The following is a 72,089-nucleotide window of genomic DNA, read 5'->3' on the forward strand; positions in this document are numbered from 1 at the left end:
CATTTCTTTGTCTATCACATTGCCTTTAAACCCTTTTTAATAATAATCAATCAATCTCCAGGGTAGGGAGTTAAAGTAAAGTAAAAACGAAAGTAAAGTAGAGAAGGCTCTCTTATATAGGAATTGTTCTTTCGGCGGTGTCTGAATTATTTTCTGTTGTTTAGCCACTCTATGGTTTCTCTTTTTCATACAGTTTACTCATATTTATATGTTACATAGTTTGTGTTTGTGTATATGGAGAAGAAGATCATGGTGAGATGGAATATCTGGAAGATGTTAAACTTCAAAAACTGTTTTATCTTCCCTATAAAACACACACTCCTTAGGTTCACTGCTTCAAGCCTCCAAGAAAAGGCCAAAGGTAATAATTTCCTGTTCTTCTTTCTCATGAGACTAAAAAAACAAGCAGCTTCATGGAGAAGAAGATATATATATATATATATATATATATATATATATATATATATATATATATATATATATATATATATTAACTAAATCTGTGATTAATGGGCAGAGAATAGAAATGGGCTTCTAATTGACAATCTCTACAAGGACATGGAAGCTTGTGCAGGATATTCAGACATAAAGATTATGTGGGATTTGATTATACAGTCTTCATAGTTCATATTCTAATTTGGTACAAATTCAGCAGAAAAAGAAAATACATATTTTAGCAAATTATAGAATATATTTATTTGGTTTTATTTCTGAAATATTGTGTAATAGCAGCATTAAGAGCTTCAAGCTAGCAAAGACATGTTTTTGATTTGGGTTATTTGGATTAAATATAATGTATTGTATGATTTAAACCAGTATATCATCATCAGCATCTCCATAAAATTATTGCATATCAAAGGATTATATTAAAATACAACTACCTCTGAAACTGACACTTTAAGAGACATTCTAAGCCAACCCACAAACACCCAAGAACTAAAGCTTACAGCTTGATGCATTAGAGCATTAAAATGATCAGATTACTCTATAACAAACCAAAAATAAAATAAAAATGTCTTATTTGGATTACTCTTGTTCCTTAATAATCCCCACTCTTAATTGGCTCCATTGAGTAGCATCTGATCAAAGTGCCAAACTCCTGAATTCACAACAAAAAGAAACACTCTGTTAATATGTGAATATGTATGTGCCTTGTAAAAGCATTTAGTTTATAAGAATAATAATATATACCATGTCCTTTGCCAACCAATCTGAGTTGAGCAACATAAGTTGAAATCTTCTTAATGGCTTCAACCTGTTCTCCTAAGAATCCACTCTCAATGAAATCTGCCATCTGGGCATCGTTATTCTCACAAGCAATCTGTTGTTTCAAATAAGGTCTCACAATTAAGTTAGCTGATTCATTCAACAACACAACAATCATCATCTTTCTTAATTCATTCTTACAGACTTACAGTATGAAGTTTCAGAAGCTTCTCATTCGTCAACTTCTCCAAAGACAGAGCCAGCTCCATTGCTGCAGTAATCAATTTGTTATAACCATCATCATCTTCTTAATAATAATAATAATAATAATGTATTGTATGCTTACCATACAGAGCATCTCCCTTATCAACATGATCAAACTCAGAAGGTGGAGTCAATATGGTATGCAGCTTCACTCTTCCTCCACGAATGTTCTATTCATGGAAACCAATATTGTTAATTCATTATCAGATGAAGAAAGGAAACACCCCTGACAGGAATGATCAGGAAAGACTAAAAAAACCTGGTATTCCATAAACTTCTCAGCGTGTTCTCTTTCCTCCTCACTTGCTTCCTTGAAAAATCTGATGTTTTGTTTTGGGGAATGTGAATTGACAGAAACAAATGAAAAAATGAAACAAAGAAAGGGTTTTTCGTTGTTTACTTGGCCAGGCCCTTAAGAGCGACGTTATCCCTGTCGAAGTAAGCATACAGGGCATGGTATACATACGACACGTTGTATTCAACACTGTAAATGTCAAGAAAACAGATATCAAATGAGTAAAATTAATCTACAATCTAGATCCAATTTGATCCAAAACAGAACAGAGCTCACTTGATCTGCTCGTTAAGGGCGGATTCGCAATCATCAACGAATTTCTGTCGGGCTAGGGAATGTTGGGGAGAGACAGGAATGGCGAGTACTTCCTTCTTAACCTCCTCAAACGGATTGAAAACAACTCCAGACAAAACCATGTTGCTATTGGAAGATGCAGATATAAAGAACCCATTTTCTCTTTTCTTCTGTTGAAAGCTCGTCATCATCGATGGATTCAACAATGGCTGCTGCCCATTACCGGATCTTTGCACGCCGGGCAGAGAAACAGAAGGGGACATTAAGGAAGCCATTGAAGCAATCGAAAGAATAAAAAGGAAGAAGATGAAATGAAGAAATGGAGGCGGGGGGCTTGTGCTCTGTAATGAGATGAGATGTGAAGTGATGATATATAGACCTAAGAAGGAGTGTGGCTGAGGCACGGATCGATTTTCAGCCGTGGATTGATATGACACGTGTATGGACCCGATGGGTTCTATTTCAGAGGCGTGTGGTGACCTCGTGGTCGATCCAGAAATTTACAGAAAAAATTGGAAACCGTCAGTGTCTGTGAAGAGATAATGTTAGGCCTTTAGGCCTTGTTTGTTTATGGGTTATTCTGATAACTGTGAATATTTTTTACTTAATTTGAGTTATTAAAAAACTAGATTATTTAGGTACGAAGATATTAAATTATAATAAAAATTATTATAAAATTTTAAAGAAAATAAATTATATTTTAATTGATAATTTATGATGGGCTGTTTAATATTTGAGATTATTCTCATATAGCTCAAAACAAACAAGGCATACATTGTCATATAGTCAGATTCAAAAGGCATCTTCCAACAAAGGTCAGTTTCACATTACTTTTTATTTTATATTACTTTTTTTTTATAAATTAAAACTAATCATATTTTATATACAAAAATAAAGTTGTATCAAAATTCTTTTATAAAACTTAATTAAAATAATATTTTTTATCATTAATTTTTCAATTAAAAAGTTTCAAGTAGGTAAATCTTATTTATAGTATTAAAATAAAAAAACTTATTTTAATATTTTTTATTTAATTTAAAAGTAATTATAATTACAAAATAATAATTTTATTACTATTACTAATTTTGTAATGGTAGACAATATATTTTGGTCTGACTAATTTTGTAATGGGTAGACAATATATTTTAGAGACCATTTCTTTCCTGGCCAACAAATTTGGAAATTAATTTAGTTTAGAATTTAATTAAATTGATTGTACAATTATAATTCAAATAGATTAATGAATTATATATATATATATATATATATATATATAATATAATATATAGAAACATATATTATATTAATTATTATTATTTGCACATCTTAACTTTAAATTAAGCCTTGTTTGGAATTGATCCGAATTCTTACATTTTAATTGTGAAATCATAGAGACTTGATATTCCCAATTTTAATTGTCTAAAGTTTATGAAAAAAAAAGTGAGTTATTTAAAATTTATAGTAAAAATATTTTTGTTAATAAATAAAGATATCTTCAGTAATTATTAATTAGTAAATAAAATGTATGATTTAAAGATTTATTTGTGATTATTTTTAAATAACCTAAAATCCAATTACCAAATAATCAGGTTCATAAATCTCCTTTCTTAGATTTATTTTTATTAGTTTTTTTTAAATAAAAAAATTGTTCAAGTATATTAAAAATATAAGAATTATTTAAACACAACGATAAAATATTAAATAAAATAAAATAATGTAATCACAATACTCAATGTTATCAAGTTCGCAGATTCTTAACTCTCTAAACTACTTCACCAACTTTCCCGAATGAATCTAAAAAAACTCATAATAATAACATTATGAATAATAATAGCATCGCACGACTATGATAATTAAAAGATCAACGATTTCTCTCAAATTAGATAATTCACCAGAAAATAATTGGAATGATAACCCAAATATGTAGGTTAGCCATATTAGACGCATCAATGCAAACTTTACATTAAATATCAAAAGACTCGGACATCACCTAGTGCATCTAAATAATACTCCAATTACTAGTCACTCATCAATAATGCAAGAGTAAGTGAGTTGTTTATTCAACATTCTCGTGACACATACGACTTACCATAATACAAAATTTTTCATTCACATATCATTCGTAAAATTTCACTATGAATAACACTTTATCCAAATAATGAGATCTTGGATGAAATCTTTGACTCTCAAACTTTTCCCAAAATATTTATATGGAATCATCTTAGTAAATAAATTGTAGTAATTTCCTACATGAAAACTATACATGTCTTGTCAACGCATAATGTCTTGTTTAGACGATGATACTTATTTGTATCCTATAAAAATTAAACTATATTATGAGAATAACTCTTCATAATGTTTAATCTTTTTCTATATCTATTTGGATAGCGAAACCACTAGACCGATGATCAAACATGTCATTAACTCTATCATTTTTACCTATACTTAACATTGGAAGTAAGATCAAGATACGTCACAACTAGGCTTTTGACACTACATAAAATGTCTCTCAAAAGCTAATTGAAGATTCAGCTCCCATAATGAATCTAGATTCCTCGTGAAAACTCTTGCACATACATTAAATTTTCTCTCAAATGCTATAGCCTATTGGATAATTAGAAATATTGGTGAGCCAACTAAACTAATCTTAACCATACTTACATCTAATCATTGATGTCCAAATACATTTCGACTTCGTTGCAATCTACTACACCATTTTGATAGAAAAGTCTTATTAAAATAAACAAGGTTTCGAATATCCCAGCTTTATTGATATTTTTGAAAAATGTTTTTGCTAAGACCTTGTTTGGATACATTATCTAACACCCTCCTCTGATATTTTCAGGTTTTGTTAAATTGAAATACCAATGCAACAGTTACACACTCCTTTTTAAATAATTTTGTACAATTATTTACACGAGCTAAACCTATCCTTGTTTAGGACCCCTGTGCTACTAATTAAAGAAAAGAAATGTTATAAATAAGTTTATCATAGCCATATTTTTATTTTCAAGAACCGTTCTTAGGCGGGCGTAGAGGACATAGCGCAAAAGCCTTTTCACGAGCATAAATAGACAACAAACCCCTTTTCAGAAACTCTGGTATAAATACGTTTATACACGTATCATTTTATTGATTTTCATAAAATCATTTGGCGACTCTGATTTTCAAACAAATCTTTTAAATTAACTATGTTTACTTAATTTAAACCGTGTTCTGGCTATATTGTTATTTAGTCCCCATATTATTAATGTTTGAACAAAAATTAATTATTTTTACATAATTGATTTCTTCCGCTTCAGGTATTATAAAAATCTTTTAAAAACTAAATATTTTATTTTAAAAGATGCCTGAGACGTAAACCAAAGTTGAAACACATCAAACCTCAAGCAAAGACTCTAGACCCTCTCCTCATATTGCAATGTGTCCACTAGAGATGTGATAAGCTATGTAGGATCCACGCCTAGGCCTAGCACAAAAGTCCAAGCCGACAGGGACGATGTTGTTGCTCTTCATCCTGTCTTCCCTGCCGATTTCCAGCGCTCACAGCTTTCTTGGCGACTCTGTTGGGGATGATTACCTTGTTATTTTAAAAATAAAATAAATAAAACTCTTGTTATGTATAAATTTTTATTTATAAACGTTTACAAAACCTTCGCAATAGCCCACCTCACGGGGTCTCTCACCCTAAAGGTACTTAGGTTATACCATGTACCTAGGCTCTACCCTAATAATTGCCTCAAATGAGTATATCACCCAAACATACGTGAAGGAGAATTAGATCGGATTTTTGTACTCCTACAATTACGTGAAGACCGCTAATACCGGTTTGTGACTAAGAGATATTGTGTGAGGAAAAACTAGGAACCTAGAGTGGATCCCCCTTGTCGGCTTTGATACATCCTCTAGGATGCGACCTTAGCGTTGGTGGGGAGAGATTCTCATCCAAACCTCGACGAAATCCTTAGCACACAAAACCTAGTTACTTTACCCAACCGTTGTTTGTACGTGCCCCAAACAACAAGGCATCGACAAGTCAACCCATCACGTGCTTATTTATTATACATGCATACATCTATAATAGATATACTAAACATCTCTAAGTAAGTTTTCTTTTATCAAAATCAAACAGCATGTTTATCAAAGTTGATTATACATCGCATAATGACCTTGTTAGATAACGAGGATCTATTCATGTGGATTCACCACTTCCATGAGTTAGAGTGGTACTATGACTCCTATGGGCTCAAAACTGCTCTCAACTACACTAATCACCGCCTCCATCATAACTTCATGATGGATATGCACCGCAAATGAGATCCGATACACCACACCTTCATGCTAGGGGATTGCTAAATTTTCCCAACCATTGAAGAGTTCAAAGCCATAATGATGATTTAGAACAAAAACATCCTAAGGCTCAAACCCATAGAATCTATGACTCTTAGACAACTCATCCAAGAAGATCTCAGCTACACGAGAACCGCGACAAACAAAATTCTCGCCAGAACTTACTTGGATCTTCCTCACTAGGTCAAAATGGCAACCCAAATCGGGAAGATTCCTCCGCTGAATTTCGACACTTCTCTGCTCACCATGACCATTATGGTAGCTCATTTCCTTCTCTCTCCCTCGAGCAATCCCCCTTCATCCTTGAAAATCTTGGAGGTAGTCTATCATCTTAGAACTGGAAATAAGGATCCCGCTAGAATCATCCTAGATGAGACATAGATGGGTTTCAACGAATCCTATTATTCATACTCTCTAAATTAAAGAGGAGCTCCTACCATACTCTACGTCTGACTTCTATAAAAAATGGAGGGCATACCTCCTCCACTTCCTAGAAACGTGATGAGTGTCGCCCTCTAGAATCGACACTTCAAGTATGCCAAGTCAGAGTTGTCTGTCCACGACAACGATACCATTTGAGAGCTTCTATCATGGTACGATATTAAGAAGATGGTCTATCTGATGAATGACCCACTCATAATTATACTTATGGGCCTCGAATGGATCATTGCGTACTACACTAGTGAACTTTTCAAACAGTTTGGGCGAGACTACATGCCTCCCTACCATGACTGTGTGGTGTCCATAGACAGGTCGATCCAACACAACGACTTCTCCGACTATCTGGATATTTAGAATGATTCTATCAAGATGGGAATCCGAAAAGATAGGAAGGACTATATCGACCAGATCATAGACGAATTCCACCGCCAACAAGCTGAAGAATAAAGTGAAGGCCCTGTCCCCTCCACTTGTTGTAGTCGAACTCGCTCCCCTAAAGAGGAGCTTTAATTTTTAACCTTTTTTTACAGACGACAAAAGTTTAGAAGCCTAGTATAATCAACTAAGCGAACCCTAAGAACTCCAAAATTTTAGAAATGTAACATCAAAAGTTCTTTTTTTAAAAGCAAATATATATATAAAACCTTACGAAATGTTTATCTATAGGTCATATTATTTGCATATGCATTTGTTTTTGTTGTTACAATAACAATTCATCCCCTCTTCTACTATCACAGTCATCCACGATGTCTTTGTTAACGGATGTCGAACTTCTTCCTTGGACAAAGCACTTCCGTGACAATCGATGGGTTTTCGAAGACTACGACCTCAACGCCATCATGAAGTTCTTTAAATACGAAGTGAACTCTAACTTCATGATGGAAATGCAACAAAGGTTGAATCTCGATGAAAGAGCTTACGTCCTTGGTAACAAGATTAAATGCCCCACCATTGAAGAATTCCGGGTTGTCCTAATGATAGATAACAAAAATGTTATACATCTAAAGTCATTTATAGACTCGATATCTATTGAAAGATTTCTACAAAAGGAGAACCACTACTCTGAAACAACCTTTGATGCCATCATCTCTTGCATAACATCAATTTCCTGGCTTGGGACGAAATAGAAATCAAAGATTGAAAAGTTCCAATAAGAGCAGGATCATCTATAATCACGATGTCAATCCTACCCACTCATTTCTTCATCATTCTAGCACACAATAGACCTTCCTCAAGGATAATTGAGGTAGCACATAAGTTACGAAAAGGAAACAAAGATCCTTCTGGCATTGTCTTGGCATAAACACTCAAGGGCTTGAACATCTCCTATCGAACTCCCACAATGAGTAAAAGGGATTCTCCCATAATCCTCTACATCTAACTACTTGACAAGCTCAAGCGTCTACTTCCATTTCTATCTGGTAGCATCTTATATCCTTTCGTTCAATATCAAATAATGAGGGAGGCTCTACACGAAATCCCGATACATGATGATAATGAAACTTGGGAAATTTTAGTTCCAATTTTCAAAAATCTAAAATTATTTTAATAATTTTGGAGTCACACCCCATTTTTAAATGGTATTCTAAGGTCAAAAAATGATTTTCAAATATTTCCGGGATGTCTCCCAAAGCAAATGTTTTTGCTAAAACCTTGTTTGGATACACTATCTAACACCCTCCTCTAATATTTACAACTTTTATTAAATCGAAATACAAGCGCAACAAGTACACACCCCTCTTTAAATATTTTTGTACAATTATTTACGCGAGCTAAACCTATCATTGTTTAGGACCCTAGACTACTAATTAAAGAAAATAAATTTTATAAATAAGTTTATCATAACCATATTTTTATTTTCAAGAACCGTCCTTAGGCAGGCGTAGATGACATAGCGCGAAAGCCCATTCCCAAGCATAAATAGACAACGAACCCCTTTTCAAAAACTCTAGTATAAATACGCTTGTACACGTATCATTTTATTAATTTTCATAAAATCACCCAAAGTCTCTAATTTTCAAACCAATAATATTTTAAATTAACTATGTTTACTTAATTTAAATCGGATTTTAGCTAAATTATTATTTACCCCCAAATTATTAAAGTTTGAACAAAGAATTAATTATTTTTACATAATTGATTTATTCCGCTCCAAGTATTATCAAAATTTTTTAAAAACTAAATATTTCATTTTAAAATATGCATGGTACGCAAACCAAGGTTGAAATGCATCGAACCTGAAGCAAATATTTCAAGCCCTCTCCTCATATTGCCATGTGTTCACTAGACACGTGTTAAGCTATACATGATCCACGCCTGAGACTAATACAGGAGTCCGAGCTAACGAGGACGATGTTGTTGCTCCTCATCTTGTCTCCCTTGTCGATTTCCAGTGCTCACACTAGTTAAACCTCGAATGTATACACCTTTCGACGTAAAAGATCTTCGCTCAGTTACAATGAAAGAACAACAAATCGGTACGAATCAATGATACATGACATGGGTTCTAGTTACCACCAAATGTGGAAAATGAAGCTTCATCCTCTTCTAATTATAACACATATATTTTATCAGAAATGTTTTGGAAAGAATTGGACGCGGCACACCAACCAATTTGGTCTGATAATGATAACGAGAGTAAACTTTCTACAATGGTAAAACATCATAACATGAAATCCGAGAACAATTGGTCTAAACAAGCCGTCAATAAAAAATATTGACTACATTAGATCAATGTTACCCAAAGACAATTGCATGCCGGATAATTATTATAGCATGAAGACATTTGTTGAAGATTTAAGTTTACTCGTGATTAGAATAAATGTATGTAAAGATGGTTGCATGCTTTTTTTTTGGGGGGGGGGAAGATATTAATAAACAATCATGCAACTTTCTTCATCAATATCGATATAAAGAAAATGTTTGTAAACCGAAGCCCCATAAACAACTATTTTATTTACCACTAGCTCCAAGATTGTAAAGGTTGTACGCCTAAAATGTGACAATACTTCACATGACATGGTATGGTCGCCATGTTAACAAACCCGAGATCATGTGTCATCCTTCAGATGGAGAAGCTTTGAAGAGGTTTGATCACCATCATCCAATATTTGCTCTCGAACATAGAAATGTCCGACTATGACTATGTTTAGATGGATTTGTTCCTTTCGGACAATATGAAAAATCATATTTATGTTGGCCAGTTATTCTAACATCGTACAATCTACCACCGGGAATGTGCATAAAGTCACTGTATATGTTTATTTCATTAATTATTCTCGGTCCAAAAAGTACTCAAAGAAAAATTAATATTTTCCTTCAATTGTTGATAAATGAGTTGAAAATATTATGGAATGCAGGTGTTCCTACCTATGATGTTTCTCAAGGTGACACGTTTATCATGAAGGTAATGTTATTATGGATTAGTGATTTTCCGGCTTATGAAATGTTATAGGGCTGGAGTACACATGGAATCGATGGTTGTCCGATATGCATGAAAAAATCTAAATTATTTCGATTGAAATATGGTCAAAAAGCTTGCTACTTTGATTGTCATAGACAATTCTTGTCATCGGAGCATCCTTATAGACATGACACACAATATTTTACAAAAATAACGTGTGGAAAGAACTATCCATCCTCATAATAAGGATGGCAATGATATATGGACATAAATTTCACATTTGTTGTTTGCTAGTGAAGCTCCCAATGAATATTCTCATGGATTTGATTATTATCACAAGTGGACTAAGAGAAATATCTTCCGGTAACTTCCATATTGGGGTAAACTTCTAATTCGACACAACTTGAATTTTATGCATATCGAATAAAACGTGTTTGAAAACATCATAAATATGGTTATGAATGTGAAGGCAAAGACGAAAGACATCCTTAATTCTAGGAAGGATATGTTTCTTGTTTGCAATCCTCCGAAGCTACATGTTGATCCTAATACAACTTCTCACAAGCCTAAAAAGGCTTCATATAGTTCGACGTTAACAGAAAACGTGACAATTTGCAAATGGTTAAAAACCTTGAAATTTCCGGATGGTTATGCGTCAAACTTGTCACGGTGCGTTGACACAATCGAATCAAGGTTGATTGGATTCAAAAGCCACAATTGTCATGTTTTTTTAGAAAGGTTATTGCCTATTGCGTTTAGGCGATTATTACCTAAATTTGTTTGAGGGAACACTTACATATTTAAGTAATTTCATGAATGACCTAAGTGATATAACTTTGAACTTTGAGCTTAGACCAAGTGGATAACTTGCACTCTCAAATGCCGGTAATTTTATGCAGCTTGGAGAAGATTTTTCCACTCTCCTTCATTGATTCAATGGAGCATCTTTTGATACATTTACCATATGAAACAAAAATAGGTGGTCATGTACAATACAAATGGATGTATCCATTCAAAAGATATGTACCAATTTCAAACTATATTTTTCTCACAATATTGTTTTATCGTTGTAATACTTTTTTTTTCCAAATTTCTATTTAGGTTTCTAAAGAGTGTGAAGAAAAATGTGAAAAACAAAATCAGAATAGAAGCGTCCATATACAATGCATATATTCTAGAAGAAATATCCACGTTTACTTCATATTATTTTAAATCGAAGGTGAGTTACAAACAAAGACAACCGCAAAAGAACATTGAAGGGCCTGTAAACATAACATAATCACAGATTTCAATTTTCAATTACCTTGGACGCGGAACTAGTGTTTCATCAAAGAGATTTATGTCAAGCCAAGAAACTTTACCGGCTCACAATTATGTCCTATTGAATTGTCCGGAGGTGGATCCATATCATAAGTAGCGAACAATTAGTTTTGAATTTTAATTATAAATTTGATTGCTTAAAATTTATATCATGATGGTAGGGCCTTTTGTGACATGAATTTCTGATTAGATTTAGATAAAATAGTTTGTCAATTCTCGTCATGGTTCCGATCAAAGGTGATGAACTAATAATTTCACTTTGATTGACAATTGATCTTATTTGGTTCAACACTTGGTTTTTATTAAATATTTTTTTTAGGTTGTACAAGACAATCGACGGAATACGGAAAAAGATCTACCTTATTTCATCTCATTTGGTCCTAAAATGCCTACAACCACATATTCAACTTACTTCATCAACATTTATGTGTGGAGGGCCGATGATTACGATTATAATAGATCAATGATGAATAATGCTATTTGCGTTCATGCCAACGATGTCGATTACTATGGACTTTAGGAGGAGATTATTGAATTATAATACTCGGGTCCATGTTTACTTGTTGTTCTATTACGATGCATATGGTTTGATCTAACATGAGTTACTAGAGTTAATTTAACCTAAAGATTCATTGACATTAACATGGAACATAGATTAAGGAAATATGATCCATATATTCTTGCACCACAAGTCATACAAGTTTATTATTCGAACTATCCAACCCCAATGAATGATCTTAATTGTGAATGGTGGACCGTTTGTAAAACAAAAGCAAGGGGAAAGATTGAAGAAATATGAAAAAATGAAGTGGAAGTGGAGTGTCAGCCGGAGTAACCAACCATTGAATTGTATATTCCCCTTGATATACCGTTGTACAATGTCAATTATTTGAGTGACCCAAATATTTTGAATGTTGAGTTAGATGAATCTGATGAAATTGAATCGCATGAGAGTGGTTCAGAGGAAAATAAAGATGTAAGTGATTCATATTACCGTACAAATGAAGATGTTGAACCTATATTAGGGGACAGTGGCGGACCCAGAAATATTTTCTCGGGGGGGCCAAATACATAGTAACGTAGCATTTTTTTGGCGATCAAATAAATGCATTTTTTAATTAAAATTTTACTCGGTAATTACATAAAAATACTAACAAGCACAATTACAAAATACTAACAAACACAATTACTAAATTATTCTTGTTCATGAGTCGGTACAAAAAGAAGACAAAATATTTTCATTACGTTGACTATATCAATCAATCAATTCAAGAAAATTACCTTTATTTGATGAACTACTTGACTCATCATGTCCTCGAAAAGGTAATCATTGCCTCAATAGAAAGTGTGTTACATCAAACATTGTCGTTAAACGGGTGCGATAATTTATTTCTATATCACGACCATGTGTACGTAAAACGTTTCTCATGTTATGTCTTTGATCTTGTAATGATTCAAATTGATTTCTAGCTTCATTATGACAACTATTTGAAGTTCCCATATGTCGATTGAATCTTTCTAATGCCCTTTTCCAATTTTTATACCCATCTCCTATAAAGGTAACATCTACGTTTTCTCTATTTAAAAGCTTAAAAAGATAACACTAAAAACAAAATGATGTATCTTTTGATATGCTATGTTCTAACCATGTATATTTGATCAATAACATTAGACTCATTAGTAGGCTTATTAATTGATTGAGAATGCTCAGACTGCTCATGTGATTTGGAAGTAAAAATTCGTTTATAGAACATCTCCATTATTCTATATCCTACATAAAATAAATAACTAAAAATAGATATGTGTCATAACCTAGGCCCCTAAATAAAATCTAACAAATACATTTATTTGTTGTAATAGTTTAAAACTAATTTAAAATTAAGAAATATAAAATAATATTTTACCTTTATATTAATATAAATTATTATTTTATCCTTATATTTATATAAATTATTATTTTAATCTTTATATTATAAGTAATTTGTATTATTAATTAATTATATTGAAATTAATAATATATATATATATAATTATAATATAAATGTAGTTTTAAAATAAATAATAATCTTATATGATTTTCATTATTTTATATATAATTCTTTATATTTTAAATTATATAAATAAATCTTATTTGAAATTAGATTTATATAATTCTTTATATTAACTAAAATTTATGTATTATTATTATAAATATTGTATCTTAGAAAATATGGTTGGTATAAAATAAAAATAATAATTACTTTAATAAAATTATATTTGAAATTAGAATAATATAATTATGAATTAATTTTTTTATAAAAGAAAGTGTTAATTTATTATAAATATTTATATATTAGAAAATGTGAGGGCAGGGTTTGATCCCCTGACCTCCATTATGGAAGGTCAACTCCAAAACCAATTGGACAAAACCTTATTTGATAAATATATATATATAAAATATCTTAAAACTTTTATGGTTGGGGGAGGCCCGGGCCCCCAAGGCCCCCCTTGTAGGTCCGCCACTGTTAGGGGAAGAACAATCCACATATGACATGTTTTAGATTTCTAGCTAGTAAAATGATTTATATTATGGTATATTTTAATGAATATTATGGTGAATTTATGGTATATTTTAATGAATATTATAGTATATTTTGAATTTTAGGGTATATTTTAATGAATATTATGGTGAGTTTTGGGTATATTTTATTGAATATTATGAGATATTTTAATGAATATTATGGTGGATTTTATGGTATATTATGGTGAATTTTATGGTATATTAAGGTAGATTTTTTGGGTATATTATGATGAATTTTATGGTATATTATGTTGAGTTTTATGTTATATTATTGTGAATTTTATGGTATATTATGGTGAATTTTATAATATATTATAGTATATTTTAATGAATTTTATTTATGATTAATTTTAGTGCAAAATATTTTTGTAAAGCGAGTATTGCAATGTTGTATTACTCCTGGCTGTTACAACGTTTACAAATAAATGGAAGATCTGCATTAATGAGGAAAACGACAGATTTGCAATGATGAAGAAAACAAAATATTTGCAATAATGAGGAAAATAGAATATTTTCAATAAATTTCATTTAATTAGAAAATTAAGAGTTTTTTTTTATTTTAGTATAAATAAGGTGTATGTTACTCTTATTAGAGGAAGAAAAATAAGAGAGAGATAACAACTCTTGTAATCGTTTTTTTAAGATTTTATAGATATTTTCTCAAAGTTTTGTGAGTGATTCTATTTCTGGGCCAACATTTGGTATCAGAGCATCAGGTGAATGCCCAAATTCATCCGGTGGGATCAAATGTCGAAGGGTGCAGGATCATCAGGAGCGCAGCAAAACAATGGCATATTCCACTATCCGCAGCTAACACACACGAACTACATCAGTTGGGTGATTCGTGTACAGGCTATGATGGAGGACCAAGGAGTATGGGAGGCAGTCGAGTCAGTAGAAGGCACAGAGATTGATGTCCGACTTGATAAGAAGGCGAGATCACATCTTCTACAAGCACTTCCAGAGGATCTTCTAATGCAGGTGGCAAATAAGAAGACGGCGAAGGAAGTGTGGGATTGTCTCAAGACGAGGTTCGTCGGCGCAGACCGAGTGAAGAATGCACGATTGCAGACATTGAAGAGTGAGTTTGATAGGATGCATATGAACGAAAGTGAGTCGCTCGATCAATATGCTGGTCGACTCACATCCATATCAGTCATGTACTCAAGCCTTGGAGAAACACTAAATGATATTGCGATAGTAAAGAAGCTCTTCGACACTGTGCCAGAAAGGTTTATCAGTGTGGTAGCCGGCATCGAGCAGTTTTACAACCTCGAGACGTTAACATTTGAGGAAGCTGTTGGAAGGCTGAAGGTCTTCGAGGAGCGTACGCGCAAGAAAAACACAAACTTTGGAGGAAACGAAGGACAAGTGCTACTCACTCAGGAGGAGTGGAAGGCACGGTTTAAAAAGGACGAGGAAGACTCATTGAACCAGTGGAAAAAGGATTCCACATATAGTGGGACCCGTGGTCAAGGAGGTAGAACCCGAGGTAGAGGCCAAGGGAGAGGAGGTCGAGGAGCACCATCTCGGAAAGACAAAGAAGGTGGTTCAGGTGGTCGAGGAGCTCCTCGAGACAAGAGTCACATTCGTTGTTTTAATTGCAACGAGATGGGACATTACTCAACACAATGTCGAGCAAAGAAGAACGAGGTATCACACCTTACCCACGCAGACAACGTCGAACCAGCATTACTTATGGCAATCTCGGAGGAGATTCCTCCAATCAATGTTGTCATGCTGAATGAAATGAAGCTGACTCCAGAAATTCTAGAAGCTAAAAACGATGAGACATCAAGAGATGCTTGGTTCTTGGACAATGGCGCTAGCAATCACATGACTGGCGATAAAGAGAAGTTCTTTGAACTAGACGAGGCAGTCATTGGAAAGGTAAAGTTCGGAGATGGTTCCACGGTACAAATTTGTGGTAAAGGTTCTATCATGTTCGAATGCAAAAATGGCGACCAGTGGCTTCTCGAGGGAGTTTTTTTCATTCCTTCTTTAAAAAGTAATTTAGTGAGTCTCGGGCAACTTACCGAGACAGGTCACAGGGTGGTGATGGATGAAGAAGAGCTTGAAGTCTTCGCTAAGAACCCTTCATGCCTTATCATGAAAGTGAGACGAACGCAAAATCGACTGTATCAAATTTGCTTGAAATTAGCAAAAACGGTTTGTCTTTTAGCTAATCTTGAAGATCCAGCATGGTTATGGCACGCTCGTCTCGGTCATGTTAACTTTCAAGCACTAAAGTCCCTCATAAATAAGGGAATGGCTGCTGGTGTTCCAAAAATTTCTCCTCCAAAACAACTTTGTCGAACATGCCTAGTTGCAAAACAAACGAGACAGCCGTTTGCATTAGAAGCCAAGTTTCGAGCGAAAAAGCCACTCGAATTGTTGCACATTGACTTATGTGGGCCAATCACGCCATCAACCCCAGGAGGAAATCGATACTTCATGCTGATTGTTGATGATAATTCCAGGTGGACGTGGCTCCATATGTTGAAAACAAAGGACGAAGCATGCTCTTCGTTTAAGAAGACGAAGCAATTGGTCGAGAATGTGACCGGACTTCGAATCAAAGTCCTTCGTTCAGATAGAGGAGGTGAATTCTTCTCGAGGGAATTTAGAGAGATGTGTGAAGAAGCAGGGATCGAGCGACAATTCACAGCACCATACTCTCCTCAACAAAATGGTGTGGTGGAGAGGCGTAATCGAACAGTGATGGCCATGGCTAGGTCGTTGCTCAAAAGCATGGCAGTCCCGAGCAAGTATTGGGGGGAGGCAGTTCGTCATGCAGTCTATCTTCTCAACCGGGTTCCAACCAAAGCTGTTCGAGACAAAACTCCATTTGAGATGTGGACTGGAATGAAGCCACACCTAGCGCACCTTCGTGTTTTTGGGTGTACTGCGCATGCCAAGGTGACCACTCCCCATCTGAAAAAGTTAGATGACAGAAGTCAGTCGTTTGTCTATTTAGGTGTCGAAGAAGGAAGTAAGGCACACAGGTTGCTCGAACCACAAAATGACAAGATCCATGTGAGTCGTGACGTTGTGTTCGAAGAAAGTGCAGCATGGGATTGGAAAAATGAAAAGAGTGATCAACCCTTCAAAGTTTACGAAGAGGTTAATCACGAGCATGTTGGAATTCGAACGTTCCCATTTGAGAGTGGATCGACAAGAGGACAGTATACTTCAGAAATGTTCCAAGAGGCTGTCTCGAATCCTCCACAGCTCGAGCAAGTGACTGAACAAACAGACCAAGGCGATGGTTTACCCACTCCATGGTCAGGTGGACACATTGGGAGTGATGAAGGACCTGTTCGATACAAGAACATGACCGATATCTTGGAAGAAACACCTCGAGTGACACTTGATTTTGAAGACTTGATGTTAGCACAGACGGAGGAACCTTCTTGCTACAATGAAGCGGTTGGACAACCACAATGGGAAGAAGCAATGACTAAAGAAATTGAAGCCATCGAGAAGAATGAGACGTGGTCTCTCGTTCCATTGCCAGTCGGACACAAGGTAATTGGACTCAAATGGGTATTTAAGCTCAAGAAAAACTCAGATAGTGAGGTGATCCAACACAAAGCTCGTTTAGTTGCAAAGGGATATGTGCAACGGCAAGGTATTGACTTCGAAGAAACCTTCGCTCCAGTTGCTCGAATGGACACAATTCGAGTCATTCTTGCCTTGGCAGCCAATTGTGGTTGGAAAATTTATCATCTCGATGTAAAGTCAGCTTTTCTCAATGGAGAACTGGAAGAGGAAGTGTACGTAACTCAACCGGAAGGATTCAAGGCAACAGGGAAGGAGAATATGGTGCTTAAATTAAAAAAGGCATTGTATGGCCTAAGGCAAGCTCCTCGTGCGTGGAATATAAAGTTGGACAAAAGTTTGAAGAAAATGGGCTTCGAAAAGTGTACACAGGAGCAAGCGGTGTACACAAGAGGCAACGGTAATACCCGAATTATTGTTGGTATTTACGTGGATGATCTTATTTTAACAGGTGGAGATCCAAAGGGTGTCAAACTTTTCAAAAAGCAGATAATGGGGGAGTTCGAGATGAGTGATCTCGGATTGCTTTCATACTACCTTGGAATCGAGGTAGATCAGTTCGAAGGAGGTGTATCGATCAAGCAGACAACATATGCCAAAAAGGTGCTGAACCAATTTGGAATGCTTGATTGTAACTCAACAAAGGCACCAATGGAGCATAGGGCTCAACTCTATAAGGATCCCGAAGGACAACCGATTGATGCAACTGAATATCGAAGAGTCATTGGTTGTCTGCGATATCTCCTTCATACAAGACCAGATCTTTCTTATGCTGTTGGTGTTGTCAGTAGATTCATGGAGAGGCCAACTGAGATACATCACAAGGCAGTGAAGCAGGTGCTTCGATACCTTCAAGGCACTATACACTTAGGTCTAGTGTTTCGAAAAGGAGGCGGTGACGAGGAAATAGTGGGTTACTCTGATAGTGATCTCGCAGGTGACCTAGATGACCGGAAAAGTACGGGGGGCATGGCGTTCTACATTAACGATAGTCTTGTTTCGTGGAACTCCCAGAAACAGAAAACAGTGGCATTATCCTCATGTGAAGCAGAGTTCATGGCTGCAGCAGCGGCAGCGTGTCAAGCACTTTGGTTGAAATCATTGTTGTTTGAACTAAGTGGTTCGAAACCTAAGGCAGTGAAGCTCTACGTTGACAACAAGTCTGCACTTGCACTCATGAAAAACCCAGTTTTTCATGGTCGTAGCAAACACATTGACACGAAATATCATTTCATTCGAGAGTGTGTTGAAGGAAGTCAAATCAAAGTAGAATTTGTTCGAACGGATGAACAGAAGGCCGACATACTTACGAAAGCTTTGCCAGCATCAAAACTGGTGATGATGCGACACCTAATTGGTGTTCGTGATCTCGAACCACGCCAGGACTAAGGGGGAGAATGTTGTATTACTCCTGGCTGTTACAACGTTTACAAATAAATGGAAGATCTGCATTAATGAGGAAAACGACAGATTTGCAATGATGAAGAAAACAAAATATTTGCAATAATGAGGAAAATAGAATATTTTCAATAAATTTCATTTAATTAGAAAATTAAGAGTTTTTTTTTTATTTTAGTATAAATAAGGTGTATGTTACTCTTATTAGAGGAAGAAAAATAAGAGAGAGATAACAACTCTTGTAATCGTTTTTTTAAGATTTTATAGATATTTTCTCAAAGTTTTGTGAGTGATTCTATTTCTGGGCCAACATGCAAGGCTCAGGCAAATAGGAATTTACTTATAGTTAACGCTTTTGCAAGGAAAGTCCCCAAAATATTTTATTTCCCAAAATCACTTCTCTCTCCCTCCCTTACAGCCTCCAACTCTCCAAATCGTCTCCTTCCATCTCTATCTCCAGTCGCCTCCTTCCATCTCCGTTTCTATTCGCCTCCTTCCATCTCCGTTTCCAGCCGCCTCCTTCCATCTCCGTCTCCAGCTTGAGAGTTCAAATGGGTTAGTTCTATGAGTCATTTGTCTACCCGAGAGTTCTGCTTATAGTTTAAGTGTTCTTGCTTCCCACCATTACTTCTCTCTTTTATTCTTGACCTTTAAAGTTTAAGTGCTCTTGCTATAAATATAATCTCTTGTTCTTGTTTATATTCTTGACGCCTATATATTCTACGCATGAGTTCAAATGGAGGGTTCTTTCTCTCTTCTGTATCTATAGATTATATGGATATTATAAAAAAACTTCAATGTCGCGATATCCATTTTCTGCCCTAGCGTCTTTACTCTGATTATTCTTCTAGTTTGCACGTGAGTGTATTTATCGTTAATTTGTTTAAATTAGATAGATTTATGAATAGGGTAAATTGGTATTTAACAAAATACTCAAAATCTTTCCTTAATTTGTTTGATTTTTGCATTCTGTGGATGAATTTTTGTATAGAATTTTATTGGTAAACCTGAGGACTTGGATTCTTGTAGGTCTGGAGCAGTTTAATCCTTCATTTAAGAAAACAGTTAAAGAAGAAGACGGGTAAAACATGGGAGTCACGATTTCATAGAAGTGATTAACTCTTTGTGATACCACTAGCTAGTAATTTTGATGTATATCATCTCTCAGGTAAGTGATTATCGGTGTTACTCAACTATATAATCTTTTTACGCGCATTCTTCTTAGTGATTTACCATGTTTAACTATAGTAATGGTGGAGTACTACTCTACTACCAGTTCCCTCATTCTTATAGATCTATCTGAAAGAACTTCAAACCTCATGTTTAGCTGTAGTAATGATTTAAGTACTTTTAAGTTGTTTAGATGTAGTAATGGTTTAAGTACTTTTAACCTGCCTACTTAGTTAACAGATTTATAAAAAAATATATGTTTACTTTATTTTTATGATAGTTATTTACTATTTCTAAATTTCTATGAGATTCATATATTGATGAAGTAGATGGATTTAACTACGAACCCATGGCTTATTCTTTCCATACCTTGATGATATTTTTTGTTTTTGTTTTCATTGATGCATTACACACCTGTAGATATAGAACATACAAGACTGTCCCAAGGAAACTAAAATCTTCTCAACTTGGAACACAATCTGGTCTTGTTTCTCCTACCTTAAATATAGTACTAGCATATTTTTTTTGTTAGGCAAAGTACTATGCATTTTTAATTTTGACATTCTATCTTGCAAGATCAACTATAGTTTGAGTTTTCTTAGCTGATATTCAAAAAGATTATCTGTTCACTTTATTTTATAACAATTAATTAATATTATGTAAATATCTATGAAGTTCATATAAAACAACTCTAAATACATACTGACACTTTTCTTCACAAAACCTTTAACTCTTTCAATAACTTCACCATCCATAGCCATTTGTCCGAATCCTGCCCTCACCCATTGCTTATACGACTCTAGTCTAACAACTCTCTTAGGACCTTCACATGCAACTACATTTAGAATCTTCCTCCAAAAACATTGCTCCTCGTACACCATTCTGTCTTTATCAAATAGAATTTACTAAATATGTACTAGAATATGAATTGGGTAGAATATCCTTTTATGTTCAATATAATATAATATATTAATATAATTCTATCTTTTACCTATAATATCCGTTTATGTTCAATATAATATCCTTTGAAAATTTTTCCCAAAAAAAAATATCCTTTGAATTGTCATTTTAAATTTATGAGTTGTAAAATGGCTTTGAATTTCTAATACATAAGGATGCATGAAATAAGTTTGTAAGGGTGCATAGACAAAAGAGAAGAGAAGTGAAGAGACGATGAAGATACTAATACATAATTTGAAGTTATAAGATTTTTAATATCCTTGATTTCTAAGATTCTAATACTAATATGCTGATTTTATTTTCGCTAATGTTGTTTGATTACCGGTTTCAGGAGGCGAATCAACACAGAATTAATGTCCCTAACAAGAAGAGTGGTGCAATCTCTAAACACACCAGAATAGAAATATCCCCAATACCCAAAAAACCGACTAAAACTGTTTCAAGAAGACAATCCATACATAAAAAAAACCTGGATCCCAAACGTCTAGTTGCCTCCACTTCTACTACTAAATCACCAGACCCGACCCAACACTAAAATCAAAAGAGAACACGATCCAACCAACCAACTCACAACCATGTTGTATCTATTCTCCAACCAGGATCATCTTCTGGTTTGGAGACTCAATCAGACCGGCCATAAACCTTCCACACTCGTGCACTTGTCCTTGAAGATCCAATCATAACTCATCTAAATTCAAATGTTGTCGATCATGATGATACATAAGTGAAGAACAGTATAGCTAGTGTTTGTAAATCTAATGAGACGTACATCGAGATTAATCGAAAAAAATAAGTTTCAATGGGTAAATGTTTTCTCTAACAATTGAAAAATGTAACTAATACGTTTTTGTTGTTGCAGCTTTATTCCAAATATCTTGAAAGATATACATTGGATAGTAACATAATACTGGAGGGGGCGTATCTGAATTGGAATCAAGTGCCAGAAGACATTAAGAACACATGGTGAGAACATTTTGCGGTAAGTTATAATAAAAAACTTACCTACTTTTAAATAGTAAAAATTGATTCACATCATAAACTAATTTCAATTAATTATTTAAGGAGATGTTTGAGGAAGATCTAGTTTCATAGGGGGTGTGAACAATTTTTTTAAGAAGAAGGCGAGTAGGAAGATAAGAAATTTTGTAACTAGGGCAAAAACATCAATGAAAAATTCACCTTACGTCACATTGAAAGACTGGACGCAGATAAAATTTAACTTTGAAGACCCTAAATATTCAGAGAAATGCACCAAATCACAAGGACATAGTAAACATTACACATGAAATGGTGGGGCGGCGTACTGCGGTGGTTCCATGACCACGGAAGAACATCTAAGAAGATTCATACATAGTTAAGTTATTTTTTTAGTATTCAATTCATATTTATGTTCTAAATGAATTTATTATATTTAATAAAAGATACAGGAACTGGTAAGACTCCCAACCATTGTTGAAACATTTGAAAATTTGTTTAAAAAAAAGATGGTACTTGGAGTGGGAGTAGTGCAGCGGAAGTTGTGGTAAGTTTTATACAATGATACGTATGTTTGTTTTCGTTCTAAATGATGTTGAAATTCTTATTTGTACTAATATTTTTTTCTATGTGTATGAAATTTTTAGTCAACTCCATGAAACATATAATTCTGTTCAACTAAAAAAAAGAAAACCGACACGGAATTGTGAATGGAGATGTATGGATCGAGCACTAGCGGGAAGGTGTTTAGGAATCAGATATATTGGCCAAAAATAGGTGTCTCAAAATACACGTTCCAACACTAAGCTCGGTTTGGAGGTGAACAATTTGAAGTAAATAGTGAATGAATTGAAGATGGAGAATTCTAAAAAACAGAAAGAGGTTGAGAATTGTAAGTTTGTAATCAATACACTGAAAAACCGATTCGTCCGAATGATTCAGTTAATGAAGAAAAATGGACAACCTACTCTCCAAATAAACACAACTCTGAAAAACGGAGACATACAAAAAAGTTAGTTTATTTAACCTATTCATTCATTGAATTTGGTTTTATAAATTGAATTTAATTTATACCAAATATACATAAATGAGAGATTTTAATTTTAATTCAACATTTTATAAGTATTTCAACATTACAAAATCATCTAAAAGTTCACACAAATTTTCATAATCAGAACCAAACAACACCAAATTAAAACCTCTCATTTCTTTATATTTAGTGTAAATTAAAATCAATTTATAAAACCAAATTCAATGAATGAACAAGTTAAAAAAACTAACAATTTCATACGTCTCCGCCTTCCGGAGTTGTATTTGTTGGGGGAGTAAGTTGTCCATTGTTCTTCATTAACTGAATCATCTGGGCGAATTAGTCTTTTAGTGTATTGATTTCCAACTTACAATTCTCAACCTCTTTCTGTTTTTCGGAATTCTTCATTTTCAATTCACTCATTGTTTCCTTTAGATTGTTCACCTCCAAACCGAGTTTCTTTATATTTAGTGTAGAAACGAGTATCTTGATACACCTATTTTCGGCCCATATAATCGATTCCAAACACCCGCGCGCTAGAGCTCAATCCAGCCACCTCCATCCACAATTCTGTGTCGTTTTTTCTTTCTTCTAGTTGAACGGAATTCTGTGTTTTATGGAGTTGATTAAAAGTTTCATACACATAGAAAAAAATGCTAGTACAAATAAGAATCTCAACATCATTTAGAACAAAAATAAACATATGTATCATTGTATAAAACTTACCAGAACTTTCTCTGCTCTACTCCCACTCCAAGTACCATCATTTTTGTAAATGTTTTTCCAAATGTTTCAAAAATGGTTGGGAGTCTTCACAGTTCCAATGTCTTTTATGAAATATAAAATAAATTCATTTAGAACATAAATATGAATTGAATACTAAAAAGTTAACTTAATTACGTATCAATCTTCTCTTATGTTCTCCCACTTTTATGGAGCAATTGCAGTACGTAACCCCACCATTTGACGCGTAATGTTTTCTATGTCCTTGTGTTTTAGTGCACTTCTATAAATATTTAGAATATTCAAAGTTAATTTTCATTTACGTCCAGTCTTACAATGTGACGTGTGGTGGCTTCTTCATTGATGATGCTTTTGCCCTAGTTACAAAATTCCTTATCTTCGTACTCGCCTTCTTAAAATGTTTATTCACATTCCCCTCTAAAACTAGATCCTACTCAAAAATCTCCTTCAATAAATAATTGAAATTAGTTTTGGATGTGAATCAATTTATAATATTTAAAAGTATGTAAGTTTTAGACTATCATTTACCGCAAAATGTTCCCACCATGTGTTTTTAACTTCTTCCGGCACTTGATTCCAATTTAGATACGCCCCTTTTAGTATCTAGTTACTATCCGATGTATATATTTCAAGATATCTAGAATGAAGCTACAACAACTAAAATGTATTAGTTACATTTTTCAATTGTTAGAGATAACATTACCTATTGAAACATACTTTTCTCCATTAATCTCGATATACGTGTTAGTTTATTTACAAACACTAGCTATACCTTCATCCACCCTTGTATCATCATGATCGACAACATTTTAATTTGGATGAGTTATGATTGAATTTTTAATGATAAGTGCACGATTGTAGAAAGTTTATGGCCGGTCTGATTGAGTCTCCAAACTAAAAGATGATACTAGTTGTAGAGTATATACAACATGGCTGGGAGTTGGTTGTTTGGATGGTGTTTTCTTTTGTTTTTGGTGTTGGTTCGGGTCTAGTGATTTAGGAGTAGAAGTAGAGGCAAGTTTGGGATCCGAGTTTTTTTTTATGTGGGGATTGTCTTTTGAAACAGTTTTAGTTGGTTTTTGGGTATTGGGGATATTTCTATTTTGGGGCGTTTAGAGATTGCACCACTCTTCTTAGTAGGGGCATTAATTCTAGATCGACTCGCTTCTTGAAACCGATAATCAAACAACATCAACGGAAATAAGATAAACATATTAATATCAACATCTTAGAAATCTAGGATATTAGAAATCTTACGGCTTCAAATTATGTATCAGTATCTTAATCGTCTCTCCTCTTTCGTTTAGACATCCTGATAAATTCAAAGTATTTTTACAACTCATAAATTGAAAATGACAATTCAAAGGATATTATATTAAGCATAAATGGATATTATATGTAAAAGACTAAATTATATTGATATATTATATTATATTAAACATAAAAGGATCGATATTCCATACAATTCATCTACTAGTACATATTTAGTCAATTCTAAATGACAAAGACATAATTGTGTACAAGGAACAATTGTTTGGGAGGCAGATTCAAAATGTATTTACATTTGAAGGTTTTAAGAGAGTTGATTGACTAGATTCGTATAAGAAATGAGTGAAAGCAGGTTCAAACAAGTGGCTATGGATAGTGAAGTTATGGAAAAAATTAAAGGTTTTGTGAAGAAAAGTGTCAATGTATTTAGAGTTGTTTTACATGAACTTCATAGACATTTACATAATATTAATTAACTATTACAAAAAATATTATATAGGTATGGAAAGAAGAAGCCATGGGTCGTAGTTAAATACATTACTTCATCAATATATGAATCTCATAGATATTTAGAAATAATAAATAACTGTCATAAAAATAAAGTAAACATATATTGTTTCTGTAAATCTTCTAACTAAGCAGGCAATTTAAAAATACTTAAACCATTAATATAGTTAAACATTAGGTTTGAGGTTCTTTCTTACATAGATATGTAAGAATGAGGAAACCGGTAGTAGAGTAGTAGTCCACCATTACTACAGTTAAACATTGTAAATCTCTAAGAAGGAATGAGCAAAATAAGATTATACAATTGAGTAACACCGATAATCACTAACCTGAGAGATTATATACAGCAGGATCACTAGCTAGTGGGATCGCAAAGAGTTAATCACTTCTATGAAATTGTGACTCCCATGCTTTACCCGTATTCTTCTTCTTCCTGTTTTCATAAATGAATGATTGAACTACTCCACACCTAACTCTCCTTTTAGAGAGACTTACAAGAATCCAAATCCTCAAGTTTACTTGTAAAATTCCATACAAAAATTCATCCACAGAATGCAAAAATGAAAAAAATTCATACCGATTTGTTGTTCTTTCATTATAACCGAGCGAAAGTCTTTTACATCAAAAGTGTATACATTCGAGGTTTGACTAGATTCCTCGTTAGCAGACCATGTATGATAGTTTGTCATGCATCCATGCTTAATCAAATGACTAAGGCACAAATCCGACGTAATGTACTTTTGAATACGACATTTTAAGCAAGGGAACATTATTTTTTCATTATTCATATAACCGAGTTGAGTTGTGGAAAATGAAATAACTATTGCACTCCTCCTAAAAAAATCTTCCATGCCTCTAGGGTTTCCTTTATACATCCAATCACGGTCAGACCTCATTTGCAATTATGCATATAATCTGCAATATATATAATTTGATACACTTTTATTGAAAACAAGAGAACAATGGTTATCTATTATTATGGATTAAAAAATCTTCATTCACTAAATTAATATGTTTATATCCAAGTCAATGAATGTATATATATCTATCTATAAACATAATTAGTCTATATATATATATATATATATATATATATATATATATATATATATATATATATATATATATATATATATATATATAAAAGAAAGATAAGAATAGATAAAGTATAAATGTAGCCATAATTACTTTGAAATTGTGATTGACTTGAATGCAAAACCAATGTATTGATGTTCTTGATTTTGGTGACCAATGTTTGAAGATCCTCTCTAAGATGGTGATGAAAGATTGAGTTTTAGAAAAGAAAATGATAGATAAATGATGTAGTAGATGGGGTTGGTGAGAAATAATTAATAATTAGTAAACGCTAAAATTGTTACTAATTAGATGTATAATATATTTGACATTCGATCTGCAATAGTTCTCGCAATACACATCATATTTGTTAGTGCAAACGCTAATGCAATATAATTTTCTAAATATGCTAGTATAAATATTAGTGCACACTAATATAGGGGATTTCTACCCGAGAGTTCAAAAATAATTACAATTTATGTCATTCGATATGCATTAGTTCTCGCAATACACATTCAAATTGTTAGTGCAAACGTTAATGCAATATAATTTTCTAAATGAGTTAGTGCAAATATTAGTACACACTAATATATGAGATTTCTACCCGAGAATTCTAAAAGAATTATAACTTCTGTCATTCGATATGCATTAGTTCTCACAATACACATCTAAATTGTTAGTGCAAACATTAATGCATTATTATTTTCTAAATGGATTAGTACAAATATTAGTGCACACTAATATAGGAGATCTCTATCCGAGTGTTCAAAAATAATTACAATTTATGTCATTCGATCTGCACTAGTTTTCGCAATACACATTCAAATTTTTAGTGCAAATGCTAATGTTGTATAATTTTGTAAACTAGATTTGCCTTCATAGTTATTGTAATAATTGATGTAGTTTGCAATGGTGAGTTATTTCAATGCAATGTCAAATGCAGTTCTTAAAAATTAGTATTAATAAATGGAAAAAATCTCACTTAGACGTATGTACTTGTACAAGTAGCTCACTTAGACATATGTACTAATAAAATGTCATTTAAACATATGTACTATCAAAAATAGGCTCATTTAGCCTCTTTGAATAACCATGGTTAATTTTTATTTTTAATTATATATTTATTAATTAAATATTAATATATTTTCTCTTTCCTTCTTTTTCATTAATTAAATTAAGTAATATATTTTCTCTCTCCTTTTTTTTCATTAATTTTTCTTTTATATTTCATCTTTTTTTTATTAGTTTTTATTTCTCCTATTTATTAAATTCTCGTTTTTAAAAAAAAAATTAATAACTTATTTATGAATTTTATGTTTTATTGTAATATTTTTTTTGAAGGTTTTTTCTTATTTAATTTAATATAATAAAAATGAAAAAGAGTTTTTTCTTATTTAGTTTAATATAAATAAAAATGAAATTAATAATTTTTTATTTAATTTTTATTCACGACTTATATTAGTAGTAAAAGAATTGTTTTGTCTAATATTTGATTATTAGACTTTTAGTGTTTGATGAATGAATTTTTATTATTATTCAATTCTTAATTAATTTATTTTTGTGTTGAAGGATTTTTGTTGTTGAAAGAATTTTCATTGGGATCAAACAATTTTAAAATAATTAATAATTAATGTGAATATAAAAAATATATAAAAAAGAAGAAATATAGAGTTAAAATAATTAACGATGAATGGTCATATATATATAAAATTAAATTAAAATAATCAATCATAAATACTCGTATAGAAATAATAAAAAATTATAAAAAAGATAAAATAAAAGGTTCATTTATTAGTAATAAATGAAATAATAAATGAAAAGGAAAGAGAGAGAAAATATATTAATATTTAATTAATAAATATATAAATTTAAAAATAAAAATTAACCATGGTTACTAAAAGAGGCTAAATGAGCCAATTTTTGATAGTATGTACGTTTAAATGACTTTTTATTAGTACATACGTTTAAATGAGCTAGTTGTACAAGTACATACGTCTAAGTGAGCTTTTTTCCTTAATAAATTATTTGTTGTAGAAAAAAGTTACAAATCGACAAAATTTTTTAGTGTTCGCGTCACGTAATATATATATATATATATATATATATTAATCTAATTTTTTTTGGTTATATATTACATATCTCCTGTTTATATATAAAGTTTGAAAAAGTCTTTCGCATTACCCTTTCGCGCGTCACGAGATCCCCTCTTTCGCGTGACGAGACTCACTTTCGCGTCATGCGAATGCGAAGAGATTCAGGAAGAGTCGTGTTTTTCCGCTTGAGTCGTTTAGGGTTTAGAGAGAAGAGACGATGAACATGAATTTAATAATCAAACATAAAATGTTAAAAATATTAAATCTCATACCAAAGTATAATATGTCATTAATAAACCAAGTTCAAACTCAACAAAGCAAACAAAACCTTCACATCTAAACCCATCGCATTAATAAACAAAAATGAGACTTTAAACTCCATCGCTCATCGGATCTGAAAAAACTCCATCGAGATAGGGGAATCAAGAAGAGGAAAAAGATCGAAGAAGAGAAACAGACATTTTATGAGTTGATATGAGAGAAAAGAAAGTGAAATATTTATATATAACAAAACCCAACTTCGGGTCACGAACATCATGCTAGACGCAGAGGGGGATTTTGGACTTTAAACAAGCTCAAAATGTCATTATTTGCAAACATTACGAGGCTTGGGTCATTTTTAAAAAACGATCATTAGAGTTATTTCTTCAATTTTTCTTGTAGTATGTATTAATATGGGTATTAACGGTTCTTTACATTCCATTTATACATCAAAATGATAATCAAACATTAAATTGGTTTAGTTTCAGAAAATTTCGGTTCGATCGATTTAGTTGTACACTAAAAATTGTTATTAAATATATATTTAGTTTTGAAAAACTTTTAATAAAATGATTGAAGATTTAAAAGTGTTTAAATAATTATAAATTATGTATATTTTTTATTTTCTTAAAGATAATGGAAATTTCTATTTGGCATAATTGATTTATTGTATATTGAGCATGTTAATATGTTGCATGAATAAATAATGGGGATGTTAAAGGAGACAAAGGGAAAATAAAGGTGAAAAGAAAAGATAAAAGGAATCACTTTATCTACATCAATCAATCACTTTTTTCTTTATTTTTATTTTTTCTTTTATTATTATTATTATTATTATTAATTTCCTTGACAATGATAAAATGTTAGTTTTTCTTAATTTAATTAAAAAAAAGAAAGACTATTTCTCATTTATCCATTTACAGCTAAAATTGCTTATAACATATGTAAAAAATCAATATAAGATGAATTATGATATAATTTATAATAAATTAAATGATTATAACTAAGAGAACATAAAAAAATTAATCGAGACACAATTCATAGTTTTTTCAGTATTTTTCTCAATTTTTTTAATAAATCAATAACTATTTAGAATTCTAATAAATAACTCATATTTTTGTTCTGTATAAATTAGCTAATACGTAGGAATGTAATAGCACCTTTTTATAAATTTTAATTTAAATAAATCCATACAATTGATAAGTAATTATTAAATTAAATTCTATGTTCTAGTTTGGGTTAACTCTCAAATAACTGGTACTTTGATAGTTTTTTTTTTTTTTTTTTGTCTTCTTCAACCACATTATTTAAATAATTAATTAAAACATAAAATACATTATATTTATTTTAAAAAATTAATTTTATTATAGATTTATCTAATAACACATAACAATAAATTAAACAATTAGAGTAGCTCTATAAACAGAGGCTTGTGCACACTCATTAATCAAACATATGATTTAAAATTTATTTGTACAAATAAATTCTTGAAACCTCGTCTTAATAACTTTTTCTAAATCTAAATCATGTTTACGATAATAGCCGATCCCACTTCAAGCAAAGTGTTTTTCAATGAATTTGAAACATCAAATCTCATACCTTATTAAAACTTGTCAATTGTTATTCCATCCCTAAGAACCTCATAAGAAGATCTAGTTCTGGTTTTCTTCACACCAGCAGAGAAATGAAGCTTTCCATCCTCAGATGATATAGCTTTAACTTTCACCCATATCATTACTTTCGTCTTCATGCCTTCAATATCCGACAACTTCCCTTTCGTCAAGAATCCAATCACAACAGTTGTAAATCGCAAAACCGATGAATCTCTGTAACCAACTTCACATATTGATGGTATGTAAACTGTAAGTTTTCCTGTTTCTTCATTAAACTCATAATTGGTAGCATCACGAGGGAAGATTCCTATTGCCATATCATATTCCTTTAATAGTTCTGGTAAAGGTTTCTGCATTTTCCCTGCAGCCAAGTAAAAAACTAAAATGGTGAGAAATTAAACCTGCATATTAATGATATAATCAATCTATGCCATAAACCAGACCTTTCATTTTGTTAACAAGCCATTTGGCCCCGTCTTCAATGCTTGTCGATAATGACTGATAAGACGAATATTCATTGAAGAAAAGAGGAAATTAACAAGTTAGAAGGATTCATGATCAGACAAAAGACTATAAGGCAAAGATTCAAGGAAATTTTTGTTTGAAAAATAAATGTTGAATAAGGCAAATGAAAAACTTGATATTAAAATTGAAACTAATGTATAAAAAGTTATTAAAGAGAGTTTTACCTTTCTAATTTATTAAGTAATTTTATATAACAGTTATGAAATGACTAATTAAATCAAAAAAGTACTAAAATTAAGTGATACTTAACCCCATTAGGATGGACAAAATAGTATATTGACAACTTTAGATTATGTCTCAAACCCATATATTTAAATAGTCTTTCTTCATTAGACATCTCATCATGCATAAAACTCAAAAAACAGTGAAGGGGATTCATATTAGAGCTTTATTATTTCGAAAATAGTCAATGATATATTAAAAATACGAATCGTTTAAACACAACGAAACAAAGCATGACACAAAAAACAAATTAACATTTACGAAGGTCTACAAACAGGGCGATGAGCTCCCGAATAGACTCAACGGGTATTACAGAAACTGAAAGTACGAATGAAGTCAAATAATTCACCAAAAGATAATATGAAAAGGAACCCAAAAGGAATTCATATACCTAAACCTCTAGATCATCATAGAAATCATATATGAATTAATTATGGATTCTCTCTTTGATATTATTTCAATGTTCTAACATGATTATTATGGTTTAATCAAGTTTTCACACAGATATAAATCTAACTAGAGAAAAACCATGAATACCAAAATCCCCAAATTTCAAATTTCCATTATACAGAGAATGCTTCAATATCATGATGAATATAGTGAAAGCCACAAAAATATAAGTAACTGAATCATGCTTGTTTGTTCTGAACTAACTTCAAATATCTTGTGACTCATTCAAAGAAATACGTTTACCAGCAAAAAACCTAGGTCAAAAAATGAATGATTCATAGTTTCAATTCAAGAAGAGTTATCAGAAACTCGTGAGAAGCAGAGCAAGTGTGAATTACGAACGGATGAGAAAAGAGAAAGCGGAGTAGAGGAAGATCGTACGTTAAAGTCATCACCGGCGGAATTGAACTCTTTGTTTGCTTTCTGACCTAACCAGTACGACCCGACCTTGTTCATAATCTCATCCATGGATGATTCTGATCAATGAAACTTGTAATGAAGAACAGATGAACAATTTGAAGAACAGTTTCCTAGAGAGAGAGAAGCTTGGTTTAGTCTACCATGGCTGGCCAGTCCGCGGAAAAGAAAACGTTGAACCGGGAAGGCAGGATTTTGAACCGGTCAGACTAATTAGTCGTGGATGCATGTTGATTTTTAAACCATTGATGACCTCTTCTTTTACTACTTTTATTAAATAAATTGTAACATATAATTAATAATTCATTTTAATTATATTCATTTTTTTACTGCTCTAATTATTATTTTTGTAAGCACAAAATTACTTCGTATAATTATAAATAAAAAAAAATAAGTGAAATTACATGCCCCAAATAATAAGACCCTATTAATTCATAGTGAATAGAAATATAAATTATAGATGTGAGAATTTGGATGTAATTATTCACATTTTCATTTTCATGTGAGGTTTGCTTTATAAAATAACTATTGTATAACAACTCTAATATAAAGTGTGCTTAACACGAGATCTGTTGTACACGATTGCTAAATAAAATTAATAGTGGTTGAATTATAATGAAATTAAACCTTATAAATTATAAAATAAATTGAATTATTATATTTATATATTTATATATTGTTATTTTAAAAATATTAATTATATTAATTGTATATTTTTTTATCAAAACATTTTGATTTTTTTTAATGATATAGATTTGAGAGTAAATCTACGAGTTATCGTCGTCAATTAAATTTTGATTAAAACAGTAATAATTTGGAGAGTATTACCCCTATGTATTTCAGAAGAATTTATACCACATATGGGTAGAGAATTTGAGAATTAATGCCGATGAATTTTATTTAGCATACGCTAAACAAATTGAATTTGATGTAAGACGCAGTTCAAAATACAATGATAAATCATGTCCAATACTAGATATGATTTTTTTGTGGTAGTGCACAATGTCAAAGGGAAAAGGCAAAAGAAAAATTTATGTCAAATGTAGTCGGAAACAAAGTTTAATTTTGAGGCTAAAATAAGGATGAAGAGGGAAAAAAATGAAATGTTTAAAGTAGTGTACTTTGTTAGTGAACATAAACATCATCTTGTAAGTCCAATTAAATCTCACATTTATATTTAACCAAAAAAATTTCACATTTATAGATTTCATAAGAATATATATGTATCTGCAAGTTTACAAATTGAGATGACGTTTGATGTGAGAATCCCTCCAAAGGCATCACATACTCTTATGACGAAACAAATAAGTGAGATGAACAATTTATATTTTATTTTTGAAGATTAAAAAAAATTCTTGCGATCCAAAAGAACAAGATTCACCTAAATAGACAAACAATTTAGAATCTCTTATTTGAATTAATTTAATTTCATTTTGGGTGTGTTGATAATCCTGAAATTGGCATTAAAATTAGAATTGGAAGATTCAAATTCAAATTCTTAAGTTTGTTAGACACTTTAATATTAAAAATTAGAATTGGAATTAGAATTTTAATTACTTTAAATTGTAATTATATATATTTTTTATGTTTTTATGTTAGAATGTTGAACCGATAGTTTGTTTTTAAATTTTGAAAATTAAATATATATTTTTTAAAATCTATAATGTTAAAATGTTAAACTGATATTTTTTTTTATAAAAAATTCAAAATTTAAAAAAATCTTTTAATATTTAAGCTATCTTAATTGATTATATCAAATTAATATTTTAATAAAATAAATAATATACTATATTAATTATTTTTTTCAAAATTATAATTGAATTAGAATTTTATAAATTTTCAAAAAATAAGAATTAAAATTTTAATTAAATATCAATTTTTTGAAATTCTAATTCCAACTAGCAACATTTCTATACATTTGTACGGATAAAAATAAAATAACAATATTATCTTCACATCCTTATTAATGGTGAATATATAATTGATATGACTAAAATATATATATATATATATATATATATATATATATATATATATATATAATGTTATATATAATTATAAAAAAATATATAATTATATATATAGAATAAGTTATATAAACGAATTAAAAATATTATTAGTTTAGTCGTTTTAAATGTTAAGTTATATTATTAAAAATGTCACACGCTCATCAATTTTGAAGTTGAGTTTAAAATATAGAGTGTTATTAGTCTAGTTGGTTAAAACGTTAAACATTTAAACTTATATTGTGAGGTTGCAAATTCAAAACTTATGTATATTATATTTTTTATTTAATTTTTTAAGGTGGGCGGACAGGTCAACCCACGATCCGAACTAATTATTCATTTACTCATATATATATATATATATATTCAAATTAACTACAACTCTAAACCCGACAATTCAGACATTTTAAAATGAAATATATATATATATATATATATATATATATATATATATATATATATATATATATATATATATATATATAACTTATAAATCAAACAATCAATATATTCAATTTACCATAAAATTTATTTTATATTATCCTCTACTTAAATTAAATACATTCTAAATGAAAATAAAACTCATGATTTTTTATCTTTTAAGATCAAATTTATCGCTTAAACTATCTTAATAGGTTTTTAAACATTATTTTTTTTTTTATTAAAATAAACTTATATGGGCGGAAGCTAAGACAGCCCAGATTTCACGACAAACTCAACAATGAGTAGCTCTAGTTTGTTATTTATAGGCAGGTGGCTAAGGTTTTATATTAGATTTCTCTAGTTAAAAAAAAGAATATTAGACGTCTTAAATGAAAGTAAAACTAGGTCATACTTAACTTTCTACTTTAAAAAATTAAAAATTACTACTAATTTAATATTATAACATTTTTAACTATATAACTCTAGTACAAAACACCATTCAAATACAAAAAGTTCTATACCATTCACATTCCTCTCATTTAACTTGGGTCAACTCTTAGGAAAAACGACGATTAATCCTCCGTCTTTTTTGGCCTAAAATCCAATCTTACTTCTAAAACGGAAGTAAGCACAGGTGAGAGGACCCTCTTTCCCACATTCCTCTCCCCACGTGCATATCTGGTGTTAGACTAATGGACTTTGTCTAAGAAAGACTACTTTATATTTAGTCATTGCCCAACCATTCAGCTGCTACATTCAAAAAAGAATAGCCAGAAAGAAGTTACTTTGTTTTTTTTGTTGGTTGTTGACCAACTACAACCTTGGGAGTCTTTGGGTAGTCCCACTATGAGTCATTGTGATAGGCATAGATTCGAGTCATCAAACTAAATACATGTACAAATGACTTAATATTCTATTAATTAACTTGGCAAAAATAAAAAGTCTATGCTAATCATTTTTTAGGAACACAAAACAATGCAATACAAATAATACAATAAAAAAATAACAAAGAAAAATAAGTCGGACCTTTTTAATTTTTGAAAATATACCTTTAAGTTAATCATTGACTTATATTGTCCATAAAAAAATAAATAAAGTCATTTAAAATTTTGAGAATAATTTGTTTTTGAAAGAATAAAACATTTTTTTATTGATTCATTTAATCACGCCAATATCACAACTAAAATTTAAACCTCATCAAAGAAATATTTCAGTATAAATTATGATTTTTTTTTAATAAATTATCCAAAACAAAAATAAATTTAAGAATCATAGTACCAATAAAACATGACATGTAATAAGAACATTTTGCACTCATGCCACGCCGACACAATCCAGAAGACCAAAGAACTGGAGAATTTTGTGTCGTCTTCTTTGTAAGACAGTCTTCACGCACTATTTCAAGAGTAGTTAACGTCGATCTGAATTTTGTAAGGATTTTCTTTCTACTTACATTTTGTAGTCATCTCCCTCTCAACGCGCTTGATTTTGCTAGTCTAGATATTTGTTTGACGCGCCCAAATTGTATAATGTGATTAGACACAAGTTAATTGGTTTTAGACATCTGCCTAAGTCATGCATGAATTTTATTTTTCAAAGATCTAGGTTCATATCATTATATGGGCAAGACACAAACTTAATGCTCACAATTTTCGGTCTTCATTCTTCTTCATCCAAGGTCCTCCAATGATTGGATCAAAGCCCGGTAATCATGCTCATCTTCGGCCACTAGGGTGTCTTGGTGAGCACACGGGCCATTCATAGGATCTTGGGCCTTAATGACATCAAGACAAACCTCTTTAGATGATCAAGCACTATCCCTTCCCAATGTGATAATGCACGCTGTTAAAGTGTTTGTATTGCCCTTAATCATTCACAATCCTTTATTGTCTTACAAAAAGTACCAAAACTATCTTTTCATTCTTCAAGTATGATGTCATCATTTTTAAACCGTAAAAGAAACACCCTCCAATTACTAGAACGACATTCCACATTTCTTGATCAAACACTACTCTAGTCCCCCGAGATTTTTTTTCGAGGAGATAGGAAACAACCTTCCATTTCTACATGTCATTCTCATCATGATCACGATGCCGAACACCCTTTATCAAGCTAATTAATCTTTAATCTAGCTTAATGTTTCGTTAGATTTATTGGACTAATAAATATAAATAATGTGTTTGAGCTATTTTTATTCGGAATTCAATAAAAATAAAGTGATCATTAAGTATTTATTATTTTTTATTGAATAAGTCACATAATTAATATAATTAATAGTACGGAACGGTTATGTGTAGAAACCGTCAATTTATTTATTATTTATGATGGTTAAATAATAAATAAATAAAGAAATATAATATAAAAGGGTTGTGGTTCCCCGATTCACAAGTCGCTAGTTTTCATTTTCTCATTAACCTCCGTCGTAAGAGAGAAGAAGGGAGAAAACCGCTTGGAGAATCGGAAGAGCAAACCCAAACTCAAAGATCTTCATCATGAATTCAGGTACGCTTCCGCTTGTTTAATCAACTTATGGACATAGAGAAATTTATGTATTAGGATTGTGATTCATGCATGTTAGATATTATCGATGTATAGGATTATAGATTAAAGTTTGAAAGGAAATCTAATATGTATTTGTTTAGAATCATGAATTTAGGACTAAAGAAAATTCCTACACATATACCTCAAATAGGGCCATTTAGAAATTAAAGGTGTAGGCTTAAAATATTTTGATGTGGATTCAATTTTTTTTAAGAAAAATATTATAGGAGGAAATTTTAAATAAAACGAGTTAATAAATTTAAAATTAGAAAATTAATGAATGATGTCATAATTATAAAGTTTAGAAAAAATTATTATTATTATTTTTAGGTGAACTGAAGCTCCTGAACCTAAAATGTGTTAGATCTGACTCTGACCTCAAATTGGAATGTTAGGGTTTTGATAATGTTGAGTATTTTTTTTATTGTTTATATATCAATAAAAAAAAATTGAATGCACGACACCTTACCTACCGTCATAATCTCATTTCAACTTAAAGCACTCTCAGATGAAATCAAATTTTTGACATTTTAGTTTATTAAGTCGACTCTTATCAGTTACCACTAGTCTACGGTGATTTGTCTATATGTCAATATATGCCCTAATTTGAGTTTGAGGTTGTGAATTAAAACCGATGGAATACAGACAGGACAATCACAATACTCGTGACAGCATCCATTTTGTGATCCTAAGATAAGGAAATAACATGGGTGATACTTGATAGGTCTATGGAAAGCCAACCTGGATTTTCACATATCATTTCATGTTCACGTTAAAGCCATATTAGTACAAGTCAAAAGGCAAAATTATGCACGCACGTTCGCAAAAGCAGTCAAGACAAGACATGTTTCCATTTTCTTAATTTTCTTTTCTATTTTTCTCTTATATTAATTCTCTAAATTTGAATAAAATAAAAAGGTCCTTAAATTTATGAATATATTCTAGTTAAGTCATACAAAGAAAGACTTGTTTCAAAATAAGGGCCAAATATACCCTCTCATTTTATATATAAGTTCTGAATCTGACCTAAAATTTAAAATTATATCTTAACTAAATCAATATTTGAATTAAAAAAATACAAATTTTGTATATACAGAATTGGTATATATGAATCTAATTTAAAAAAACATAATTAAATTTATAAAAATCAATATCCTAAAGAGTTGTTTTACAATCCAGTTTCATAAAAAACACGTCTCTTATTATTTTAGAATTATTCAGAACTAACTTGACAAATCACAACTATGCCTCTCCGTTTATAAAAACGTTATAACCTTTTGAATATCATTTCAACTATCAAATAACTTATAACCTACTCTCAAAATGTATTTAAAAAAATAAAGAAGCATATTACATCACTCATTTTTATACACATAAATAATAATAATCAACTCTAGTCTTGTAGAGAAATAAAATAAGTAAAAGTATTGCAAGTTGTACCTGCATGAAACATGATTCTTGAACCCTTTTTTTCCTTCAAACTTTTTGATTAATAAAGTAAAAAGAGAAAAATCCAACCCTCTCTTTTTTGAAAAGCAACTTCCCACTTGGCTACCTGACCTCTGCCCTAACAATAATATATACACTTCCCTTCATCCATTTCTTCAAACAAATCAATACAATTCTCCCAATTCAAAAAAAAAAAAAACAAAATTGAAAACAAAATGCCTTCCGATCAACCCAACTCACCTCTTCTTCTCCAACGGATTCATAATCCACCATCAACTCCAATTCCAAAACGACACCAATCCGTTACAACATGCACAACCGCCGCCACTTCAGTCCCAGATTGGGTATCTCATTACCACACACACTCTGTGGGTCCCAATCAATGTTGTTCCGCCGTCATCCAACAGATCGAGGCACCCGTCGCCACCGTCTGGTCGGTCGTGCGTAGATTCGATAACCCACAAGCTTACAAACACTTCGTCAAGACCTGCCACGTCATCAACGGCGACGGTCGTGTCGGGACGGTTCGAGAGGTTCAGGTGATATCTGGACTTCCGGCTGCTAAAAGCCGGGAGCGTTTGGAGATTCTTGATGATGAAAGTCATGTCATTAGTTTTAGCGTTGTGGGTGGGGATCATCGGTTGGCGAATTATCGGTCGGTGACCACTCTTCATCCGTCGTCGGCGGCGTCGGAAACGGCGCCGACGACGGTGGTGGTGGAGTCGTATGTGGTGGATACTCCGGGTGGGAATACGAAGGAGGAGACGTGCGTTTTCGTGGATACTATCGTGAGGTGTAATTTGCAATCGCTGGCTCAGATCGCGCAAGAGCTGGCCAAATGAATTGTTTTTTTTAATGATTGATTAGATCCATTAATCAATGATCATGAATTGGTTTTAATTTACTATTTTGTTTTGTTGTGTTGAAAACAATACACCACACTTTCCAACGCAACAAAACCGTAAATTTAAAACCATTCCATGATCATTAATTAATAATTACCTATTGATAATCGATCATTAAAAAAACAATTCTATGTCAAATGTTACAAAAAAACCTTTTCGGTCAATGTAATTTTTAACTCATAAGACTATTATTACCCGTTCTCTATAAATTTGCGATAAATTAAGGTTATTTATTGTCATATTGATTTTATTTGTGTAGAGATTTTCATATTGGAACATAATAATAATAATTGTAAGCTCGGATTACACCTTATCATAAACGAAATTGAGTTAATGCTAGTTTCTAAATAAATAAATTTAAAAAAGTAACAATTACACTTTCTACAGTATAAAATTAAATTTTTGTATTTACTTTTTGAGTCTGATTGATATTATTCTCTTCATTTCACTAGAAGTGATGGGCAAGCAAATATCCTCAGTAAAATTTTAATTGAATGCACTTTCTTGTTAAAGAAACTTTCAAAGAGTTAAAAGGATTGAGATTGAAAGTATTTAGCATCATTCAATTTATGACTAATTAACTTATGATACTTTTAATTATACGCTTTTTGCTAGAGTTTTAAACGATAATGGTTAAAATAAAACAAATTGAACACCAAGCACCCAATTCCCACCACGAAAGGCATCATATAAGGTATAACCTATACAAACTAATAAAACGGTGTAAGAATAATTTCTATCAAATATTTTGAATGATAGTTAAAATTATAAATAGTCGATGTTCATAAACAAGCCCAAAAATGTCGCGTCAAATAATAACTAACAATCTACATATATTTTTGTAAGGGTGAAAAGATACAAATTATGTAAATATACATGTAACTTTTAATTTAATGTATAAAAATAACTCAATATCCAATAATTTAGTCTCATTTACTTCTAAGAGGTGGACGGACACAAACTTAAGAAATAATCACCAACACACTAGGAGTGTATGAATAACAAATGATCCACCAACAACTAATAGTATTATTCAAATTAAAATCTGAGACAAAAATCTCGAACTGTCTAATAAATAAGATGTTATTAGAACAAAATACAATAACAGCTCAAATATGAATAATATAAAGAAAAGCGAGACATTCTTAATGTCAATGAAAATCATAAGAAAAGCCAAACGAGACATTCTTAATGTCAATGAAAATCATAAGAAAAGCCAAACATAAATTATATTCTTCTCTAATTCAAAATATACAAATCAATTTATATAGATGCACTTCACTCAGTATTATTATTAATTTATTTTTTTTAAATCAATTTATATTTATTTTTTTTATTTAGGAAGTTAGCATGATACTAAAATAGTCATAATATACCATCTGAAAGTGTTTTGAGTTTAAGCGAGGTTATGACCGTGAGGTGTTATGCTAGCACTTCTTTATTTAAAAAAAAAACTCAACTTTAATTTAAGACTTTCTTTTTTAATTTAGTTAGTAATCTTTGATGTCTTTATTAATAAGACTTTTTTCATTTCAGCTACCCTAATAAATTATAGGAGTGTAAGTAAAACTGACAGAATAGTCTAAACCGAACTAAAAGTCAATTGAATTGATCAAATCGAACGATTTATAAAACTATTAAACTCCATGGTTCAATTTATCGGGGGGGTTAGTGAAGTCGAACTAACCATTCAACCTGTCATGATTAAAATTTACCAAATATAAATTATTTGGATACAACTATAATCAATGTTATATAAATATTTTTTTAATAATTAAATTTTCAACCATTCAAATACAATCTACATAACAATAATTATGTACTTATAATAATATTTGTTTTTCCAAATAATTTTTAAGTATAATTTTATTATTTAATAATCACTTTTTATGAAACCAATATTTTAATTGACCAAATCGAATTGACAACAAATAAATAAAAACGTCAGTTCAATTCAATATGGATACAGCATTGATTTATTTATTTATATTTGTACAAACTGACCGTATCGAATTGCGTACGTTATATTTAAATGAGGAGAAGGTAAATAAATAAACATTCAATTATTGCCGATTATATTCTTACATATATAGTTATATTTGAGTGAAGAGAATATATTATTTAATATTTGTAAGTTTATATCATTTAAAAACAAAAGTAATAGGCAGGCATTGCAATAATAATAATAATTATGGCAGGAGGAATGCATCATGCATGCCGTGCCCCCCTTTCCTTTTCCATATGCAAGTTGATGTCTTAATTTTCACAAAAGGAAAAGGATATCTTGCAACTTGCATTTCTCTTTCTCTTATTTGCTACAACTTGCATACCAAGTTGAAGTCTAGCATCTTTCAATGGACCTTTTTCAATAACTTTTAAATCTCTTTTTAATCATTTAGAAACTCAATTATGATGTCAAACCCAACAAATAGTAATTTAAATGATAAAAGTGGTGATAGTTTTAAAAAATTATAAAAATAAAGAAAAATGTAGTCTTAGTAACAAGTCTATTGAAGTTCTTTGTTGAATTTTGGGACAATTAGGTGGAATTGGACAATTTTGTTTTTGTGAATGTCTATCTATATTTATATCTATACTTGTCATGGTGATTATCTTGTTGGGAAGGAATATGATAGTGTTTGAGCATAAAGCATGTGTGCTCTTACCTTTTCATCACGCAAGTAGAAATGTGATGGTTTTGGATGATTACATCGCTAATATTTTGAACGATATATAACGTTTCAACGATTTTTGAAATTCAATCATGTGAGAGGTGTCATTGATGTGCATTATTGGTTTATTTACTTTTCTCTTTTGTTAGTCTTATCATTGTATTCTTTTATTGGAAGCCTAATTTGTTCATATTTTTTTTACGCAAACTTATGTAAATAAAATAAAACTCATTAAAAACAAATATGAAAGAGTTCAATAGTTGAATTAGATAAAGTTGTGTAGTAAATTTTTTATTTATTTTATAAATGTTTTAGGCGTAAAAACTCGAACTAACCATTAGAACATGAGTTATTTGGTTCCTTGTTGAGATAAGTTATAAAATTCTTGAACTTAAAAATCATAAGCTAAACAAGTAATTACATATATAAGGATATGATTAATTTTGAATTATTTTAAATTAATTTCAAGAAATTAAACATTTCATATTACATTTTAATCAATTAAATTATTCAAAAAAATTATCAAAATTATGAACTAATATTAAAATATATTTTTATTTCTTTTCTTAAAAAAATATTTTTATTTCTTTTTTAAAAAAAATTATTTTTATTATCCAACCTTATAAGTAACTTCGAATAACACACATTTAATAACCCGAAATCAAAAATTTATTTGAAAATGTCAACATATTAATCTACAGTTATGATCATTTACAACTACTTAAATTAATACGTCTTGAATATTTTGTTATGTAAATTCAAGATATTTTGAAGATCTATATACTTTTACTCTACCCACATTACACATGGATCTGACTCATAAATAATAGCCCTTAATATTGACTTGTTTTTACCAAAGCTGAAGGTTTTTTTTTTTTTTTTTTAAAAAAAAATTATCTTGCGAGTCCAGCAGACACTTCAAACATAAATTTGAAAACAAAAGTTAAAAGAAAAAAAGTTTAGGTCATATATAATTATTAAAATTTAATTATCTTAATCTCGTGGGTCGGAACGACGTACCATAATTTTTTTATCCATACCGACTATAGTATCGAAAATTTCTGTATAGAAAAAAGCATAAGTTAACGTACCACTATTTCGATATACAAAATCTCGGTATGATATAAGTAACATCTGTGACGGATCTATGATAGGCTCGAGTGGGCTGAAACCCACCAATTTTTTTTTTACAGTAATAATGTGACATAACCCTTTAATTTCTTAATTAATTTTTCAATTTAATTCATAAACAAACGACAAAACATATATTTATCCACTCGTTTGTTCATAATTTTCTTTTTAATTTTTTAAGCACACCTTAAACTTTTTTCGAGCATATTATAACTCGAATTTTTGTAAATATTGACGATATACAGTAATTTTGATACGATATTGACAATATCAAAATTGACATTATACCGTTAACAATTTCCATACAAATTCAAAACTCTGCTTGTTTCTCAATCAATTTCGTTCAATTTTTTTCATTAATATCCTAGAGTCATTTGAAAACATACCATTTTATTTATTAAATTTTAATAATAATAATAAGAGATGCGAGTTAACCTCGGTAAGTCTGAGATCTTTTTCTCAAACTCCGTATCCAATAGTAGTAAGATGACACTTTCGAGCATCTTGGGTTTCAAGGTGAGATCATTTCTGTCTACTTATCTTGGGATGCTTTCAGGTGCTAATTAAAGTTCATTTTAAAGTTTTTTGGCATCCGATCATTGCCAAAATGAAAGAAAGTTATCAATATGGAAGAGCAAGATGATTTCAAAAGGTGAGCGTTTGATTCTCGTCAAAAGTGATTTAGAATCTATGCCTACTTACATGATGTCTCTATTTCTTAGACCTAAAAGTGTGGCTGTGAAGATGGAAAAAATTATTTATAAATTTCTTTGGGGGTCCTTTAAGTCATCCTTCCGTCATTTGGTAAGTTGAGATAAAGTGAAGAAATTTAAGGACCAAGGGGGCTTAGGTATACAAGATTTGACTTTGTTTAACCAATCTCTTTATCGAAATGGTCTAGTAGATACTCCTCGAAGCATACCTCTTTGTGGGTTACTATGATCAGATGCAAGTATGTGGATGATTGGTCTAGTTGGTTCACCAAACTTATTAATTGAACAGTAGGATGTTAGGATTTGGATCGCCTAAATATGACCCGCTTGAAATGATCTGTGAAAACGCAAGAAAATAAGAACACAAGAAGACACAAATTTATTGTGGTTCACTCAAATGAGCTACGTCCACCTAGCCATCACCAGATTTCACTATAAAGAAGAAGAAATACAAAGTTTTTGCCTCACACTTTATCTCTCTATAATTTTGTCTCATCAATGTAAACCCTTAATAATAACATATTTATAGGGTAAACATTCAGGTAATAAAACCTAAATAACTCAAATATAAACTCAATAAATTCTAATTAACTATTGTAGAGTTTATTATAAGTGTAGGCTTCATAACTCAATAATCTCCCACTTAGAGACTAACTTCATCATTTCTCGATCGGTAGCGACTTCCATCTGACGTCTTAACAAAGAAGACCAACTGGAATTGCATACAACTTCAGTTTCTCGTTTATCACAACTTTCGTTAGCATATAAGTTGGATTCTCACTCACGGGAATCTTCTTAAGAGTTAACACTCCATCTTCTAAATCTAATCGAATGAAATGATAACAAACATGTATATGTTTTGTCTTTCCATGCTAAATAGGATTATTTTCCAAATGAATGACACTCTAACTATCGCATCGCAACACACTTCTCTCGTAGTCTTGACCAAATTATCGCAAAAAGAGTTGCAACCACATCATCTCCTTAGTAGCCTTTATCACAGCAACATACTCTGTCTCACAACTAGAAAGAACAACAATATTCTGCAGTTTTTAAACCCAACTGATTGTAGTATCTCTTAGAGTATAGATGTACATTGTTGTGCTCTTCCTTCTATATACATCACCACAATTGTTAGCATCAACATATCCTCCAAACTCATATTAGACTTTTGAAAATACAAAGCGAGACACATACTTCCTCTTAAGTATCGTATTATCCACTTTACTGCTTCACAGTGTTGTCTACCCGAATTGCTCATGAATATGCTAATAACTCCCACTACATGTGTTATGTCTAGTTGTGTGCAAATCAACATATACATAATACAACCAATGACATAGGCATACTGAACAATGTCCATGTAATTTTCCCATCCACTATTGAAGGCGATTGATCTTTAGATAGTTTGAAGTGATTAACTAATGGGGTAATAAATATTTTGTATCGTACAAGTTGAATCTGCTAAGAAGTTTCATCACATATTCTTCTTGTAAAAGTTTGAGAACTTCTTTATCCCTAAAAATTTACATCCCAATTATTTGTTTTGCAGCACCCAAATCCTTCATTGCAAACTTTTCAGATAACACATTTCTTAGCTTGTTAATCTCATACAAGCTTGCTCCAACAATCAACATGTCATCAACGTAGAGGAGTAGAATAATGTACAATATATCAAGCCTCTTGATATAACAGCAATGATTATCTTCACACCTAAAAAAATTGTTATTTTTCATGAAGTTATCGAACTTCTTGTACCATTGACTTAGAGCCTATTTCAAACCGTATAGACTCTTCTGAATCTTACATACAAACTCATTTTTTCCTTTGATTTCAAATCCCTTGATTGCCACATATAAATCTCTTCATTTAAATCACCATGAAGAAAAATAGTTCTGACATCCATTTGTTGAAGACGAAGGTCTTATTTCACAATCAAACTCAAAATAGTTCTGATTGTCATCAATTTCACCACTAGAGAGAAGATCTCATTGTAGTAAATACATTCTTTCTGTTTAAATCCTTTCACAACCAACCTTACCTTGTACCTCATGGTTTTATCATGTTCTTCTTTAATCCTGGAGTTCTATTTGTTGTGAAGTGATTTATTCCCTTTGGTAGCTCAGTGATCTCCCAAGTCTGATTCATCGTCAAAGAATCCATATTATCTTTCATTGTATACTCTTACTTAACTGATTCATCATATTGTACTACTTCCTCATACAATTCAGGTTCGCCTCTATCTGTCAATAAGATATAGCTCAAAGATGGAGACCACTTCTCAAATGATTTTCGACTTCTTGACGATATTCTCAACTATATAACTTGTGTTTGTTGATTTGCCTCTAGGTCACGTTCTCAACGATTTCATCTTTAACAATTTATTGGTCTTATTCGACAATTGGTATATATTCAACTGAAAAATCTCTTAAATCGATCATGCTAGTCTCTTCCAACTTGGAATCACCATTTAATGTCTTCCCAACACAATATTTGTAAAGAACTTGTTCATTAAAGATAACATTCCTGCTACAAACGATCTTCTGATTTTGATTATCCCAGAAATGATAATCAAACTCGATATCATCATAACCAATAAATAACATTTATTAGACTTTAGATTAAGCTTGCTCCTATCACATTCATTAATATGAACATATGATAAACAACCAAACACTTTCAAATAAGAAATGTTTACCTTTTTATTGCTCCAAACTTCTTTTAGAATTCTGAATTCAAGAGGAATAGAGGGCTCTCTTTTTATCAAGTAGGCAACAGTGTTGATAGTTTCTGCCTATAAGGTTTTAGGTTTCCCATCATGTAATCTCATGCTTCTAGAACACTCGTTCAATGTTCGATTCATCATTTTAGCTACTCAATTATCTTAAAGCGTTTGTAGAACAATCTTCACCATACTGATCCCATTTACAACACAATGTTCTTTGAAATTTGAACTGATGTACTCGCCTCCGTTGTCGGATCTCAAGCATTTAACCTTGTGATTTGTTTCATTTTCAACCAAGACCTTCCACTTCATAAAAATAACAAATTCTTCAAACTTGTGCTTCATAAAGTAAATTCATACTTTTCTTATCAAATCATCTATAAACGTCACGTAGTAGTGTGATCCGCCAATAGAAGAAACAAGTGCAGGTCCCACACATCAGTGTGTACCAACTCTAGCATTTCTTTCCTGAGCTTCTTCCCAATCTTTAAGAAACTCACACATTTCTGTTTACCAAGAATGCAGTTTTCACATAACCGATGCTCAACATACTTCAGTTCTGGAATATGACAATTCTTTAAAAGAATTTTCATTCATTTTTTTCTCATATGGCCTAACCTTCAATGCCATAGTTCACTGTTCTTTGAGTCATCAACAATAACAGCAATTGTGTCTCTACATATTAAAGTTGTGTATAGCGTTTCAATTTTGTGACCTCAAGCAACAACTATTTCTCCTTTAGTCACATTCCATAAACTATTTCCACAACTGATGAAACTATGACCTTCATCATCAAGTTGTGTAATAGAAATTAAATTGTGCATTAAACCTGGAATGTGTCTCACCTTATTAATATTCCAAACAGAACTGTTTTCCATCTTCAATTTGATGTCCCCCATGCCAACAATATTCAGTGGCTCACCATCTGCAAGATAAATTTTCTCACAATTTTTAGCCACATAATTCTCCATTAATTCTTTATGGGCAGTGGTGTGAAAAGACGTTCTTGAATCCAAACTCATGAATCTATCGGGCTATCAATAGATAGAAGCAACACATCAATGACAATTTCTGTAACTATGTTGGCTACATCATTTTTATCATCATTGTTTCTCTTCGGTGCTTTACAGTTCCTCTTCAAGTGACATTGTTTACCACAATTCCAACAATCAAATGTCCGCCCAAACTTCGACTGACTCCTCCTATTCCTCGATATAGATTTGATCTTACCTCGGTTGAAATTTATATTGTTACCTATTCCCCTATATTTAACATTCATAGTAGAATTTTTGAACGTTTCACCAGAATCAATTTTACGAACTTCTTTAACAAGAATTCAATCTCTAACTTCAATAAATTTCAATTTAGAATTTCCAAAAAAATTACTAATTGTTGTCCTCATAAGTTCTTAGCTATTTGGTAGAGATGCTAACAAAGTTAGGGAATTAACTCCGTCCTCAAAATCAATCTCAACAGATAGCAATTGATTCACAATTGTATTGAATTTGTTCAAATGAGTAGTGACAGAAGCACCATCAACCATTCTTAAGTAATATAGTCTTTTTTTTTATTAAATATACTTTATTGTTAGTAGATGGTTTCTCATACATATCAGAAAAAGCTTTCATCAGAACGACAATTTAGCAAATTAAAAGGTGTCATACATGTCTTTAAATATTAGGGGCCATTCTACTATTAATACATGAAAAAATATTAAAAATATTAAGAATATTATCAATAGTCAATCTCAATTATCAAATGGTAGAAATCACACACTCTCACAATAAACTCTTAGAGATCATCTACATAAAAAATCAATAAGAATTATATAGTGATTGTTTAACTTTTTATGTAGTATAAATTCGTTACAATGTTACTCATGTAAATTGTAAAGACAAATACAATTTTTTTTAAAATTCGATAGAATATGATATAAATAATAGTCGTTTAAACATAATGACAAAAATAATACAAAACTAAGTGTTTACCTAGTTATCAAACACAACAAGATTAATCAATTGAGTGTAACAATGAAAACATAAACATAAAATGCTCGCCAACGAACAAAACAAAACATAAACTCTAACATTGATGAGCTCGAATATCTTCAAGAAGATCAATTAGTTCACCGACCGTCTCCATCGGTTCTTCAGAAGAGATATCCCCTATCGTCATAATAATAATAGCGTTGTGCAGTAAATGCATTGGTCGACCCCAATCACTGAATATCATACTATTCTTTTCGAGCAAAAAAATTCACCAAAAAATAACCAGGATAGAGATTTATCGACTCAATCCAATCGAGCAGCTCATAGTTTCTATTCAAACATCCCAACAACCGACGATTGACTTAAACATCACCCACTCAATGTCAATCATGTTTCAAGACTAATCGTTTTTTCCTATTATATCCCTTTTTAATTTATCTATTATTATATATATATAACCTTGATATAGAGTAACTATTGATAATATCTCTAATAAGAAAAAATAACTCATGATTGAAATTTTTTTGAGTGTGATCCAAAATATTATACAGCAAAACAAATTCTGGAGCACTTTGATCTGATTTTTTTCAAAAGTCAAACTTTGACCTTTTCAACCCGGTACACAAGTTTTGTGCAGTTCAAAACATGACCACCAAAAGTCGGGCATATGCGCTAACTTGGAGATCCCATATTCAATCATTAAATCAGCCTATCTAATCAATCTTTTTTTTTTTTTTTTGTATTTAAATATAAAGAAATGATTTGGACAACAAAGTTATAACGAAATCAAGACCACGAATCTGAGGTGCTTTGTCACATTTGTCGGAGAGAATAAAATCACATCTTATAAAAATAATAATAAATTTTGAAATTAGTCATTTTCGGGACATTTTAATATTTTTTTTCTAGCATGATTTTTTTTTTCTTTCCACGTCAGATTAGTGGCTTTGCTTTCGTTACCTTATAACGACACCTAAATTTAAATTTATGTGCTTTTATTTCAATTAGCAAAAAAAATAAGAATTAAAAAATACTAGTGTTAGTATATTAGCAAAAAAAAAAGAATTAAAAAATACTAGTGTTAGTATATCTATTTATTATTATTTTTGCTAGTAATCTATTTATTCATTTGTAAGAATTTATCTGTTGAGTTGTTTATGAAAAACTCAAAAAGTGTGAAGCTGAAAATACAATATATTATATTAATGAAAAGAGTCCGTAGCTTAAAAGGAGGTGACCTAGATACACGGATCGTGTTTCTTCATTAATTAATGTCTTGTGTTTTTAGCTAAATTGTTGCTTCATTAATTAAGAAGAAGAAGCAATTTCAAGTACTAAATGGGTTTCTCGACCATCTTAATTCGTGACCGATCAGAATTAAGGCTTTTGGGTTGGTTTCGGTAAGATAAAACATAATACCAATTAATTGTATTTATTGTTATTTTTTAATTCTTTTTTCATGGTATGTTTATTATCAAATATAATGAAAAAATAATTGATTTAAAGATGTGGTATTGGCTAGGGTTTCAAAAAGTAGATTGAATCACCATGAACTCATCTGTAGATAAGCAACATTACCAGGTATTGATTTCTTGCAATAAAGTCTCCTCCTCTAAGGTACTAAACCATATCTTATTATAAATATTAGGTTCAATAAAATAAAGAAATTATCATCTCACTTCTTAAATAAATTTTTCTATCTATTCTATTGGATTCTACTGGTTATGCAGGAACAATCTGACAATTTTTCGCTGGTTGAAAATGAATTGTCCACTATTTCGGATAAGATACAATCTATGGTAGTTACCGAGGTATATTTTATAACAAAAAGTTATTTTTACATTCTAAATTTTTGTATGGCTCAATTTACTTTTTGAACTTGTGAAGATGTATGTACATGTAGTTGTTAGTTTAAAATAAATATAACTTTTTTAATTAACCGGATCTAACCCACTAAAATTATCTATTGTATTGGATTATGCTGGTTATGTAGGAGCAATCTGATCCTTTTTCGCTTGTTGAGAATGAATTGTCTGCTATTTCGGATAAGATACGATCTATGGTAGTTACCGAGGTATGATTTTATTACAAAAAGTTAATTTTGCATTCTAAAATTTGGTATGGCTCAATTTAATTTATGAACTTGTGAAAATGTATAGTTGTTAGTTTACAATCAATATAATTATTTTTTTAATTAACAAAGATAAAATTCGATGTTTCATCTTATAAAAAAATTTCTTTCCAATTATTTTATTTATAAATTTTCGATTTCTCAATTCCTTTAATCGATATATTTAGTTTTATAATGTCTTTTTTAATCATTTTCTAATTGATTGTAATTATTTAAAAATCTTGTTTTTACTTTTATATTCAAAATAACTTTAATAAAATACAAAGAAAGTTTTTTTAAATATAAATTAGATCAAAACCAAAGTTTTTATATCAAATTTTTAGTCATATAAATGTAATTAATTAGAAAAAATAAAAGATAAATAAATCATTTGAATTGGATAAATGAGGAAATAAGAAAAAAGAAGAAAGTTTGAATAGATACTATCCAATTAATTTCACATTAAACAAGTTTCTCCTTTGAGAAATGGATTGATGTGACATATGCTTATCCTCTCCATTTTTTTTCGAATTTATTTTTGAGTATTTACGAGCTTGATAACATATTGAGTAACTTTTTTTTTCTTATCACATGTTTTGTTGTTGTGTTTAAATTATTTTTATTATTTTTAATATATTTATATAGAACATTTGAAAATATTAATAATAATAAATAAAATAAGTTTCTCTTTTTCTAATTGATGCAAACGCTTGGAGAAGCAAGAAGCTTTGATTCTTTCAATTACTAAAAACAAAAGTCTATTAATGAATGCAGGTTCCAAAACTTGCTTCTGCCGTTGAATATTTCTTCAAGATTGGTGTGGAAGGAAAGAGGCTTAGACCTACTGTGAGTTACATTTTTTTTAGTTTAGTCATGCATCTGAGGACTAATCATAATCAGGGATAACAATGAGTATCCGAAAATATGATACGATGGGTATATTCTTCGGATAGAATTGGAGATGAATAAATCAAATTAGGGTTGGAGATAGAGAGTAAAACTGAAAAATCTACCTCGTTTGGGTTGAGAATGAGTAGTGGTTGATAACCTACCCCAAAATCCATACCTAGTTCATATATAAAAATAGCTCAAGTATATATTAAAATTATCTTATTCAATGTTTAAAACATTTTTAATACCCACATTTCTTCAGTCTCTAATTTCAACTTTATCATAGCTTTCCGAAAGTGTGAAAGATCTTTTTATTTCTTTTTTCCAATTGACAAATTGCATAAAAAAAACAAGGTTAGTGTGAGAAAACAGAACAACAGGTATTTGGGTACCCATCGGAGATCAGATACCCAAGTTATCCGGGTTAAGAATGAATGTGAGTCGAATTAAAATGGAATTGGGATGGATAACTATATATATTGAATTTCGAGATATTACGTAACATTATATCAAACATATTTTTAAGCTCACACTTTCATGTTCTTCTTTTTAAAATACTACAATTTTAACAATTTGTTCATAAGAATATATTGTTTTCTTGCCATATTCCACTTAAGAGAATAGAGAGTCTCTCAATTTCTATAATTTTCAACAAGTTTGGTCTTGCATCTTTATTTTTTGTCATTCAGGTTTTTTTGTTGATGTCAAGAGCTTTGAACATTCAAATACCTCAACAAACTTCTAACGTAATTGGCGATGCTAATTTAATGGAACTATGTGGTAGACAAAATCGAAATCGTATTGCTGAGATCGTGGAAATGATACATGTTAGTTTTATTTACCTTGTTTTACTTTTCTATGACTTGATTATATTGTATTTTCCAACATGTTCTTGACATTTGAATTTTTTTGGAAAGGATTTGATCTCCATTAATGATAATATTTTGTGTTAGGTTGCAAGTCTTTTACATGATGATGTATTGGATAACGCTGAGACAAGGCGTGGTATCGCATCCTTAAACAATGTAATGGGGAACAAGGTTAGATTTTTGCTTTTTTATGGCTATCATGAAATGATTAATAATGTCCTATACTAATTTCATTTTTTTTGTTTATTTGATAATACAAAAACTTGTTGATACATTTTATTTTATGTTATGGATGATGTTTCAATTTAATTTTTTAATTTTATGATTTTATAATTTAAATTTAACGATTGTGATTATATATAAACTCTTAAACTAGTTAAATTTTTACTATTTTAATTTTATAATATTAAGAATTTACGAGTTTATAAATTATTAATATTTTACAAGTTCATAAATTATTTCAATTTTATACGATTTAAAATTTTTCACATTAAAAGTTTTACAAAATTTTAAATTATTTTGATTTTACGATTTTATATATTATACCGAATTTATATTAATTCAAAAGAACAAATATTACTTATTTAAATAAATAAACGTAATTAACTTCGTAATTATAACTCCTTTTAATGTCATTTATTTATTCTAATTTCTTTTAATTAATTCAATTAAAATCTCAAACTAACTCTTAAAACTTATGCTTTTACAATTTTAAAGTAATTAAAAATTCTTTTTGTAGATGAATTCTTAAATTAGATACACTTTTACTATTTTAAATATAAAATATTAAGATTTGATGAGTATAAATTATTTCTATTTTATATGATTTTATAATATTAAAATTTTAAAAGGTTATAAATATTTCGATTTTATATAATTTTACTAAGATAAAATGAATTTATATATTAAAAATAAAAAATATGTATTCAAATAAATGAACTCAATTAATTAATTTTGTATTATAACTCAATTTAGTGTAATTTGTTTATTATTATTTTTCAAATTAATTTTATATTTAATTATATATTAAATAAAATTTTACGATTTAACTCTATCTTTAGAATTTATAAATACGATGTTGACTATTTATTGTTAAATTTGTTTGGACATAGAATTTGCGGGACTTAACACAGATTTGTTACTCATTTATAATGCAGATATCTGTATTAGCTGGAGATTTCTTGTTATCAAGAGCAAGTGTGGCACTTGCTTCTTTGAATAACAATGAGGTAAGAACAAATTTAGGAATCATTGTTCATGCAATTTCTAAATTGTTGAACAAATTAAGTATGCATTTATATGTGTAGGTTGCCTCTATAATATCAGCAGTTCTAGAGCATTTGGTCACCGGGGAGACCATGCAAATGACAGCCACATCTGATCAACGTTTTAGGTACATATATGACTCGATAAAAAAAAATCTTCTTCAAAAGTATATTGTTACGAATTTATGATGACTTTTACTTCTCTTGTAAAGATCGAATTACTACTTTCAAATAACTTTTGCTACACTTCTTTCAATGGTTCTAAATCTCTAACAAAATATCACCAAAAACTTGTTAGATATTGAGTGATGATATATATAATATATGGGCAACAGTAACATTCAATCTCTTAATGGTTACTTGAAATGATAATTATACTATATTATCTATTAAATTCTATATATATTCTAACCTTTTTTTTAATTAATACTAGTTATATTAGTTGTGATTAAGCTCACCCAAAAGAAATTCAAGACTAGGTTTACTCCAATTTTAAATTGGTCTATAGTTTAGCTTAGTTGATTACTTATCTTTTATATAAGCTTAATAATTATACAGCAAGGGTTAAAACTTTAAAAACAATTTAATTTATTAAAATATTTATTTGACCCTAGGACGAGGTGTAGTAACAATTGTAATGAATTTTTATTTTTAATAATTCTTTTTAGTGGCCCAATTGAAGACTCAAATTTATTAGCAGGAGGACATTAGGTTTTTTATTTTATTTTAATTTTTTATATGAGTCTCCACTTTAAGATAAAATATATATTATAAATATTTTATCATGTTAATAATTTTTTTTTAAATTTATTATATTTTGACATTATTTAAATATTTATTATTTTAATTTAAGAGTTTATATTATTTAAGAAAATATATATTATTAAATAAAAATAATTTATTAAAAATATATTTAAATTACAAAAATAATAAAAACTTCAGTTTCAAGTTAATATATAAAAGATGAATAGAAATGTACAAGTTGAAAGTCCAATTTTCAAACAATTTTGATAGGCAAGACCAATTTTTGTAAGGATTGGATTAGGTTTAAGTCTAGTAAAAAAAATTAGTACCTACCATATTTTTGTATCTTTAAATAATAATAATAATAATAATAATAATAATTTTGTATTAGGTTAACCTATGTCCTCTATGATCATTTGTTTAATTCTCCTAAAGTAGATTCTTTTATGGAATTTTTTTCTACATTAATTTTATGTCCCCATCACAACTTTAGAATCTGATTCATCAACTATACTTGAATGTTGATTTTAATGTTATTTTGCCCGAGATTTATTCTGAACCAATATTTCTTATATGCAGCATGGAATATTATATGGAAAAAACATACTATAAGACTGCATCACTTATTTCAAACAGCTGCAAGGCAATTGCCCTTCTTGCTGGACAAACTACACAAGTTTCCACTCTGGCTTTTGAGTATGGTAAAAATCTGGTAAGTAAGTAGTGCTTTCAATTCAATTATTATGTTTAGAGAAATCAAATAAATGCATTTACGAACCGAAAAATATGATAAAAATGTATATGATAATTTAAATTGGTTTCCAATTTCGAATCAAAGATAGCCTTAAGGAATAGATGTTTTGATAAGTGATAACCCATCCTCTTTTCACAGGGATTGGCATTTCAGTTAATCGATGATGTTCTTGATTTCACAGGAACATCAACTTCCCTTGGAAAAGGTTCTTTGTCAGACATTCATCAAGTAAGAACTTTTATAGTTTAATCATGGATAGTTAAGAGTTAATTTTTTGGAAATTTGTATTTTTTTTTTTAACATTATATAGAATTGATTCAAGGCATTCCACATATGGCTCAAAGAGTTAATTAGGATTGAAATAATATTATTTTAAGACCAATTGCTTTTATGTTCAAACTTAGATAGTTTTCATTAAATGTGATTTGAAAATTTGAATTGTAACATACAAGATTTAAACAAACACAATTAAAATTGTCTTACTTTAATTTAATAGTTTCATTTTCTTAATTAATTTATCAAATATTTTCTTACATCTTTTTTAGGACTCAAAATATCTTTGATTATTTGTAATGTGTAGATCTCAAAAAAAAAAATAATCTTTAAATATCATTTCATTTATAGACGTAAAAAAAATAATTAGAAAAAGGAATATGATACGTTAGAATAAGAAACAAGAAGACCGGCGTTTTTTCAAATTAAGAAAATTCTCACATAATTTAAATTATGATATTTCGAACTCTATATGACACATTTCAAAATCCGGGCACATTTAATAAAACCGAATAAGAACTATAAATAACAACTAGGCCATTATTTTATTGATTATGATGTTATTATTTTTTTTGATTATTTGGTATAAAGATTATTTTATAATCATGATTCATATTATTTTTGTTTTGATGGTTAAAGATCAAATTATTAACCTTATATGAACAAAATAATTTTCTCAAGGGAATTGTGACAGCTCCAATACTATTTGCTATAGAAGAGTTTCCCGAGCTACATGAAATTGTCTATAGGGGACTTGAAAATCCTGCAGATATTGAACTTGTAAGTATTTGACTCATAACTTTTATCTGCTTGTCCATTTTATTTTTCAAATTTAATCAAACGTGATACCATTTGGATACACCTCCGTACAAAGATGGTGTAAGTTTCCAATATATAACATTTTTGGGCATATTAGAAAATGAAAATTGCCTTATTTCATTTTTAAGCTTTTTTTATATTAGATATATGTATACTATACTAATTTTTTTTCCACAAAATCAGGCTCTTGAATACCTTGGAAAGAGCAGAGGAATTCAAAAAACAATAGAATTGGCGAAGAATCATGCGGTTCTTGCATCGGCTGCAATAGATTCATTTCCTGAGAGCAATGATGAAGATGTATTGAGATCGAGACGCGCACTCGTAGAACTTACTCACATAGTCATTACGAGAACCAAGTGAATGGAGTTCTTCCTTATTGCTAGTTATGTTTACTCTACTTATTTTTTCTACTTGAAATCCTTTGTGTGGTTAAAGGATGGAATTTCCTTTTGATCTCTTTCTTATACCTACGTACAATGGTATTTTATTTTCTATGTTTTTATTCTACTACTAATAATTGACTCAAGTTTGATCCTGCTTTTGCATGTTTTCTCAAGAATTATACATTCAAATGGTAATAGTAAAGTTTAATCACATAAACATTTTAACTACTCAATCAAATAGAACAAACAATGTTACACCAATTACATATTTTGTTCTATCTTGAATTTAATTCACATATCAATTTGAATGTAACTTTTAGTTAATGCAACAAACTAGAGGTGGAGATGGATTAATAATGGATAAACAAATGACAAACCTAGTATTTGAATTGGATAAACAAATGACAAACCTAGTATTTGAATTCTTTGACAGCATAATACTAGGATGGTTATGAGCTCGATAATATGTTGGACAACGTAATTTTTTATTTTTTATTTTTATATTTAGTGACTTTTTTCTTTTCTTTTCTCATTTCATGTTTTATTGTTGTATATTTAAACATTTCTTATCATTTTTTAATATATACATTAACCTTTTAAAAATATAATACTATTATTGCAAAAAGAAACTAAAAAAAAATCAACATTTACATCCACTAACACTTTTGTATGATAATATAATCTCTCCAATGCATTTTTTTTATTGTTCTTAGCAAAATGAGGAAGACTGAAGATATATAAACAATGACTTCATATTAAATTATCTTTAAAAAAATATAATATTCGATCCATAATAGGTTTTGCAATAATATGTATAATTGTTATTGCATAAATTATAGTAATATGACAATATGACGATAATTCTGGATAAATGCAAAAGTTATTGCACATTCATAATTTACCTGAGAGTTGAAACTTTTTTTTACTAAACTAAACATCGATCAACAATATTATTCGCAATAATTTTCATGAAAAATATGCCTAAAACAACTTCAAAAGTTATAAAACTAAATGTATAATTTAAAATTTTAAAATCAAAACTATGAGTAAATCATAACCATAAAATGTTCAAAAATTATGTAAACCAAAAACATAAATAAAGATAATCATAGACTGTTCAAAAATAAATAACCACCATGTTTAAGAAACCCAAAAATAACAAGTATAATCAAAATACAAATATTCAAAAACTTCAAAAATATCAATCAAAAGAAATTAAATTTCATTCATTGTTCTTCCTTTTCTTGCTTCAATCAATTCAAGCTTTTCGGTTTATCCATGCTCCTTTTAATCTTTTTATCCAAGGAACCCGTCACATAATCTATCAAGCTATTCTCAACAACAACACATCTTTATCTATGAAATCAATAAAAACAACAAAATATTCATCAAAACTCAAATAGGGTAACATATTCATAAAGAATTAAAAGATCTACAAATGAAATACCTTCGTGGTCATCTCTTGAACAACCCGAATAGTTGTTTTATTGATTGTTCTCATATCCTCTAGGAGTATATGCATTTCAGTAAAGGAGGTAAGATTTTCGGTGGAATTAATCTTCATAGTCTCCAGGTGAGCTTGTAGACTTGCTATTTTAGAAATAGTTGTTGCAAGCTCCGCCTTCAGCGTTTGGAGCTCAGCGATTTTAGAGGATATGTCAACCTCCGGTACTGTTTGATCAGGGCCGGGCCTAGGGGTAAGGCAACCTATGCAGTTGTATAGGCCCCCAATTTTTTTTATAAAATAGTTATATTATATTATTAATATTCTTTTTTCCTTTTTTTTCTCTTTTCAAATTAATATATTTATAATTTTTTTATCTTTTTTTATTTTTCTATGTTATTTACTCGTTTATATCTAATTTCATTTTAAATTATATATAAATATTAATTATATTAAAGGCTATTATTTTATAACCTAATATCTAATTAATATTAGTAATATTAAGCATAATTTTTTAACCTAATCGGATAAGCGCCTAATATCTAATTAATATTAGTAATATTAAGCATAATTTTTTAACCTAATCGGATAAGCGCCCCCGGCCACTCTTTTCTAACCTAATATCTAATATTAATAGTATTTTTTTTAACCTATTAAGCGACCATCATTTTATATTATAATATATTATAAGTTTCTAAGTTTAACCCTAAATCCTAACATAATTGACTGCCATCATTTTATATTATAAGTTTATAAGTCTAACCCTAAATTTCAACCGTCATTTTCTATTTCATATCTTATGATTCTATCGATTTACAAATTCACATAATAATTTTTTAATCCTAAATCCCTACTAAATTGTCCCCGATCATTTTTTATTTCTTCAAGTTTACAAATTCGTAACAACAAATCAATAATCATCTTTTGAGGTAATGATGTTACTTATTCAGTTATTTGTTTAATTTTTTCTTATTCTTATTTTTATCTTTAATCTTTACTACTTTAAATATTAAAATATCAATCATTATATTTTTTCTTATTGTACTCTTATTGTAGAGTAGTGATATCTATCTCAAATCAAGACTATTACAAAAAACATATCACCCGTAAAGTATTTTTTTTCCCATTTTGAAGTCTTGAAGTCTAGATCTAGTTAAATACTTTTACTAAAAATTAGTTTAAATATTTTTGGTTAAAATGACGAAGAAGACTATAAATGATAAAGATCGAATAAAATTTCGGAAATATGAGTCTGGTGCTTCTAAAAGAAATATCAAGAAACGACACGAGGCAATGACCGAATCATTAGTGGGTTCGATTTCGAAATTGTTCAACGCTAAAAATCAACGTTCTCTACCTTTAAGTCAAGGAGAAGTATGTTTTTATAGTTTGTTTGTTTTTTTAGATCGATATGTGTTTTCATAGTTGTTAATTATTATTGTATCTTTTTTTCATTTAAAATTTATTATATTAATGTTTTTTATATTTATTATATATGAGATAATGTTGTTATATATTTAATTTAGATATATATATTTTTGTTAATTAAAATATTTATAATTATTAATTAAAAAAAATAATTTTTTTTTTATAATATTAGGGCCACAAAATGTAAAATTGCATTGGCCCCAATCCTCTGTGTTTGATCTCACTATCGAAGGTTAGTCATAGCATAGAGTATCCTCGCCGTTTAAAACCAACCGAGGAGTCAGGGACGTATATAGGTTTAAAACCAACCGAGGAGTCAGGGACGTATATAGGTTGGGGCTGAGGTGGGTTTATGCCGACCCTAACTCATTCATAATTTTTTTATATACATACAATTTAGAGAAGGTGTTTACTGTTTGTATGTAAATGAGGTTCTTAATCATTGTTTTTGACAGAGAAAGAAAAAAGAGGTTAAATAGTTTTTTTTAATTTGTTTTTTATTTGAATGATTATTTGAATTTTAATTATGTTTTAGAATTTGTTTGATATAGTTTTAGCATTTTTATAATTTATGGGTATTTTTTATTTTTTAATTAATTTATTTTCTTTATATTCAAATCATATTTTATAATAAATAATTATTTTATTTAAATAATTATATTCAAATAGTATATTAAATTTTTTTAAAAAGAATAATATTATTATTATTTACAAAATAGCTATTTTACCATTTTTTTCTTACATTATATCTTACTAATTTTTTTAGTTACATATTATAATTTATTTATTTTTAATTTTTTTTAGTTAATTAATAATATTAATTTTTTATTTTTCAATAAATTCGTAGTCTGACGAGTTGAATGAAAACATATATAAGAAAGTCTTTCATAAAAATTAATTATTTATTTTTAATAATTATTATTTTATTCATTTATATTTAATAACAATTGTTTTACTATAGTTATATTTAAAATGTTGGTACGGGATGGTGATCATTTATTTGGTTGAACAATTATTATTATTATTTTATCTGTTACAAATTGAATTTGAAATATTTTTAATATATTAAATTATATAGACTTAATTAAAATTTTACTTATTAAATTTATTTTGGTTTCATAACATATATTTTTTACTATAATTATATTTAAAATGTTGGTATAGGAGGGTGATCACTTATTTGGTTGAACAGTTTTTATTATTATTTTACCTGTTATAAATTGAATTTGAAATATTTTTAATATATTAAATTATATAGACTTAATTAAAATTTTACTTATTAAATTTATTTTGGTTTCATAACATATTTTTTAATATTCCCTTATATATATAAGAATGATTCTTTTAAGAATTGGATCTAGGTTACAGCGAAAAGGGTTTAACAAAAAAAAAAATTATAGTAGAATAGGGACATGGCTCCTTAATATATTTTTTTCCATTTTTATTCAATATTTTTTTATAAATCTAAAAAAAAATTATTAAACCCACATTCATCACTATTTAAATCTATAATTTTTTCATTTTTAAATTTTTTTTAAGCCCACCCTAACTTAAATTTTTTGTTTCATCCCTACAAGGAGTGGAGGAGCTAGGAGTGGTCGAAAGCAATCAATTAAGTGTAGAACAAGTGGAATGATTTAATGAAATATATTATAATAGATTATTAATAAATGTTTTCAAAAGTACTATTAAATATTATTGTAATATAGTTTACAATAATATGATATCATACTAGAATTTTTAGCGAAAATATTATATATAATGTTTAATGTAAAATGTAATGATAGTATATTGTTCTAGCGAAAAGATTATATATAATGTTCGATGCAAAATCTAATGATAGTATATTTATGTAAGTAGGTAAATTTGACATACTATATATATATATATATTTATATATATATAATAAAAGAGATAAATATATTTATATAAAATTAATAATAAAAAATTTAGATATATATAGAATTAGAGAAAAAATAAATAAATAAATTAGGTAAAATACAAAATAATTATATATGTATGTATATTTATATTTGAGAAATGATTATTATGAAGGGAGAGGAAACAAAAAATAATTAATTTAAGAAAGAGAAATCAGCGATTATTATTAACTTTAACTTTATATTTATAATTAATTAGTCATGGAAAGAAAAATTAGTGATTATTCTTATAAGTAAGTTCACTAATGGTATTTATTAAAAAAAAATATAGTGTTATTATATATATATATAAATATGTAACATTATTTATATAAATATAAAAATTATTTACAAGACAATGATTAGTGTGAAAAATTTTAATGAAGTAAATGAGATAAGAAAATCAATATATGATGATAGAGAAAATTGAAAAAAAATTAAGATATAATGTAAAAACCTCTAATTTATATTTTAATCAGATTTAGGAGAAGAAATAGATATGATTATGTTTTAAATATTATCATATATTTAAATTTTATTTATATATTAAATTAAATAAATATGTAACATTATGTATATAAATATAAAATTATTTATGAGATAATATATATTTTATATGATTATTTAGAAAAAAAAATATTTATATATATAAATATAAAAATTATTTATGAAATAATATACATTTTTTTATGATTATTTAGAAAAAAAATGTATATATATAAATATAAAATTATCGATGAGAAAAAATATATATAATAAAAGAAAAAATATATTTATATAAAATTATTGAATAAAAATTATATAATAAATTATAATATATATATATTAGATAAAGAAAAAAAAATGAGAGAAATTCAAATTATTGTTTAAAGACCAAAATTTTAGTCTTATTATAAAAAATATAAATATAAAAATAATTGATAAGACAATAAATTTTATATGATTATGGAGAAAAAGTTATATTTATAAAAAATAATATATATATATATATATATATATATATATATATATATATATATATATATATATATATATATATAAAATGAAAAGAGACATCAATATATTAATTAGAAAATATATTTCATCCTAATAAACTAAGTGTATTTTTATAAACTTGTTTTATATATATATATATATATATATATATATTTATAATATATTTGATCTGATGATTATCAGATATATTTATATATTTTCTTATCAATAATATTATATTTATATTTAATATTAAATATTTATTTTATTATATATATATATAATATTAAATATAAATATAATATTATTTTTATATATATATATATATATATATATATATATATATATATTGAGATTTATACCCATGGATATGTTGCGGTCACACAGGTAGTGTTCAAAGCCTTCGGGTCGAAGGAGAAGAGACACGAGAGCAAGATGGTTAGAGTCCATGACCTGAAGAGTGAAACCAGTAGCTGAACAGTCGAAAACAGCATCGTTTACAAGGTCCTTGATCGCCTCAATGACCTTCTTTAGGAGACTTCCCTGCACGAACCTCTGATAATCCTCCTACTTGGATATGTATTCATTCAATTTATCCTCATCAAATTGGATTAGAAATTTATTCATTTGATCGATCAATCAACACAATACCTAAACGAATGAATTCAAGACAAAACCCAACAAGGTTCCTGCAAATACAAATGTCAATGCCAATATCGAGGAGACAAGATCCCCCAACTCTGCAACCTTAACATGGTCATCTCAAAGGTCTTATCTTCGATTTCTCAAATGTCTGATTTTAGTCCTTTATGTCAAGATAGAGGCTAATTGCACCTAAAATTTTGAAAATCTTATCCAATAGAGGATTGATTGATTCATTTGTAGAGGCAAATTATGTAGAATTTTTGGATTTGTTAGTTTAGTTCTGCATTATTCAGGTTTTATTATACAATTACAAGTTAAAAAAAAACTATTACAAGTTATGCTCAAGTGCTATCATAGTTTTGTGAAATAATCGTCTTCTGAATTTTGTGTACAACCTTGTGAAGTATTGATCTAATATATTTATATGTACTATTTTTACTGCATTTCTGTTAGTAGCGTAAACACTTTGATTCTATATTGGCTTCGAGGTATAGATTTCTAAGAAAAATATCATCTCGTAATTCTGTTTTTCTTTTGTTTTGTTTGTGTATTCTGCTAGAGAGTTCTACAAGTAGGGTGTTAAGCCAGTCGAGCTTGCAATTATTTCTAAAGAAGCGGTATGTATGACTTTCCCTGCATTTGTTGTCTTTTACATGTATATTGTTAATTTGTTATTGGAGTAATGCTAATTTGATTTTGATTTTGTTCATTTTGGTCATCACATTTGGTACTTGTGATGATGAACCTTTCCTGGCTTTCAGGTTGCTCATTCTTTCTGAATTTAAGTTTTCAATTCTTTTAAATAATTGAAACTGATAAACTAATGCATTTATATTTCTTGTCCATTTGATACTGATTCCAGTCACTTAAGATGCTTACAATGAGCTCAAATCTGCAGTGGGATAATCAATGATTGAAAATGTTGTTGGTAACTGGCTTTCTATGAATTTATCTCTTAATTTTGTAATTCTTATAATTATTTTCTTGTTGATTTCAATGAAAGTAAATTTATGTATTCACTATTAAATTGGTTGCACAACACTTCCAAGACTACCAGGTTTCACATTTGTGTTGGAAGTGGAGGTGAAAGATTGCTAGTAGAGTGGTATATGGAGAAAGGTAAGATCGATTCTTGCTAATGATTCTTGCTAATTCTTGAATATTAAGATCACATCTCTCGGGTAAGAGTCTAATAGACAAATGATTTAATCATGCTTTTTTTGTTGTTGTTACAGGAATTGATAATTGATTCTAAACACAAAGATAGTTAAGGCAGATCTTGCTTCTAAGACTCTCATTAGTGCTATTGTGGACACCTTTAAATATCAATCTTTGATCATTGCTATTGATTCCAATGTAAGCATGTTCAACATTCATTCACATCAAATTAACCTGATTTCCTTCTATTCCAGCTTTTGATAACATTTTTTTGCCTAAAACTTTTAATCTAAGAATCAAAACTCTGTTTTAAAAAAAATTGAGAATCGAACAAGGGTGCTTTGCTAGCCAAAGAAAATTACAAAATGTTCGACTTTCGGTGATCATTAAAACGTTAACTTTGTTCGCAATCCAAGTTTCAATCCAACTAATTTCCTCCCATCCTTGGGAAAATTATTCAGAAATTAACCTTTGAAACTCAATCATTCAAAACAAAAGTTTCAATCCACCTGCTTTTTCTTTTGTCTTGTTATTTAGTTATATATTTTCAAATCTTGAGCCACTTGAAGAGCAGTTTTTGGTGCAGATTGGATTCGCTACTCATCAAGTGTTTTGTATATGTTTTTCTAAAATAGCGTGTTAACTTAATTTCATTATATTACAAAATGTCTTCTAGAAAAGTATGGTCTAGAGAGAGTTATTGATATCAATTACAGATGTTGATACTTATAAGTAGAACTACATAGTCTTATTTTTTCTGCTTCCAATCTCAATAGAAAAATCTAACAACATACAACTTCCATTGGAACATGAAAGGTTGGTTTTACTGGGATTGGTGTTGGAGCTACTTACTACAACCTTACTACAGCCTGTGGCCTATTATAGAGTTCATGACATTTAATTTCACCATGCAAGTTAGTATTACATAAAAGCTTTAGTCGAGTAAATCTCTATCCTTACCAACTATTCATTTTAATGATGCCAAAAGGCTATATTATGTTGAGTTGCAGATTTAATTACCCTAATTGTGATATCTTGCTTTATAGTGTTGGAAGATTGAGCAAGTTATAGAGATTTACTTGACTCAATTGTTGGATATGAAATTGTCTTTTTGTACAATTTAGTATTAAAGTCTCTCTTGGACTGCATTGGTGTGAGAAATTCTCCAACACTTTTTGTTGAGAGTATTTATGAAAATGAGTGACGTGTTTAACATTTTTTTTTCTCATTTAGTTAAAGGAAGTTTACTTTGTTGTCTGTCGACACTATTTGTTTATGTTATCAAAGGAAATGAAATGTTTCTTCTTTGTATCTAGTTGCAGGCAATAGACCACATAATTAATTTAGTTGCAATGCAAATCTAACTACATGTCTATGGTCAAATATCAGTTCCGATTATGTTTAGAGGACCTAATGGAGTTGAATTATTTATGTCTGGTGGCCACTTGGTTGTCTGTTGGCACCAAAATTTTTATATCAAAATTTTTTACTCATATAAATGTAATTAATTGGAAAATATAAAAGATAAATAAATAATTTGAATTGGATAAATGAGTATCAGAAAATCTGATATGTGGGTATATTCTTCAGATAGAATTGGAGATGAGTAAATGAGTAAAACTGAAATATCCACCTGGTTTGGGTTCAGAATGAGAAGTTGTTGATAACCGATCCCAAAATTCATACCTAGTTCATATATAAAAATAGCTCAGATATATATTAAAATTATCTTATTCAATGTCTAGAACTTTTTTACTACCCACATGCATTTCTTTTCTTTAATTTCAATTTTAGCCTAGCTTACTGAAAACACGAGAGATCTTTTTATTTCTTATTTCAAATTGACAAATTGCATCAAAAACAAGGTTAGTGGTGAAAACAGAACAACGGGTATCGAATACCCAAGTTATCGGGGTTGAAAATGAATGTGAGGTACCCGTCGAAAATGGAATCGGGATGGATAACTATATTGAATTTTTATATGGATCGTGTATAATATTACCCATCAATTAGTGTACCTATTGTCATCCCTAAAGAATTTTTTGTCCTGACGTAACATTGTATAAAACATATTTTTCAACTCACACTTTAATGTTCTTGTTAAAATGCTACAATTTTTACAATTTGTTCATAATAATACATGGTTATCTTACCATATTCCACTTAAAAGAATAGAGTCTCTCAATCTCTATAATTATCAACAAGTTTGATCTTACAGACTATTGTCATTCATGTTTTGTTGTTGATTTCAAGAGCTTTAAACATTCAAATACCTCAACAAACTTCTAAAGTAATTGGCGATGCTACATTAATGATCTCATATTAGTTTTATTTTCATGTTTTACTTTTCTATGACTTGATTATATCACAATTTTCAACATGTTCTTGACATTTGAAATTTTCGGAAACGATTTGATCTGCATTAATGTTAAATTTTTTCTAAGGTTGTAAGTCTTTTACATGATGATGTATTTGATAATGCTGAGACAAGACGTGGTGTTGAATCCTTAAACATTGTATTGGGAACAAGGTTAGATTTTGTTGTTTTAGCTATCATGAAATTATTAATAATGTCTTATACTAATTTCATTTTTTTTTTATTTGATATATAATACAAAAAACTTATTGATACATTTTATGTTACTAATGATTCAGTTTAGTTTTTTAAATTTTACGATTTTATAATTATAAAATAATTTAACAATTATGATTATAGATATATTCTTAAACTAATTAAACTTTTACAGATTTTAAATATATAATATTAAGATTTCATGAGTTTTAAAATTAGGATGATTTTACAAGTTTATAAATTATTTTAATTTTATACGATATAAAATTTTTGATATTAAATTTTACAAGTTATTTTGATTTTACGATTTTATATTATACTGAATTAATATTTATTCAAAACAAAAAATATTAATTATTTAAATAAATAAACTTAAAGTAATTAATTTTATAATTATAACTTATTTTAGTGTCATTTATTTATCATAATATTTTTAATTAATTCAATTAAAATCTAAAACACTCTTAAAACTTAAAATTTACAGTATTACAATTTTAAATATATAATATTAAGATTTTATATATGGGTTTATAAATTGTTTCAATTTTATAAGATTTTAAATTTATAATATTAAGATTTTACAAGTTTATAAATTATTTTAATTTCTTACCATTTTACTAAAATAAAGTTAATTTATATATTAAAAAAAAATGTATTCAAATAATTGAACTCAATTAAATAACTGGAAGATTGAACGCCGTAGCTTAAAAGGAGAGGACCTGTATAGACGGATCTTGTTGCTTCTATATACTTCATTAAATAATTAAATACTGCTTCTTCTTTATTTAAATATAATTAATTAACTAATTACAGCTCAGCCTGATTTTCTTCTAATTATCTAACTTTAAAATATTTATTTATGGTATTTGTATACAATTAGTCAAGTCTTTAATTAATTAATTAATTAATTATATATATAGCAGTAATAGCACGCTTCACTTAACCATACGTGAAGGATCTTCTTCACATTTATTTTCATGAATCTCACATACACATGGTCATTTGGAATATAATATTATTAATATTGGAAAGGAGATATTACTCGTAATAATAATATAATAAAAAGGAAGAAAAGAGTAATTTCTTTTTTATACATAATAATATATGTTAAACCTTTTACATTTTTCTAAAGTATCAAAATTAAAAACCCACATTTTTGCTCTATTAAAAGACAAATGTTTCAAATTTTCTAGGAAAAGTGTAACCCGAAACAAAAATACAGCCAAAATCGAGCACGAAAAAATAAGATTAAAATTATTTGAAAATGTCAACATATTAATTTACAGGTATGATAATTTAAAACTACTTAAATTAATACTTCTTGAATATTTTGTTATGTTCAATATATTTTGAAGATATATATATTTTTACTGCCACATTAATCTATTTAATTACACCACTGTCACTATAGTAGTCCAAATGATAAGAGTCGTCTTAAAAGATAAAAAGATTACGAGATCGATTTCATCTGAAATCGTTTTGAATTTAAACGGGGTCATGGACATGGGATGTCATACTAGTTCTCCTTTAATTCTCAAAAATAAAATTTATTTAATTATATTTATAATTAGTTTGGTTACATTAAGTTATATATATATCAGTTTTGTTTTGGGTTATTCGAGTTACTCAATTCGGATTTTTCGAATATTTATTTTTTTTAAAAAATCCGAATTCGATTTTATTCGAATTCAATCAGATATTCGGTTCAAACTAAATATTAAACACACTAAACAATTGTACTATTTATTACAATAATTGCACTTGTATTTCTACCAACAAATTTTAGAGTTTATAGTCTTATAGATTTGGAAGAATTAACAACTTACTTAATTTAATATATAATTAAATATATGATTATTTAACTATATCTAATAAAATATATAATATATAATAAAATATATAATATATAATATATAATAAAATATATAATATATCATAAAATATATAATGAAAATAAATAATAATAATAATAAATGAATTCGGTTTTCAGTTTAGTTTTGAGTTGAAATCCCAACTTGAAAATCAAATCGAAAACCGTATTTAAATTTAAATTGGTTTAAAATTTTATTCGAAAACCGAAAATGAAATTTAAATCAGTCAGATATTTGGTTTAGACCAAATATTGAACACTCCTACACAATTGTATTATTTTATTACAATTGCATTTACATTTTTTTTACATATAAACAAATTTTAAGATTTATAGTCTTATAAATGTTTATAAATGTGAAAAGTTAACAACTTATCTAATTTAATATATAATAAAATATATAATTATTTAATTCTATCTAATAAATATATAATATATAATAAGATAAATAATAAAAAAATGATTCGGTTTTCGGTTTGATTTTCGAGTTGAAACTCCAACTCAAAAACAAAACTGTATTTGAATTTGAATTGATTTAGAACGAAATTCAAAAACCAAAAATAAAATTCGAATGGGATGATTTCAAATTCAATCTAAGATATTGTACATCCTAATCTTACTCATAAACAATGAGCCATTAATGTTGACTTATTTTTACCTAAGCTGAAAGCTTTACAATAAAAAAAAAATTATCTTGTGAGTTTAGAGTCCAGATACTTCAAGCATAAATTTAAAAATAAAAAAGAAAAGAAAAGAAAAAAAGTTCAGGTCATATATAATTATTAAAATTTAATTATCTTAATATCGTGGGTGGGTCAATATCGTAATCTTTTATCCATACCGAAAATCGTATCGAAAATTTTGGTTTAGAAAAAATCATACAGTTAACGTACCATTATTTCGATATACCAAAATCTCGATATTATACCAGTAAAATATGTGGCGGATCTATGATACGGCTTCCCACCCCGAAATTATTTTTTTACGGTAGAGATGTGACATAACCTTATAATTTTTTATTTTTCTTATTTAATTTAATATTTACTTTTTTTTAATATTGACAAAATATACCTTTATCCCCTCATTTATTCATAATGTACCTATTAATTTGTTAAGCACGTACTAAATTTTCTTCGTAAATATTGTCCTATTAATTTGTTGAGCACGTACTAAATTTTTTTCGAGCACATTCCAACTCGAATAGAAATATTGACAGTATACCGTAATTTCGATACGAGGTTGACATCATATCGTTAACAATTTTCATACAAATTCAAAATTCTGCTATCTCAATCAATTTCGTTGATTTTTTTTCATTACTAACCTAGAGTCCTTTAAAAACATACTCATTTATTTATTAAATTTTAATAATAATAATAATAATAAAATAAGAGAATATGATTTAAACTTAAAAGTTTGAGTTATAAGTTTTTTAAACTGTATTATAATCACTTTGATTGATGGGAGTTTCTCATATATTTTCTTTTTAAGAATAGACTAGAAAAATAAATTTAATTTTACTGAACATTTTCTAATTTTATAAAAGTGTGTCCGTATATATATATTTCATTATGCATTGAAAATTATTCATAATTATAAATTTAATAATGATCTATTTTAATAAAAATAAAAACAAAATAAAACCCATGGCATAGGCATAGTAATATTTTTTTCCTTTTGGATTATGTGATCGTTCTTTTTTAAAGAAAAACTTATAGACTTGCATACATATATAACTTTCGAACCGTAAGTTTTGACTTCTATTACTAAAAATGTTTATATATTTAACTTGTTCTTCATATCACCAAACTTATTATTATTATTTTCTATCTTCTTTTCTTCGTTCATGCATCTAACTTTTTCTTAAATTTGTTTTTTCATTGAACAATAGTTTTGCAAATTAAAGGGTGTCATACATGTCTTTAAATATTAGGAACCATTCTACTATTAATACATAAAAAAATATTTAAAATATTATCGATAGTCAATCTCAATTATCAAACGATCGAAATCACACACTTTGACAATAGACTCATAGAGATCATCTACATCAATAAGAATTATAGAGTGATTGCTAACTTTTTATGTAGTATAAATTCATTTCAATGTTAACAAATACAATTTTTTAAAAATTTAATGCAATATAATATATATATATATAAATATATATTTAAATGATAGTAGTTTAAACATAATAACAAAAACAATACAAAACTCGAATATTTAACTAGTCACCAAACAAACCCAAAACATAATGAGATTAACCAATTGAACGTAACAATGAAAACATAAAATGTTCACTAACGAAAAAAAAAACATATACACTGACATTAACGAGCCCAAATATATTTTAAAAAAATCAATTATTTCACCTACCGTCTGCACATGTGGTTTTTCAGAAGAGATCTCCCTTATCGTCGTCAAGAGCGGAGCTGAGATTTAGAATCTACTCGGGCTAAAAGGATAATAATATTAAGCAACCAAACAAAATATACCTAGTTTACTATCACCAGTGTCGGCCCTGAGATTTGGGCTGCCCCAGCCTCGGGTAAAAAAAAGATCGAAAATATTGTTGCCCTAAGTCTATTTTAAAATTGATTAAAAAATAGCTTTTAATGAGATTTGAACCGACGATCAACTAAATATTTTAAATACTTATCTTTCACCACTAAGTTACAACACTTTTGTTTAAAATAATAATAAATTTAATAAAAATATCTTACTAATTTTAATAATTGGGTTGCCCTGGGAAGTGGGCTGTCCTAGCCCAAGGGCTTGCTGGGCTTACCTCAGGGCCGGTCCTGACTGTCACTAATTCTCTTTAGCTACGAGAAAACTTTCAATAATTACGGTGTTTTCCGTCGTTATTGTCATTTATACACAAAATATTTTAGGCTACAATCCGGGTATGCTTGTACATAAATCCTCCTTAACAATAGCGTTGTTGAGTAAACACATTGGTCGACCCCTTACGTACTGAATGTTGGTCGACCCTGATTACTGAATGTTCTA

The 72,089-nt window shown here is 29.1% G+C and overlaps 4 protein-coding genes across 4 annotated transcripts; 2 read left to right on the forward strand and 2 right to left on the reverse strand.

The window, feature by feature from the left end:
- Nucleotides 1-803: 803 nt before the first annotated feature.
- LOC124938505 (ferritin-1, chloroplastic-like) lies at nt 804-2,395 on the reverse strand. Its single transcript, XM_047478949.1, has 7 exons — nt 2,042-2,395; nt 1,871-1,954; nt 1,730-1,790; nt 1,553-1,640; nt 1,416-1,477; nt 1,192-1,321; nt 804-1,099 (listed from the first exon to the last, which is right to left on the reverse strand). Exons 1-7 carry the CDS (start codon nt 2,332-2,334, stop codon nt 1,056-1,058), a joined length of 762 nt encoding a protein of 253 aa, XP_047334905.1. The 5' UTR covers nt 2,335-2,395; the 3' UTR covers nt 804-1,055.
- Nucleotides 2,396-30,621: 28,226 nt separating this feature from the next.
- LOC124940190 (uncharacterized protein At5g01610-like) lies at nt 30,622-32,584 on the reverse strand. The gene is made up of 3 exons (XM_047480677.1): nt 32,367-32,584; nt 31,232-31,286; nt 30,622-31,149 (listed from the first exon to the last, which is right to left on the reverse strand). Exons 1-3 carry the CDS (start codon nt 32,451-32,453, stop codon nt 30,779-30,781), a joined length of 513 nt encoding a protein of 170 aa, XP_047336633.1. The 5' UTR covers nt 32,454-32,584; the 3' UTR covers nt 30,622-30,778.
- Nucleotides 32,585-38,976: 6,392 nt separating this feature from the next.
- LOC124938734 (abscisic acid receptor PYL4-like) lies at nt 38,977-39,704 on the forward strand. The gene has a single exon (XM_047479234.1). The coding sequence runs from the start codon at nt 39,037-39,039 to the stop codon at nt 39,661-39,663; it is 627 nt and encodes a 208-aa protein (XP_047335190.1). The 5' UTR covers nt 38,977-39,036; the 3' UTR covers nt 39,664-39,704.
- Nucleotides 39,705-50,999: 11,295 nt separating this feature from the next.
- On the forward strand, nt 51,000-57,043 carry LOC124940405 (solanesyl-diphosphate synthase 1, mitochondrial-like). The gene is made up of 10 exons (XM_047480920.1): nt 51,000-51,029; nt 51,840-51,911; nt 52,646-52,783; nt 52,910-52,996; nt 53,983-54,054; nt 54,133-54,218; nt 55,414-55,546; nt 55,727-55,816; nt 56,543-56,641; nt 56,864-57,043. The coding sequence occupies exons 1-10, from the start codon at nt 51,015-51,017 to the stop codon at nt 57,041-57,043; spliced, it is 972 nt and encodes a 323-aa protein (XP_047336876.1). The 5' UTR covers nt 51,000-51,014.
- The last annotated feature ends 15,046 nt before the right edge of the window (nt 57,044-72,089 follow it).

Source organism: Impatiens glandulifera, chromosome 5 (assembly GCF_907164915.1).
Source record: "Impatiens glandulifera chromosome 5, dImpGla2.1, whole genome shotgun sequence".
Lineage (NCBI taxonomy): Eukaryota > Viridiplantae > Streptophyta > Magnoliopsida > Ericales > Balsaminaceae > Impatiens > Impatiens glandulifera.

Coding starts and splice junctions, on each gene's coding strand:
- LOC124940405 (XM_047480920.1), top strand. Junction 54,055..54,132: donor CTTCTTTGAATAACAATGAG/GTAAGAACAAAT, acceptor TTATATGTGTAG/GTTGCCTCTATAATATCAGC. Junction 55,547..55,726: donor TTGAGTATGGTAAAAATCTG/GTAAGTAAGTAG, acceptor CTCTTTTCACAG/GGATTGGCATTTCAGTTAAT.
- LOC124938505 (XM_047478949.1), bottom strand. CDS start 2,334: ATGGCTTCCTTAATGTCCCCTTCTGTTTCTCTGCCCGGCGTGCAAAGA. Junction 1,322..1,415: donor AGCTTCTGAAACTTCATACT/GTAAGTCTGTAA, acceptor TTGAAACAACAG/ATTGCTTGTGAGAATAACGA. Junction 1,100..1,191: donor ATTGGTTGGCAAAGGACATG/GTATATATTATT, acceptor TTGTGAATTCAG/GAGTTTGGCACTTTGATCAG.
- LOC124938734 (XM_047479234.1), top strand. CDS start 39,037: ATGCCTTCCGATCAACCCAACTCACCTCTTCTTCTCCAACGGATTCAT.
- LOC124940190 (XM_047480677.1), bottom strand. CDS start 32,453: ATGGATGAGATTATGAACAAGGTCGGGTCGTACTGGTTAGGTCAGAAA. Junction 31,287..32,366: donor CCGCCGGTGATGACTTTAAC/GTACGATCTTCC, acceptor TCGTCTTATCAG/TCATTATCGACAAGCATTGA. Junction 31,150..31,231: donor GCTTGTTAACAAAATGAAAG/GTCTGGTTTATG, acceptor ACTTGGCTGCAG/GGAAAATGCAGAAACCTTTA.